The sequence below is a fragment of the Moschus berezovskii genome, chromosome 1 (genome assembly GCF_049115385.1).
Source record: "Moschus berezovskii isolate FMDL1 chromosome 1, NW_MosBer_1.0, whole genome shotgun sequence".
NCBI classification, from domain to species: domain Eukaryota; kingdom Metazoa; phylum Chordata; class Mammalia; order Artiodactyla; family Moschidae; genus Moschus; species Moschus berezovskii.
The window spans coordinates 128905560-128977648 of record NC_142460.1 but is presented as its reverse complement, the minus strand read 5'-3'; the positions used below and the strand labels follow the sequence as shown (position 1 = coordinate 128977648).

General features: G+C 39.5%; 1 protein-coding gene across 1 annotated transcript; it reads right to left on the bottom strand.

The window, feature by feature from the left end:
* Positions 1 to 29065: 29065 nt before the first annotated feature.
* SPTSSB (serine palmitoyltransferase small subunit B) lies at positions 29066 to 61860 on the bottom strand. Its single transcript, XM_088839333.1, has 4 exons — positions 61630 to 61860; positions 60169 to 61021; positions 49113 to 49206; positions 29066 to 30639 (listed from the first exon to the last, which is right to left on the bottom strand). The coding sequence occupies exon 4, from the start codon at positions 30605 to 30607 to the stop codon at positions 30377 to 30379; it is 231 nt and encodes a 76-aa protein (XP_088695459.1). The 5' UTR covers positions 30608 to 30639; positions 49113 to 49206; positions 60169 to 61021; positions 61630 to 61860; the 3' UTR covers positions 29066 to 30376.
* Positions 61861 to 72089: the final 10229 nt, after the last annotated feature.

Here is a 72089-nt window from a genome sequence, read left to right as displayed (position 1 = left end):
TTTTGAAATGGATCATGCTACCCTTTTGGTGTTTTTTTCTTCAGGAGGAATGAATGAGCTGCAAGATCGACAAGTAATGCACTTAACTGCTAGAACAGGCAATAGGCAAAGCAAGAAAGTAGAGAAAGCCATCTCATCCTGGGGGATCCTGGCTCTGGGGGGCTGGGTTGGCTCAGGATACACTGGAAGCAGCACCTGTCCCATACACGCCATGTTTTCTCTAGCACTTTCCTGGAGTACCTTTACCTTTAGTTGAAACTGCTGGTCCTGCACCAGCATTGGCTGCCTCAGTCTTAGCCGGGCCATGCTGTTGCCTATGGCTGTAGCTTGTTCATTTTCTCTGCTTTATAGCATTCCATGGTTGAGGAGATGCAGGTTCGATGCCTGGGTTGGGAGGAGGGCACAGCAACCCACTCCAGCGTTCTTGCCTGGAGAATTCCACAGACAGAAGAGCCTGGCAGGTTATGGTGTATAGGATCACAAAGAGTCAGACGTGACTGAAGCAATTTAGCACTTGTGCATACTAGGCTGCATCTCCACATAGGGTCCAATTGATTTTTTGTTGGATAAATGGATACTAAGTAGATGATGTGAGATAATAAGAGAGAGCTAGTTGGGGTCTTATTGTAGAGAAACCTAAAGATCTAGTAAGAAGTGTGCACTAGTTTCTTAAACAAACAAGCTTTAGGGAGGTGAGGTTAAAACTAGAGTATAGAGGAAGTCTATTTGGATTTGAAGGCCAGTTCTACTTATAGCATTTACTGGCTACGGAACTTGGGGCAACTTACCTAATATCTCTGTGGCTCAATTTCCTTATCTAAAATGAATGGGTATCACAGGAAGATTATAAAGATTAAATGAATAAATCTAGTAAATTATAAATCAACTAGACCAGTACCCAACACTTAGTTAGTTCTATAGCAGTAATTGTTTAATAAAATGAGAATCCACTGTAGATTTTTGAACAGGGAAATGACATTTTTGGTGTAGGATGAAAGGGTAGTAAAGGGAGGGCCAGTGGTCCAGTTACTGTTTAGCTACTGTTTTTGTCAAGAGGCTGATTCTTACTGACCCAAGGTGAACTGACCGCACAGGAAATACTAAAGAGCAACTCACATGTAGAGAAAAAACTTGAAAATTAGAATGAGATGTGTACATTTCCAAGATTCCATCCTTTGCCTCTACGGACAAATTGTGAATGAGTGGTTTGGAATTATAACCTGTAATTAGAAAACTTTCATCTTTTGTAATTATCAGTTAGCAAACTATAGTTGTTACAGCAGTGGAATTTCAAACCAGCAGGAGAGGGATTTTTTTCCATTCCACTGAAATGGCACAAAGTAAGAACTGCCCTCTTGCCTATGTACATGGCTGGTCTGGTGAGACTTGCAGAAATTTCCACTGGGAGTTTCCTGCAGTGAAGTTGTCTAGGTTGTGCTGTCTCACACACAACCTGATATCTATCCAGGTTATCTCATGGATCAAACTTTGAAACAGTGAATATAAAGGTATCTGGGAAGAAACAGATGCTACACTCCAACAGCATGATTTGCAAATAATATAAGAAAAGGAACATTTATGGAGTTAGGAAAAACACCAAGGATAGTGCTGAAGCCTGGACTAGATAACTTGGGAAGACCTGGCCACCCTAGGCTGAAGAGACAGTGGGAGGGAGGGCTTATCAGAAAAGGGCTAGAGACAGAAGATGTGGGAATTGGTAGAGGAGAAATCCAACTGCTAGCTCCCTGGTAAGGAGGGAGCTGTGAGAATGAATACAGGATAAATACCAGACTTTCCTCTTACCTCACCTCCTAATCTCCCGCCAGTGCACCCACTGGCTGAGCCTGTCTGGAAGCTGGAAGGCATCGGAGTCCATAGATGCCTTCATAAGGGTCAGCCTTTCAAAGGTGCTGAGCAGGTGGAAGAGACAGAGGAGTGGACCTGAAGAGGCAAGTAACTGATGTCCAGCAGAAACAGAGAATTGTGGCATGGGCCAAGTAGCCCATTTGGCTACTTCAGAGTCAACCTAATCTCATAAAACAGCTGTAATTAATAGTAGTAATAATTGATACAGTAAAAAATGTGGCTTTATCTATCGGGCATCTCCTATGGGCCAGGCAGTATACGCATCACATTGCATACTTTATTTTATTTAATCTTCACAATAGTCCCATGCCTAGTATCAGTGCTATCTTGCAGAGTAGGAAAATTGAGATTTAGAGAAATTAGATGACTTGCCCCAAATCCCATAGCTCATAAGAAGCATGAGAATTAAAGTTTAGTCCCATGTTTTCTAAAGCGAAGGTCCATGCTTTTTTTTTTTTTTTTTTTTTTTTACCATTTCCTTAATCTGCTGATCCCTTTTATTGATATTTATACATTCACTTTGGAGAAGGCAATGGCAAGCCACTCCAGTACTCTTGCCTAGAAAATCCCATGGATGGAGGAGCCTGGTAGGCTGCAATCCGTGGGGTCGCTATGGGTCGGACACGACTGAGCGATTTCACTTTCACTTTTCACTTTCCACTTTCACACATTGGAGAAGGAAATGGCAACCCACTCCAGTGTTCTTGCCTGGAGAATCCCAGGGACGGGGGAGCCTGGTGGGCTTCCGTCTATGGGGTCACACAGAGTCGGACACGACTGAAGTGACTTAGCAGCAGCAGCAGCATACATTCACTTACAGTATTTTCTACTCAGATGAATTTATTTGTATTAAATGGGAACAGTACAGAAATGATAGATTCAAAAGTTCAATTTTATCTCTGTACCCCAAAACATGTCCCTCCTCAGGAGTTTTCACTGTTAATGGTAGAGTATGTCTCCTTCCAGATTCTTTTTTTCTATATATTTACAAAGTTGCATATTTATAAGCACCTACATAGCTATTTTATTTTACAAAACTAAGATCATTTTGTTTATAATTTGTTCAACTTATTACTCTGGTCTTTTTTTTCCTCTTTGGACCCTGCCTACCATAGTGACTTGAATTATGTTATTATTCTGTGGCTTAAATACATATAGCTACATAATTAGGTATAAAATTCCTTGTGCTTCTAGGTGGTACATGACTATAAAACCAGAATAAATTAAGAACCAACAAAATTTCAAAGTAAAAATTAAACTATCAATGTTAATGTAATTCAGTTTAACATTCTTGAATTAAAATTGCCAATGCGTGTGTGCTAAGTCACTTCAGTTGCCGCTGACTCTTTGTGACCCTATGGACTATAGCCCGCCAGGCTCCTCTGTCCATGCAATTCTCCAGGCAAAAATACTGGAGTGAGTTGACATGCCCTCCTCCGGGTATCTTCCCCACCAGGGATTGAACCTGTGTCTCTTATGTCTCCTGCATTGTCAGATGGGTTCTTTACCACTAGCACCACCTGTGAAGTCTGTAAATTGTCAATGGTTCAGTGTGATAATAGGAAGGACTATTAACAAAAACATTTTCCATGTGTTTCTACAATTACATGTTCTGATAGTGCACTTTTGCAAGCTAATTTGGTCAGAGGGCTACATACACTTTCTTCCTAGATGTACTAATGATTATATTACTAATCTGGATTAATGTGTATAGAGCGATACAACTTTTCTACAAATATTTCCCTCCTCAAACTATTGTTAAGCTTTTAGACTGCGCAAAATGAGGTAATTTGGCCTACAGTTGACCTTGGTGCCTCATTTCCTTTCTAGGTCTGCCTCAATTCTTTCATTAGACTGTTTCAGTAGAGTATGTTTTGCATACTGTAATTTTCATGATATATAGCAAAATCTCAGTTTATTAAGTTACTTAAGAAATAGAGTTTTAGTCCATGAGAATGTCTTTCAGTTTTGAGTATCACTTTAAACTCAAGATTTATCTTTGTAATTGGTTAATATAAATCACCTAAGTACAATATCAGACATAGAATATTTTCATTTGGATGTTAGGACATGCCAGCTCAAATGCATTCAGTTATGCCTATTAGCACATAAAAGTTAAATGCTATCCCTTCAAATGATCAATTAATAATAACCTGATTATAAACTACGGTGCAAAATTATGAGCACTGGAATTAGTATCTGCTGTCAGTACTGAGTGACCCAGATTGGGTCAATCCTGATTGACCCAGAATATACCTATGTTATTTTTTTCAAGAGTTTCAATTATATGAGAATAAAGAATTATAATAATCTCAAGGTATTTTTGGATACCATTCCCTCCAAACCCTACGCCCTCACTCTAGTATAAGTGAGCATTTCCCAGTTTGAGAATCACTGTGCACTATGTTCCATTAATACTTTCCTGCATGGAGTACAAAGGTCATGAAGATTGGAGGCAGTTACCACTCTGCTAGTTTGTACTGTGGCTTGAACCCCTTCTTTCCCATTTCAAGATATAGTCATTCTAAAAGATGAGAGGGAAAATCATAATGGTGATTGTATTGGTATGTAATAACCTCAGAAAGGTATTATTCCTGCTGTGTAACTCATCCAGGAGGCACTAGTGCCAGACATGTGTTTTTGTTTCTAGATCTTTCCTTGCAATTCAATATGAGAATATCTCATTGACAATGTCCCTTTAAAATGCTCCTTGTTTTCGAAGTTCCTGGTAGTTAAGAAAAAGACACAAAAAGTTAATTTAACTTTTCCCTCCCTCTCTCCTTTTCCTCTTTTCCTTTCTCTTCTCCTCCTCCTCTTACTTCTTTTTTCTAAAAGAACATCCTTTAGGCTATTTTCTTTGACTTGGAATTATAAAACAGACACATTCCCAAATTGATAAAGCTTATTGCTGCTGCTGCTCCTAAGTCAGTCGTGTCCGACTCTGTGCGACCCCATAGACGGCAGCCCACCAGGCTCCACCATCCCTGGGATTCTCCAGGCAAGAACACTGGAGTGGGTTGCCATTTCCTCCTCCAATTCATGAAAGTGAAAAGTGAAAGTGAAGTCGCTCATGCCCGACTCTTAGCGACCCCACAGACTGCAGCCTACCAGGCTCCTCTGTCCATGGGATTTTCCAGCAGAGCTATTATTACTAGACTAGGATCTCCAAGGCTCCCAGGGTTGTGCTATCCATACTAGACATCTGCTGAGGAGCATAAATCAATATTATATTAGGAAACATTCCCCTTTACTGAATTCCAATAATAAATATAGAAGGAATGAGGGAAATACAAGTCACCAATAGTGAAATACCACGGTAATAATTATTACAGGCAAATTCTACTGATGGATAAAATCAGTGGTTGAAAGCTATTTCTAAACAGGATATTAGCAAAATCCAAAAACTGTCTCTCCCTAGGGAAAAATGATAACTTGTAACAGTAATTTGCAATGAAGAAATCCAAATGGTCAAGGTCAATGTCACTGGTTCTGAGACATAACAGTATTTCCTACCTCTTTATATAATGCACTGAGAATTACACAAGATCACTTTTGCAGGTATCTTGTCAAAAAAGGTATAAACTTCTCTTTAATCATGAGATAACATCACTGAAAACCAAATTGAGTGATATTCTACAAAATACCCATCTACTACTGTTCAAAGGTCATAAAAGACAAGGAAAGACTGAGAAATTGTCACAGGTTGGAGGCGATTAGGGAGACAGTCAAATTCTATGTTGGATCCTGAATTGATCCTGGAAGAGCAAAAGGACATTAAGAGAAATACTGGAGTAATTCAAATAAGATCTGTAGTTGTCAATTGTATTGACTGAATATTGGTATATTAATTTCCTGGTTTTGATACTTGTGCTAACGTTATAAAACATGTTAACATCAGAAGACAGTAAGTAAAGGTTCTATGGAAACTGTACTACTTTTGAAATTTTTGTATTATTTCAAAATAGAAAGTTTTTAAAAAATAAAGGGGGAAAAATAAAAAGGACAGAGATTCTGTCTTCTTGAACAGGGAAAAAACAGTTGAAATCTTCAGGCCTAACTAGAGGATCAGGCAAGTTGACAGGATAAAGTTCTTTGAGAACATCAGTATATTGTAGTTTGCATGAGGAATTTTACTGATTTTATTTTGTATTCCTTTCTCATTCTCCATCAAAATATCTTGTTATTCCTTGGCAAGTGTGATTTAAAAATTGTGTTGTTTTTTAAATGTTATTTTTAAAAATTCTGAGCATGCAATTTTTTCTGTTGAGAACTCATTTCCAACTTTACAGGAAGACAAAATGAGTTTTGATTCTCCCAGTTAGCTGTGGTAATCTGCTTTTAGGGACAGTATCTCATCTTTTAAATGAGTCACAGTTGTATCTAAATCTAATAAAATTAATCAATCATCAAGTGTCTACTTACCATTTGCTGTAGCTGCTGTCCTCTATTGAACTTATTAGCTCACAACATCTTTGAAGAAACAAGGTGAACACTGAGAAATCAGGGCAAAACCTTAAATGAAGCCTTGAATGAGATCCTGGTACAGGATTTAAGCACTGTTGGAGGAGAAGGGGTTAGGGACTGGTATGGTCAGTGTAAGTTTCCTGCACACAAAATTATTTGAGTATTAATACATCAGTTTATACATCTTAAATATATATATCATTATATATCAAAGGTTCAGTTCAGTTCAGTTCAGTCGCTCAGTCGTGTCCAACTCTTTGCGACCCCATGAATCACAGCACGCCAGGCCTCCCTGTCCATCACCAACTCCCGGGTAAACTCATGTCCATCGAGTCGGTGATGCCATCCAGACATCTCATTCTCTGTCGTTCCCTTCTCCTCCTGCCCCCAATCCCTCTCAGCATCAGAGTCTTTTCCAGTGAGGTGGTCAAAGTATTGGAGTTTCAGCTTTAGCATCAGTCCTTCCAATTAATACCCAGGACTGATCTCCTTTAGAGTGGACTGGTTGGATATCCTTGCAGTCCAAGGGACTCTCAAGAGTCTTCTCCAACACCCAGTTCAAAAGCATCAAATCTTCGATGCTCAGCTTTCTTCACAGTCCAACTCTCACACCCATACATGACCACAGGAAAAACCATAGCCTTGACTAGACGGACCTTTGTTGGCAAAGTAATGTCTGCTTTTTAATATGCTGTCTAGGTTGCTCCTAACTTTCCTTCCAAGGAGTAAGCATCTTTTAATTTCATGGCTGCAGTCACCACCTGCAGTGATTTTGGAGCCAAAAAAAAAAAAATAAAGCCTGCGACTGTTTCCAGTGTTTCCCCATCTATTTCCCATGAAGTGATGGGACCAGATGCCATGATCCTAGTTTTCTGAATGTTGAGCTTAAGCCAACTTTTTCACTCTCCTCTTTCACTTTCATCAAGAGGCTTTTTAGTTCTTCACTTTCTGCCATAAGGGTGATGTCATCTGAATATCTGAGGATATTGATATTTTTCCCAGCAATCTTGATTCCAGCTTGTGCTTCTTCCAGCCCAGCATTCCTCATGATGTACTCTCCATATAAGTTAAATAAGCAGGGTGACAATATACAACCTTGACGTACTCTTTTTCCTATTTGGAACCAGTCTGTTGTTCCATGTCCAGTTCTAACTGTTGCTTCCTGACCTGCATTAATCTCCATTAAGCTGTTAAAAATAAATTATTTTCTCTCAGTCTTAAACTGTGGGCAGAATTCCACAGATGGTAGAGAGGGACAAGATTTCATAGAGAGAGAACGAACCACGCTGGGGTGGTCAATGACAGGGACAGCCTACCTAGAGTAGGCAGTGGATGTTGACCTGAGGTTGGATCAGTAAGCAGTAGTAGGGGAAGAGGGGAGGTTGGATTATGGAGATTCCTGAAAAGCAGGTCAAGGATATTAGAGTACAAGTCTGCTGCAAATAATAGAGAGCCTTTCTATGTTTGGGAATAGGGAGGATGTTGTAATAACCCACATAGGACCTGAGACCATGCTAGGTTTGCATGTTGATAGTGGGGATGGAGAATGGATGTTGCATAGAATATCACAGGAAACATTAAGATTTGATGAATATGAGATATGAGGGAAATAGGAGTCACAGAGGACATGAAGCTTTTAGTCTCAGATGGGTGGATACCACTAGCACTGACAACAGGAAATTCAGGAAGCAAAGGAGTTTAGGGGAAAAGGATATCATTTTGATGTAAAGTTTGAGAAATTGCAAGAGATTCAGATGGAAATGTTTTAATTATAGTTTTATCAACATTCATTCATTCAACAAACGATTACTTGCTTTGTGCTAGGATTTAATGTGAGGTGTTGAGGATTAAAACAAACCTGTGATATGGGGCTTATCCTTAGGGAATCTGGTAGAGACAGACATACATGCTATGTTTTCAGGAGGATGAAAAGATTCTAGGAGCACAAAGGAGGTACAATTTCCCCAAGGTTTGGGGAGTATAGGATTATATTAGTAGCTCAGGCAAAACAGGAAAAGTGTGAAATTTTTTGAGTCAGAAGAAAGAAGTAGTAAGTGATGTCTAAGATCGACTGAGTTCAATTTTAATGGAAAAAAAAAAGGCAGGTGATCAAGGTGTGAGTCCCACTGATACTCTCACTGAGAGAACAGGAGAAAGTTGAGAGTCAGTGATAGAAACGGAGTAAGTACTGGAAAAGTTGGAGAGCCTGTAGTGGTGTCATAGACACCAAGAGAGAGTTTCGAGGAGGAGAGAGTTTGCCAATTGTTTGGATTTGAAACGGATTTTTTTTTTTTTTTTTAGTTTTCTTTTTTTTTTTTAATTTATTTTATTGGAGGCAAATTACCTTACATTAATATATTGGTTGGTTTTGCCATACATTGACATGAATCCGCCCCAGGTGTACATGTGTTCCCTTTCTTGAACCCCCCTCCCACCTCCCTCTTCCCCATATCCTCCCTCCACGTCATCCCCGTGCACCAGCCCCAAGCATCCTATATCATGCGTCGAACCTGGACTGGTCACTTATGATAATATACATGCTACAATGCTGTTCTCCCCAATCATCCCACCTTCACCCTCTCCCACAGAGTCCCAAAGACTGTTCTATATGCCTATGTCTCTTTTGCAGTCTCATATACAGGGTTCAGGTTACCATCTTTCTAAATTCCATATATATGCGTTAGTATACTGTATTGATGTTTTTCTTTCTGGCTTACTTCACTCTGTATAATTGGCTCCAATTTCATCCACCTCATTAAAACTGATTCAAATACATTCTTTTTGATGGCTGAAAAATACTCCATTGTGTATATGTACCAAAGCTTTCTTATCCATTCATCTGCAGATGGACATCTAGGTTGCTTCCATGTCCTGGCTATAATAAACAGTGATGCAATGAACATTGGAGTACATGTGTCTCTTTCAGTTCTGGTTTCCTCGGTGTGTATGCCCAGGAGTGCGATTGCTGGATCCTATGGCAGTTCTATTTCCAGTTTTTTGAGGAATCTCCACACTGTTCTCCATAGTGGCTGTACTAGTTTGCATTCCCACCAGCAGTGTAAGAGGGTTCCCTTTTCTCCACACCCTCTCCAGCATTTATTGCATGTAGACTTTTGGATAGCAGCCATTCTGACTGGTGTGAAATGGTATCTCATTGTGGTTTTGATTTGCATTTCTCTGATTATGAGGGATGTTGAGCATTTTTTCATGTGTTTGTTAGCCATGTTTATGTCTTCTTTGGAGAAATGTCTGTTTAGTTCTTTGGCCCATTTTTTGATTGGGTCACTTAGTTTTCTGGAATTGAGCTTCAGGAGCTGCTTGTATATTTTGGAGATTAATCCTTTATCAGTTGCTTCATTTGCTATTATTTTCTCCCATTCTGAAGACTGTCTTTTCACCTTGCTTAGAGTTTCCTTTGCTGTGCAGAAGCTTTTGATTTTAATTAGGTCCCATTTGTTTATTTTTGCTTTTATTTCCAATATTCTGGGAGGTGGGTCTTGGAGGATCCTGCTGTGATTTATGTCAGAGAGTGTTTTGCCTATGTTCTCCTCTAGGAGTTTTATAGAATCTGGTCTTACATTTAGCTCTCTAATCCATTTTGAGTTTATTTTGGTGTATGGTGTTAGGAAGTGTTCTAGTTTCATTCTTTTACAAGTGGCTGACCAGTTTTCCCAGCACCACCTGTTAAAGAGACTATCTTTTCTCCATTTTATATTCTTGCCTCCTTTGTCAAAGATAAGGTGTCCATAGGTGCATAGTTTTATCTCTGGCCTTTCTATTTTGTTCCATTGATCTATATTTCTCTCTTTATGCCAGTACCATACTGTCTTGATGACTGTGGCTTTGTAGTAGAGCCTGAAGTCTGGCAGGTTAATTCCTCCAGTTCCATTTTTCTTCCTCAAGATTGCTTTGGCTATTCGAGGTTTTTTGTATTTCAATACAAATTGTGAGATTATTTGTTCTAGTTCTGTGAAAAATATCATTGGTAGCTTGACAGGGATTGCATTGAATGTATAAATTACTTTGGGTTGTATACTCATTTTCACAATATTTATTCTTCCAATCCACAAACACGGTATATTTCTCCATCTATTAGTGTCCTCTTTGATTACTTTCACTAGTGTTTTATAGTTTTCTATGTACAAGTCTTTTGTTTCCTTAGGTAGATATATTCCTAAGTATTTAATTCTTTTCGTTGCAACAGTGAATGGAATAGTTTCCTTAATTTCTCTTTCTATTTTCTCATTATTAGTGAATAGGAATGCAAGGGATTTCTGTGTGTTAATTTTATATCCTGCAATTTTACTGTAATCATTGATTAGCTCTAGTAGTTTTCTGGTAGAGTCTCTAGGGTTTTCTGTGTAAAGGATCATGTCATCAGCGAACAGTGAAAGTTTTACTTCTTCCTTTCCAATTTGTATTCCTTTTATGTCTTTTTCTGCTCTGATTGCCGTTGCCAAAACTTCCAGAACTATGTTGAATAGTAGTGGTGAGAGTGGGCACCCTTGTCTTGTTCCTGACTTTAGGGGAAATGCTTTCAGTTTTTCACCATTGAGAATAATGTTTGCTGTGGGTTTGTCATATATAGCTTTTATTATGTTGAGGTATGTCCCTTCTATTCCCACTTTCTGGAGGGTTTTTATCATAAATGGATGTTGAATTTTGTCAAAGGCTTTCTCTGCATCTATTGAGATAATCATATGATTTTTATTTTTCAGTTTGTTAATGTGGTGTATTACGTTGATTGATTTGCGGATATTGAAGAATCCTTGCATTCCTGGGATAAAGCCCACTTGGTCATGATGTATGATCTTCTTAATGTGTTGTTGGATTCTGATTGCTAGAATTTTGTTAAGGATTTTTGCATCTATGTTCATCAGTGATATTGGCCTGTAGTTTTCTTTTTTTGTGGGATCTTTACCAGGTTTTGGGATTAGGGTGATGCTGGCCTCATAGAATGAGTTTGGAAGTTTTCCTTCCTCAGCAATTTTCTGGAAGAGTTTGAGTAGAATAGGTGTTAGCTCTTCACTAAATTTTTGGTAGAATTCAGCTGTGAAGCCGTCTGGACCTGGGCTTTTGTTTGCTGAAAGCTTTCTGATTACTTCCTCTATTTCCGTGCTTGTGATGGGTCTGTTCAGATTTTCTATTTCTTCCTGGTTCAGTTTTGGCAAGGTGTACTTTTCTAGGAATTTGTCCATTTCTTCCAAGTTATTCATTTTATTGCCATATAATTGCTGATAGTATTCTCTAATAATCCTTTGTATTTCTGTGTTGTCAGTTGTGATCTCTCCATTTTCATTTCTAATTTTATTGATTTGGTTCTTCTCCCTTTGTTTCTTGATGAGTCTGGCTAGTGGTTTGTCAATTTTATTTACCTTCTCAAAGAACCAGCTTTTGTCTTTGTTGATTTTTGCTATGGTCTCTTTTGTTTCTTTTGCATTTATCTCTGCCCTAATTTTTACGATTTCTTTCCTTCTGCTGACCCTGGGGTTCTTCATTTCTTCCTTTTCTAGTTTCTTTAGATGTAGAGTTAGGTTATTTAGTTGACTTTTTTCTTGTTTCTTGAGGTGTGCCTGTATTGCTATGAACTTCCCCCTTAGCACTGCTTTTCCAGTGTCCCAGAGGTTTTGGGTTGTTGTGTTTTCATTTTCATTCATTTCTATGCATATTTTGATTTCTCTTTTGATTTCTTCTATGATTTGTTCATTATTCAGCAGCGTGTTGTTCAGCCTCCATATGTTGGCATTTTTAATGGTTTTTCTCCCGTAATTGAGATCTAATCTTACTGCATTGTGGTCAGAAAAGATGCTTGGAATGATTTCAATTTTTTTGAATTTACCAAGGCTAGATTTATGGCCCAGGATGTGATCTATCCTGGAAAAGGTTCCGTGTGCGCTTGAGAAAAAGGTGAAATTCATTGTTTTGGGGTGAAATGTCCTATAGAGATCTATTAGGTCTAACTGGTCTATTGTATCATTTAAAGTTTGTGTTTCCTTGTTAATTTTCTGTTTAGTTGATCTATCCATACATGTAAGTGGGGTATTAAAGTCTCCCACTATTATTGCGTTATTGTTAATTTCCCCTTTCATACTTGTTAGTAATTGTCTTACATATTGCGGTGCTCCTATGTTGGGTGCATAAATATTTATAATTGTTATATCTTCATCTTGGATTGATCCTTTGATCATTATGTAGTGTCCTTCTTTGTCTCTTTTCACAGCCTTTGTTTTAAAATCTGTTTTATCTGATATGAGTATTGCTACTCCTGCTTTCTTTTGGTCTCTATTTGCGTGGAATATCTTTTTCCAGCCCTTCACTTTCAGTCTGTATATGTCCCTCGATTTGAGGTGGGTCTCTTGTAGACAACATATATGGGGGTCTTGTTTTTGTATCCATTCAGCCAGCCTTTGTCTTTTGGTTGGGGCATTCAACCCATTTACGTTTAAGGTGATTATTGATAAGTATGATCCCGTTGCCATTTTCTTTATTGTTTTGGGTTCGAGTTTATACACCCTTTCTGTGTTTCCAGTCTAGAGAAGATCCTTTAGTATTTGTTGGAGAGCTGGTTTGGTGATGCTGAATTCTCTCAGCTTTTGCTTGTCTGTAAAGCTTTTGATTTCTCCTTCATATTTGAATGAGATCCTTGCTGGGTACAGTAATCTGGGCTGTAGGTTATTTTCTTTCATCACTTTAAGTATGTCTTGCCATTCCCTCCTGGCCTGTAGAGTTTCTGCTGAAAGATCAGCTGTTATCCTTATGGGGATCCCCTTGTGTGTTATTTGTTTTTCCCTTGCTGCTTTTAATATTTTTTCTTTGTGTTTGATCTTTGTTAATTTGATTAATATGTGCCTTGGGGTATTTTGCCTTGGGTTTATCCTGTTAGGGACTCTCTGTGTTTCTTGGACTTGGGTGATTATTTCCTTCCCCATTTTAGGGAAATTTTGAACTATTATCTCCTCAAGTATTCTCTCATGGTCTTTCTTTTTGTCTTCTTCTTCTGGGACTCCTATGATTCGAATGTTGGGGCATTTAATATTGTCCCATATGTCTCTAATATTGTCCTCATTTTTTTTAATTCTTTTTTCTTTTTCCGACTCTGTTTCATTTATTTCTACAATTCTATCGTCTAGTTCGCTTATCCTGTCTTCTGCCTCCGTTATTCTACTGTTTGTGCCCTCGAGAGTGTTTCTGATCTCATCTATTGTATTATTCATTGTATATTGACTCTTTTTTGTTTCCTCTAATTCCTTACTGAACATTTCTTCCATCTTCTCAATCCTTTTCTCCAGTTTATTTATCTGTAATTCCATTTTGCTTTCCAGATTTTGAATCATTTTCACAATTAAAATTCGAAATTCTTTATCGGGTAGGTTCCCTATATCTTCCTCTTTTGTTTGTGTTGGTGGGCATTTATCCTGTTCCTTTACTTGTTGGGTATTTCTCTGCCTCTTCATCTTACTTATATTGCTGTGTTCAGGGTGGCCTTTCCGTCTTCTGGCAGTTTGTGGAGTTCTCTTTATTATGTAGTTACCTCATTGTGTGTGGGGTTGGATGGGTAACTTGTCAAGGTTCCCTGGTTAGGGAAGCTTGAGTCGATGTTCTGGTGGGTGGAGCTGGATTTCTTCTCTCTGGAGTGCAATGAAGTGTCCAGTAATGAGTTTGAGATGTCAGTGGGTTTGAGGTGGCTTTGGGCAGCCTGTATATTGAAGCTCAGTGCTATTCTCCTGTGTTGCTGGATAGCTTGCGTAGTATGTCTTTCACTGAAACTTGTTGACCCTTGGGTGGTGCCTAGTTTCAGTGTATGTATGGAGGCATTTGATGACTACCTATCAATTAATGTTCTCTGGAACAGGAGATCTCTGGTGTTCTCAGGATTTGGCCTGAAGCCTCTGCCTCTGGTTTTCAGTCTTATTCTTGTGGGAGGCTCAAGGCTTCTCCCTCTGTTACTTCCAAGGCAGTTCCTTCTGTTGAAAAAGCTCTTCTGGTTTCTGGTCTCCTCAGTGTCTAATTCCCGTCCTGACACCAGGATGCGGTGGTGGACACTTTTTTTTTTCCCCCGGCTCTCCTATTCAGTCCTGCTATGGGGAGGGAGGAACAGCTAACAAATATCCCTGGCGTCTGTGGGGAGTGCTCACGGTGTCTCGGCTACACTGGGAATGCTCCTGCTCGCAGCGTGTGTGCTTTCCCTGTTTATGCTGCTTAGGCTTTAGTTTGCTCTGCTGCGAGCTGTCCACGGCTGGCGCTGGGTTGCCTGTACTTCCCAGGTCTGAGCAGCTCAGGTTCAGGTCCTCGGGTACTCGACAAAGGCGCAGACTTGGCTGGGCCTGCGTTTTGTGCCTTCCCCTGTCCTAGCAGCTCAGGTGACCAGGCGTTTGGTGAGCACGGTCGCTGCGACTTATCGCCTTCCCGGTCCCTGCCGCTCAGTTTTCTGGGAGTACAACCAGCGCACTTTCTCAGGCGGATATCGCCCGGCCCGAACCCAAGAAGTCCTGGCCAGCAAGGAAGCCTGCCTGCAGCTTGGCACGGGAAGCCTCTCTGGGGCCGCGGCTGCCCCCGCCCAGGCGCGGGCTGCCCTCCCCACCGGCATTGGTGGGGGCTGGGGGCTGGGCCTCCCACTGCCGGCTGGCTTTGCTCAGCGCCTGGTTCTGTGGGCGGGGCTGGCTTGGGGATTTTTGCAGGCTTTTTCCAGCCCTCTCGCCCTTCAGCTGCAACCTCTGCTCTGGTATCTTAAGTTCGAGCCCTCAGTTTGCCCTGGGGCCGTCAAGTCCGGTTCTCCCTCTAAGCGCACAGCCATTCTCCTTCTAACGCTGCCGCCGGTTCTCCCTCTAAGCGCACAGCCATTCTCCTTCTAACGCTGCCGCCGGTTCTCCCTCTAAGCGCAGCCACCAGTTCTCCCTCTAAGCACCGCTGCCGGCACCTCCCTGCCCAGCCCCTGCCTGCTAGTGAGGGGCGCCGGCGTCTGCGCCACTTCTCCGCTGAGAGTTTCCTCTGGGCACTTAGTCTGTGAGTTTTAATTATTTATGACTTTTGTCTCCCAGTTATGCGGCCCTCTGAGGTTCCACTCGCCAGTGTTTCCATGTGTTTGGAAACTTCTCTCTCTCTCTCTTTTTTTTTTTTAAGCCTCCCTTCCCGGGATGGAGCTCCATCCCTCCCTCTTTTGTCTCTCTTTTTATCTATTTCCTACCTCCTTTCGTCGACTATGGGCTGCTTTTCTGAGTGCCTGATGTCCTCTGCCGGTATTCAGAAGTTTTTTTGTGGGATTTACTCAGCGTTCAAATGTTCTTTTGTTGATTTTGTGGGGGAGGAAGTGGCCGCCCCGTCCTATTCCTCCACCATCTTCCCGTGCTCCCCCTTGAAACGGATTTGAGGGGCTTATTTCAGTGAAGTGGAAAGGGCAGAAGCTGGACAGTAACTGGAGAGGAAATAGTAGCACTGAGCACTCATTTGAAAAGTGTGTAATGGAAGAAAGTTGTAAAATAGGAAGGTAACCACGGTGGGCACCAAGAACTAGTGCAATAAAATCTCTACTTGTTCACTCTACTCAAAAAATATTGATTCATTTACTAGGCACTGGAATTGGTTACTTCATATATATATTTCTCTTATAGTCCTCATGACTTTTTGAGGGGTATTAACTCTTCAGCAAACATTTACTGAGGGCTCCTTGGTGGCAGATAGCATTTCAGGTGATGATGATACAATAGTGGACAAAAGTAGTCACAATTCCTGCCCTCTTGGCACTATTGTCTGAAGGGAGAATTCACATTAAATAAATCATGTCACACATTATGAAAAACTGCTACAGGAAAGAAAGCACACTAGTATGGGAAATAGTGATCATTCAAATAGGGTGGTGCTCCGGTTCAACTTTGTCCTGTGAACAAGAGCTTTGCTAAACAAATTAACAGAGGAAAGGCCATGACATCTTCATGAAAAATGTTCCAATTTGCAGAGAAGTATGCAAATCCCTTACGATTATACAGTGGAAGTGAGACTAGATCTGATAGACAGAGTGCCTGATGAACTATGGATGGAAGTTCGTGACATTGTATAGGAGACAGGGAGCAAGGCCATCCCTAAGAAAGAGAAATGCAAAAAAGCAAAATGGCTGTCTGAGGAGGCCTTACAAATAGGTGTGAAAGAAGAGAAGCAAAAAGCAAGGAGAAAAGGAAAGATATACCCATTTGAACACAGAGTTCCAAAGAATATCAAGGAGAGATAAGAAAGCCTTCCTCAGTGATCGTTTGCAAATAAATAGAGGAAAACAAAAGAATGGGAAAGACTAGAGATCTCTTCAAGAAAATTAGAGAGACCAAAGGAACATTTCATGCAAAGATGGGCTCAATAAAGGACAGAAATTGTATGGACCTAAGAGAAGCAGAATATATTAAGAGGTGGCAAGGATACACAGAAGAACCGTACAAAAAATGACCCAGATAATCACAATGGTGTGATCACTCACCTAGAGCCAGACATCCTGGAATTTGAAGTTAAGTGGGTCTTAGGAAGCATCATTATGAACAAAGCTAGTGGAGGTGGTGGAATACCAGTTGAGCTATTTCAAATCCTGAAAGATGATGCTGTGAAAGTGCTACACTCAATATGCCAATAAATTTGGAAAACTCAGCAATGGCCACAGGACTGGAAAAGATCAGTCTTTATTCCAGTCCCAAAGAAAGGCAATGCCAAAGAATGCTCAAACTACCGCACAATTGCACTCATCTTACACACTGGTAAAGTAATGCTAAAAATTCTCCAAGCCAGGCTTTAGCAGTACGTGAAAGGTGAACTTCCAGATGTTCAAGCCAGTTTTAGAAAAGGCAGAGGCACCAGAGATCAAATTGCCAACATCCGCTGGATCATAGAAAAATCAAGAGAGTTCCAGAAGAGCATCTATTTCTGCTTTGTTGACTATGCCAAAGCCTTTGTGTGGATCACAACAAACTGGAAATTTCTGAAAGAGGTGGGAATACCAGACCACCTGACCTGCCTCTTGAGAAACCTGTGTGCAGGTCACTAAGCAACAGTTAGAACTGGACATGGAGCAACAGACTGATTCCAAATAGGGAAAACAGTACACCAAGGCTGTATATTGTCACCCTGCTTATTTAACTTATATGCAGAGTACATCATGAGAAACACTGGGCTGGATGAAGCACAAACTGGAATCAAGATTGCCGGGAGAAATATCAATAACCTCAGATAGGCAGATGACACCACCCTTATGACAGAAAGTGAAGAAGAATAAAGAGCCTCTTGATGAAAGTGAAAAGAGAGTGAAAAGTTTGGCTTAAGCTCAACATTCAGAAAACTAAGATCATGGCATCTGGTCCCATCACTTCATGGCAAATAGATGGGGAAACACTGGAAACAGTGGCAGACTTTATTTTTTTTGGCTCCAAAATTACTGCAGGTGGTGACTGCAGCCATGAAATTAAAAGATGCTTACTCCTTGGAAGGAAAGTTAGGAGCAACCTAGACAGCATATTAAAAAGCAGACATTACTTTGCCAACAAAGGTCCGTCTACTCAAGGCTATGGTTTTTCCAGGGGTCATGTATGGATGTGAGAGTTGGACTGTAAAGAAAGCTGAGCATCGAAGAATTGATGCTTTTGAACTGGGTGTTGGAGAAGACTCTTGAGAGTCCCTTGGACTGCAAAGAGATCCAACCAGTCCATCCTAAAGGAAATCAATCCTGAATATTCATTGGAAGGACTGATGTTGAAGCTGAAACTCCAATCCTTTGGCCACCTGATGTGAAGAACTGACTCATTAGGAAATACCCTGATGCTGGGAAAGATTGAAGGTGGGAGGAGATGATAGAGGATGAGGTGGTTGGATGGCATAACTGACTCAATGGACATGAGTTTGAGTAAACTCTGGGAATTGGTGATGGACAGCGAGGCCTGGCGTGCTGCCTCATGGGGTTCAAACAGTTCATGGGGTTGCAAACAGTCAGACACGACTGAGCGACTGAACTGAATTGAACTGATGCAAATGGGCACACTGGGTTTTCTGTTACTTTTAGGGCCACTTTGATTGTGGACACTGATGTTAGATGACTTCAGGTGGAGACTTGTTCTGCTGCCCTCCTAAATGTTTTGACTCATGAGAAGCATCTTTTCAAAGTCAGAAATGGTTCCAAGAATGTGCTCCGTAAGTGGTGGAGCTGGTGTTTGGCACTACTGGACTCTGGATCAGATTGACCAAACATACCCCAGTCCTCAACCTCTCCAGAATTTAGAACCTTCAGACACCCCTTACCAGGGTTGGGAACTGGGGAGGTTTGGGCAGTATTCTGACTCCAGGTGCTGAATTTTCTCACTTCGGTCTGGACTCCCTCTTTCTGTTCTCCTAACTCCTGATTATTTTCCCTTTTGCCCATATCCTGATGGTAAACTGAAATCACCTCTGACTGGTTTCTTGTTGTTTGTAAGTCTATTTTTGTCTGTGGAAGAGTCAGGCTCCCACCCTCCTGATAAGTTTTATTAATTTTTCCCCTTGTCCATCACCTGGCAGGCAGGCACCTTCAAGTTTCCTGGATATATGATCATCTTTAAAGCAAACAGACTTTTGAGCTGGGTTTGAGTGTCCTCTTATGGTAATTAACTCAGAGCCATCCTGGTGTGGCTTTGGAGAAGTGAAAAGTGTCCTTCCTGCCTTTCTTCTCTGAGCTTCTCAATGCATTCAGGTAAATGTGTCTTACAAGGCTCGTATCTATGTTTGGCTGTGCAATAAGTCACCGTTGTGGTCAGGTTGAAAATTATTCATTATTATAACAAATTTGAAAATATATGACTGTTAAAGTCATGATCACCAAACCAGAAACAAATGAAGATGAAGTCCAATGTGGTTCCCTCTTATTCTTTCTCTGATTAGCATTCTTTCTTATTAGCCCAGTCCTGCCTAAACTAGGTCTCAGAGTATAAGTAGAATCAATTTTTATTTGTCTGAAACTCACCAAAATGTAGCATCTTTTCCTCATATCCTCATGGAGTTACCAGCTCATTACCTTTGATTTATTGGAGAGTCTGAAGTCTTGACTGTAAGAAGAAACTGTTTCCCTTACTCTCTTGTGTCCTGAAATATTTGGCTTCAAATATTTTTTGGAGCCAAAAAAATTTCTAATTTTTTGGAATCCAGAGTTTCATTAAATCTTTCCCTCCCTTTCTAACAACCCAAGGACATCACCTGGAAGTGACCTTTTAAAGCTTTCCACATGCAAAGTAAGCTACCATGATTATGATGGGACTGATTTTTTTTTTTTTTCAGTTTCAGGAAAAGTTACTATGAATCCATTCGTATTATATTTAGGTTCATGAGTCATACGCACATTATGTCCCTGGTAAAAATTATGAAAAGCCACAGAAAATAGGAGAAAAGGACCATATGAGTGTCTATTTATGGGTCCATGTTTGCTTTCCTACCTCAAATAGAAATACTCAGCTCCACACTCTCTGGGAAAATTAGTCTTTGATTCAAAAAGATGTTCTGTAACAGTATTACAGCCCTAACCATACCATCAGCCCACCAGGAAGTGTGAGGAAGAGAGACAGGCAGGCAACCAGAAGGACAGAAAGTTCCTCTCACCAGGAAGTAATCAGCTCCAAACAAAAGATGAGTCACTTGGTGCCACCAGAGGAAAGATAATTTAGCCATTGTGTTCATGATTAAGAAGCATTCCAATTCACTCATGGAAGACTTTCAGTGTCACTAGTGCCTGGAGCCAAATGTAATCTTTCCAAGCTGTGGTTGGGATGGAGAGTCATCTACAGAACAAGGTCAACTTGTGACCCTGGCTGGGCACTCTATAGCTGAGCTTGGGTCCAGACCAATCTCCACAGTCACAGTTGCCCTGTGCTGTGCCCGTGGTGCCCATGAGCAGAGTTGCTGCAGCTCACTGAAATCTACGCAAGGACAATGGCTCACAAGAGAAGGCGCTAACAAGCTGCAGTGCTTAGGCTTGGGTCCATGCTATTGATGATCAAGCAGACAAGTCAAGGTGGTAGGACTGAGACAGGCTGGGACCTGGGACTCTTTACTGGAGGGCTTGCACTTGTACTTGGACAAATGTCTCCTCGAGCAACAGAACATAAAGAAACAATTAGGGACTGAAAATAATTACGCTCATGGGCAGGTGGGGCAAATTATGAACAATCAAATACAAAATGCCACAAACCAACTAAGCTTTCTGATGTACTGAGAGCAAAAGCAGGGTCCTACCCATGATACCTGCACACAGAGCTACCAAGAGGGTGAGTAGACCACTTAAGCCACCCTTCTAGCCTGACCCAATATCCGCCCCTGCCCTCCCCCCATTTAAGGAACCAGCATGCCTTCCTTGGAGAATGTGAGCAAGGGCACCTGTTATTAATTTTCTCTCCCTTTGCAGCAGTGTGAGTCCCAATAAAGTACTGCCTGGGTGCCTCATCTGGCCTTTTATAGATTTCTGTTGATTAAAATAGAACTCCTTGGAACTTCAGGCGTTGCTCCCAAGGAGCGTCAGCGCTTGTGCTAACGTTCAGCCAAGAAGACCCTCTAGGTGTCCAAGGGCACTCTCCAGTTCTGCCAGGACATGTTGGCATTTCCTGCCGCTCTCCTCAGCAGTGGCCGGAAGTTACTTCTTTGCCACGTCCTCTCCTGGGTCTGCGCTTCCAGCTCTGGGGGTACCGTTACTACCCTAGGACTGAACTTTATTCTTACAGGTAATTTAGTGTTTTCTTTGAATTTGGGGAAGGGATAGTCAACTTCATGTACAAAATGATGTATTCTGGAGTCCAAACAATATGATCAATTGGCAAGGGAGAATCTTTGTATTAGAGAACAAACTGATCCTAACTCCCAATTTTAATGTGACTAATTGGTATTTATCCCTAAATAACTCAGTGACTCAGGCATCACTTCATGTAGGAAGGCTTCTCTGAATTTCCCTACCTCCTTCCAAAGACACAGAGTCAGAAAACGATAATGTATGGTCACCCTCTATAAAATTGTGTCTCAATCTCAGAGTGCTTTCCATACTAATAGATCTCCTGTACTCACACAATCAGAAAATGATAGAATGCAAAAAAAAAACAAAAAAACAAAAACATAGTATGGTATAGGGGATAGTTGACCTGGATATTCAGAAGGTACCATTTCATCCAATGTTAAACACATTTCTTTCGAGCAGACTGCCTTGGTTCAGACTTCAGCTCTCTCACTGACTGTCATCTTGAGCAAGTCACTTAACCTGTGCCTCAACTTTCTCCTCCTGTAGAATAGAAATAAATAGTATCTACCCAAGAGGATTGCTGTGAGAATTTAATGAATTATATGTACAAAATGCTTACAACACTGCTTGACACATTGTAAATGCTACTGAAGTATTACCGATTATTATTCTGGCATGTGGTTGGTCTAGTAAAGGAGGTAGAATTTGAGATGGAGCTCAAGGATAAGTGAGTTGGATAAAGACAACTTTTTGCCAGGATGCAGGAACACACTTTCATAAGGCTATAAAAACTAGTGGTTAAGGTGATGTAAAGAATTGTTCTCATTTTATTTCTGCTAGTCTCTATTCACTGCAGTGGTCTAGGAAAGTAATCTTCGGTATTTGGCCCAGTGGAACTCACACTCCACTTCCCTGAGCTCATGACAGATTCTGATATATTGATAATGGTATTCTTTCCAGTGAGAAGATGCAACCTTAGAATGCTTCTTACCATGGGCCTCCTGGGAGGCCCTGCCAATGATTGGAGGAACCAAAAAGATAAAACCACATATGGCATTCCCTGGTGAGTCCCTTGTTTCACCACAGAGAGACCGAGAGTCTAAAGAAGTTAAGTGACTTGCCCAAGTGTTACACAGCCAGCCAGAGTGAGAACTGGAACTTGGACTTTTCTATTCTTTGGTTGACATTTGTCATTCCATCATATATAATGGTATTTATTTTCTGAACATATCAGTTGGTTAGCTTAGTTCCTGATTAGAATGGCTTCTGACACCAAGTACATTGATGTAATTTTATTAGTAAATGGTTAAATATACATATGTATAAAATACATGTGTATGTATGTGTATATGCATGTGTGTAGACGTGTTGTCAAAAGTTCATCAGCAACAGAAGTAAAACCAATGAATCATTGAACTGGTAATCAGTAGAAGTTTATTGTGCACACATCACAAAGACGGTTCACATACCAGAAGCCCTCAAACCAAAACATGGAGTGAGGCTCCAAGTGTATTGCTAAAAAACAGATTATTCATTGGAAAGACAGTGCCTTTTTATTCTTCACCATGAATTTTGTTAAATGATAGGGAACTGGGTTAGTGGTTGCCACATAATCTGTTTGGGGAAACAGTTGTAAGTTTTGCTTTTGATTTTCAGAGGCATAAGCAAGAAATGACCCAGGTCAAGTCAGTCTTGTAAAATTAAATTAAGCTTTGCTTGTATGATTGAAATGATTTTTTCTGCTCAGGGAATTTTCCAGGCTGGTCTCTGTTTGTTTCTGATTTTGACAATATCACATATTTATTAAAGACATGTAGATGCAAATAATTAAAAACAATAGGTAACATGATACACTCATTTATCCAGGAGATGCCCTACACCATTGTAGTGAAATTCATAAGCCTTACTTGCTCTGCAGCAGTGCTGATGGCACTATCTGTCTGGCTTAACCAAATTATTGTGACATGATCTTGTACTCAGGTTGCAAATTGAAAAGCTCCACCAGGCTCATCAACAGCAGACTGAGGATACTTAGAGCTTCGTGCCTGTAAGCATAAATTGTGATATTTTACAGCTTTTAAATGATGCATGATGAAATGATTGAAGACATCATTATGTGGAACAATATCCAGCAGAGAGTGTGATATTCTTAATGATTTAGCACTTCAAGCCCTTATGGGAGTGTTAAGTACTTTTACTAAAGAACTGTAGGGAAGTGGTGTTTGTTACAGTTAACAGTGACTCTAGACCAACAGTAGAGACTTGACCATATCATAGACATGTTCAGGGAACCTGGCAAATGGGTGAAAGTAAGTGGAGTGTCTGGCTCTAAGCTGAATGTGAGTAACTTAATTAGCATTACTGAAACCCTGTAAAGTGGTTCTTTTAGATTCACCTGGGACTTTTAGCCCTCCCATGCTGGGGGCCTGTTCTGCTGCTGCTGCTGCTGCTAAGTCACTTCAGTCGTGTCCGACTCTGTGTGACCCCATAGACGGCAGCCCACCAGGCTCCGCCATCCCTGGGATTCTCCAGGCAAGAACACTGGAGTGGGTTGCCATTTCCTTCTCCAATACATGAAAGTGAAAAGTGAAAGTGAAGTCGCTCAGTCATGTCTAACTCTTTGCGACCCCATGGACTGCAGCCCACCAGGCTTCTCCATCCATGGGATTTTCCAGGCAAGAGTACTGGAGTGGGTTGCCATTGCCTTCTCCAGGGGGCCTGTGCTAGGTATTGTGCCAGGCAGTAGTGGTTTTCAAAGCTCCCAGATGATTCTAATGTTTAGCCTAAAACATGAACCAATGATGTGGTCCTTGGGGAGCAAATATATCAATTAGCCTTTTTTTTTTGATCTTCCTTTCTAACAACTCTTGTGTAGGGATTGCTGTGAGAATAAATGTAGGAGCGGAGAGAAGGAGCAACAGGTAGGAAAATACAAAGGATGGGGAACAATTTCTCAAAACCGTCACCTACTTGTTCAGAGTTTGGAAACTCTCCCTATAGATGAATCATTCAATACAATTTATAATGACAAATCATGTCTGGAATATGACTCTATGCTTCCTAACCTGGATTTGTAAAAATGACTTATTCGTCAATTAAATTCACTTAATGAACTTTTACAAGAATACATGGGGCAATAAAGCATAGTCTCTGCTCTCCAGAAATGACAGCTGGGTAATTTTGTGGAAAATATCATAGGAGAGGCACAAAATATGCATATTTGGGCAATGGACTTTTCTTCTTCCCTCTCCTTCTTTGGAGCCAGGTACTTTCTATGGTTCCTGAAAATGTAACTTGGGCAGGGAGGATGGTACTGCCTTTGTATAAGGTGCAAGAGATAAACTAACAGAAGATCATATTCAATAGCTGATTTTTTTGGATCTTTTGTCTGTTGGCTAGACCGGGGCATGAACCCCCTTCCCTCTTTTTAATTCTCCTTAGAGCTGTTCTTCCTCACCTCTGATTCCTCATCTTTCCCCCACCTGGTGGTGACAGCTGAGATTACAGTGAATGAGAGTAAAACCTTCCCGGGTCTACATGTAATACTTGACAAAGTGAGGGCTAGGAGGAGGTTAAAAGGACTGAGGGGCTCTGGGGGATTGGGAGGATGGGGTATGGATTAGGTGTAGCTACTGAAAAGCAAGCTGAAGCCCCCAGAGAGGCCTCTGCCATAAACCCACTATTCATTGAATGAATAGATTTTCTCACCTCAGCCTCAGGTAAAAGACTGATTGATTACTCTTTGGGATTTTGTATAATTGTTTGTTCATATGTTTTATTTGTAGGCTACATTATCTTTTTTCCACAACAATGAGGGTTAATGCTGGGGTTAGGAAGGCCATAGGATTTCAGAGAGAGGTCAGATGCTTGTCAATAACCAAAGCTTCAGGAAGCTGAAGCTAGACTTTCATAGACTGTAGACTTTTCCATTGGGAAAGTCACTGGAGAGACTTCACTCCTCTCTGATCTTCTAATGAAGTGACCTAACCTTGAGAAATAGTGGTGGAGTGGGGTGGAGATGAGGTGAGGCAGAGGGAACCTTATAAGCCAGGCTATAAGAGAAGGGAAGACCAAAGACCCACTGGATAAATGAGAGATCATTTGCCTGATTATTCAGGTTTTAACATTAAAGTGAATTATTTTAACTAAAGAAACAGAAATATTAATATGAACCAGATGTGAAGCATTTAGTTATGACTCATGTTAGTAAAAAAATAAAAGATTAGGGTAGTTCTTGGAGAGATAAGGACAGAGGAGCAGCACTGCAATTTACTTGGAAGTGTTGTTGTTCAGTCACTAAGTCATGTCTGACTCTTTGTGACCCCATCAACTGCAGCACGCCAGGCTTCCCTGTCCTTCACTATCTCTTGGAGTTTGCTCAAACTCATGTCCATTGAGTTGGTGATGCCATCCAGCGATCTCATCCTCTGTTGCCGCCTTCTCCTCCCGCCTTCAATCTTTCCCAGCATCAGGGTGTTTTTCAATGAGCCAGCTCTTCGCATCAGGTGGCCAAAGTATTGGAGCTTCAGTTTCAGCATTGGTACTTCCAATGATTTATTCAGGGTTGGTTTCCTTTAGTATTGACTAGTTTTATCTCCTTGCTGTCAGTTCGAAAGCATCAATTCTTTGGTGCTCAGCTTTCTTTATAGTCCAACTCTCACATCCATACATGACTACTGGAAAAACTATAGCTTTGACTAGACGGACCTTTGTTGGCAAAGTGATGTCTCTGCTTTTTAATATGCTGTTTAAGAAGTGAGGCCTTCCCATGTAAGCTCTGAAAACAAAAGGATAATGCTTCTTCCTTTTCCTTTTCTCTCTTCACTACTCTCCCACATTTTCTCTCCTCTTCCCTTTTCCAGTCCAGTGTCATCACTGAGTGGGAATCCGTGCTGAGTGACATGAGGCTCTCTCCAATCAGTGCTTCCCTAGTGAGGTAGATGGTGTCACCCAGGGAAATCACCTGCTGTGTGTGGGGACGGCTGTGCCATCAGAGGAAGGAGGGTGGGGCATAAGGCACTCTCGCCTCCATTTTGCAGTCTCCCTCTGCCCCACAATCAGACATCTGGGTTAAGTGTTACCTCTGTTAGAAGTAGAAATTCAACAATAAAAAGGAGCAATCTGAATTTTAAATTTCATGTGGAAATGATTAGGAGTATGAATATTGTCAATGGAATGCGTCATTATTGCTATAAAAATAGACTTTGGCATTACAGTAAAAGCAACTGTAATTTTACTTTGGAACTCCTTTTGCCTTCTCTTTCCTTATAATCTCCAAGAAAATAATTGAATAAAAAATTGGTCCTCTCTTCCCTGCTCACCCCACCATTAAATCTCCTCAATACTGTCACATTCATTATTATCAACATAATAATTCAAGAATGAATCAAGGAGAACCCTAACCCTGAAGTTTGCTCTCAAAGCCTTTTCAAGCTCTAGAATTTAGTGTTGGTTTAATTTAATCTGCAGGAATAGTGATGCTACTGGTGTTTTGGTTAGTCAACTTTGATGATGCAATATACCTAGAGAATAACATTCTATTTCATGGTAGAAAATTGTAGTCTTTTCTTTCAATCAGAAGTGTAAGGACTCTTGATGAGATATAGTGAAGCTTCAAAAGCTAGAAAAAGTAGGTGAAAATATATGAAGTTTGTTTCCTTGGACCTCTCAAAAAGACTATATCCTTTCCTTAGGGCAGTTAATCGCTCTGCAAATAACTTTCCCAAAATGAGGAGGAAGTTTCCTTTAGATGATTAAAAAAAATACTTTATGTATTTAATGAAATTACTCCTTTATTCCAACCCGTAAGCAAGATATGTTGACTTTATAGCTCCAAAAATTAGATCACATTACACTGTGTCTCTGTTTCTGATGCCACCACCTTAGTGTGGCTCTCATCTGTGTTGGCCCCACCTGCTCAGACTCACGCCCCCATTCCATCTTCTCACATATAACAGCCAGTGTCCTCATCTTAGAGTGTAAATGGCCTCCCACCGCACATTGCTCACCTGATGAAAGACTTGCCCTGAGAGAAGTTTGAATTCCTCTAATGAAGTCCTCTTTCCCCCATCCTCTTGCTTTCTCTCCAGCACTCTACTGTTTCTTTCAAAAGACTTTACAATAATTTGTAAATAGTTCATTTGCTTATTTTTGTTATTGTATCATTTTGCCTACCAGATTGTACGATTCATAAATTCAGGGATATTTCTGTCTTGTTCATCTTTAGTTCCTAGTGGCAAGTGCAATAACAGACATGATGGACTTTTCCCACAGCATTTTTAAAATAAAAAATTTCAAGCATATACTATAGAGAACTTTATAATGAACACCTGAATACCTAACCCCTAGTTTCTACTGTGCTTTCTTCATCATGTATTTATCCATCTCTCCATTCCTCTATCTACCCATCAACACATGGTTGACTTTTAATACATTTGTTGAATGAATGGGTAAATGAAGAATTTACTCTTTGGTAAATAGAAGTTGTATGTCCTAAGGTGACTCAACACAAACACTACGCTTCCTTGTTTCTGTGTGGAGACAGGGTATGGGGAACTATGTCATGTTCCATACTATGCGTATCTGTTTAGCTCTGTACTGGGCATTGGGCCAGAAAACTGAGGAGGCCAGAAAAATGAGAAATAAGGACAAATTTCCTGCCTTCCAGGGGCACATGCTCGAATAGTGAGAAGATCCAAATATGTTAGTGATAGAAGAAGAAAGAAGTAGAGAATGTCGACTAGAGATTTTTTTTTTTTTTGCATGCATGACTTGTTAATAGAGACCAACCAGTGCTATCTCAACATTAAAACTGCCTGATTTCTTGGCCTTTTGTGTTTGTTGTTGCACAAGTAGGCAGAAACAATTGTTGACTTGGCCAATACCAATGAAGGAATATTTTATGATTACTAGTTTAGTGAGTGACAAATGCAAGCCCATTGGAACCGTGAAACACTTAGCTTTTTGTTTTTTTAAGTTCTGTACATACCATTGAAATATACACATTATAGAAGCAAAGGAAATCATATAAAAAGTATTGCTTATCTAGGCTAACTATGGTCAAAGTAAAGAGCATCTCTGCCTAGTCTGCAAAATTGACAGAGAAGAGCAGGTAGAGCTTTCTTCCTTCTGCATGCAGATAGTTTTATTTCAAACTGTGGTCGATTATATCTTTTGGACTCTGCATTTATTATTTTGATTGCTCAGAGGAAACGCTTACCTTTGAAGTGATATCCTGGGGCAGTGCTTCGCAATATCCTTTATTAAGCTTTACTGTGTCTATTCACATTTATTTTAATTCTTATTTTTAGAAGGAGTATTTTAAGAAGGTCAATGCATTTAAGAAGGTCAGTGATTGAATTGAGTACTTAGCAGGGGTCCATGTATATAAGGGGTTGAATCATTGTGAATTGGGAATGCATCCAAATTATTGCTTAACTGGGAGTCCTCTGTGAAATATTTAAAAATGAAAGCGTTCTTTTAAAACAGGCCCATGGGCCTGGACAACATAGAAATGGCGAACACAGTGCTGCATAAGCAGCAGAAGCAGAGCTGAGATCTGGGCTTGCTGTTCTTCTGATCTTGGCTGTATCCTCAGCCCCTCACCATTTTTATTGATGACATTCTGCTTTCTAGCATGTCAGGGGCCCTCAGCCAGTTAACTTTCATTTGCTCACATTGTCCTCCCATGGGCTTCTATGTGGCAGATATTTCAGGGCCCAGTATGGTCCTGACCTGGATTTGCTTCCTGACTTTGCCACTAGTAGTTAAAGGACCTTGAACAAAAAATGCACTTTTTCTAAGTTCTAGGTTCCTACTCTGTAACTGGGAAACCTTAATACCTATTTGAACATGTAAAACATGTCTGCCATGTAGAAGACTCTTGATAAATGTAGTCGTACCCTACCATCTTAAGACCAGTTGCCACCTTGCATTAGTAAGAAATGATGTTTGCAGAGAAGTATGGATGTAAGCATCTAGATATTTAGTGCAATAGGAGGAAAAAGCAAATCTGGAGGTGGATATTTTATTTATAAAATTAAACCTAATTTTATTTTGCAAAAATCAACAAATACATGTTCAGATCTGTTTTATCTTCAAAACATGTTTTTGTTTTTCAACAAACATGCAAGGTAATTTGGCATGCCACACATTTTTCTCTCTAGCTCTCCTTTAAATTTTCTTTCATAACACAAAGAAAGGTGCAAATATTGTCCAAAATCTATTTATATTTTTACCCTCCAGAACTACTAACATTAATATTTATTGAGAGGAAAGGAAAACTGCAAGGTTTGTTCTTTGGCATTCACATTTGACTCAACAGTATAATTAAAACTTGTGTTTGTTTCTAAGATAAACACTTTGAAGGAAATTTAATAAATCTTGTTTTTGCTCTTCAAAGGAGCCACTATATCAAAGCATTTAACTGAAGCTGTCGAGTTCTTGCTGGTAGAATATTACTTCCAGCCTATTTATTAGCTTTTCTTCCTGTAGCCCAATATATGATCCCTACCCCCCTCTCCGCTGAGTGAAAGCACAGAAAGGATGCAATTTCTTGTCTCTTTCCCAACCCCCCCCAGCATCATGCAAGGCAAGGCAGCATCACAATCACAATATCTGGATTTATTTTGATTATATATTTTTTCTTATGCTTAAAATTATTTTGTATTATAATACTTACTGGGTTATCTAAAATCAACATTGTTGATTTTAAACTGTTATAAAGCCAGACTTTTAGAGGCATTTGAAACAATTCATGAACCATGTCTGAAAGGAGTTAATTACCTTCAACCAGTGCCTTCAATTCTTTTGCACTTGAAGGAAAAGAATTTTAGGTATCAGCAGGTTACTAGAAAATAAGACTTTACGGGTCTATATAATTTATTCAGATATTTTTGTATATTGTAAACAAAGATAGGATACTTTGTAGCTTATGAACAAATTTTTAAAAAATATATCCTTCACTATAGAATAGGTATCAAGGGAGCATTTTAAATATGATTCTGATAGATCTCTTTATGAGCCTATTTTCCAGAAAAAGCTTATAGGCAATTTACCAATTAAAAACAAAAATCTAAACTCATAGATTTAAGTTGAAAGAATACGGTACGTGAGGTAAGGTCATTGTGTTATCCATGGTCTGATGCACAACATGGTGTGTACAAAAGAACCTAAAGAGACACCTATCTCAAATTTCAGGCAGGATCTAAGACTGCATAGAGAGGGGAGAGCTTTTCAGATTAGACAGTGAAAAAAGCCACAGTATTCACCTAAATCAATGCGTTGGAAGCAACATACACATATGCAACGCCAGTTCGCAGAATGCAGAAAAGATCAATTAGAAATTGTACTGTGATAGCCACACATTTTGGAGAAAAATTCCCAAGCCAGGCGAATGTGGATTGGGATAAAAACATAGGCAGTGTACACTACCATAGCAAAGATGGTTAGTATGATGGTATTGAACATAGATTGCTCCCAAGGCTCCAAGACAGCACAGCAGCTAATGATTTGATATTGATAGTAGAGCCAGGATAAATAGTCCTTCACACGCTTGAAATCCATGGCTGGTTCCTTCAAGCTGCAGAAAGTCTGTCCTGTTAAAAAAGGTAACAGATTAGAACAAAACATAAAGAAGGCACTGAACACAGATCTCAGCATGTTAAAAATTTTCAAAGAAGGTTAATGATCATTGAGTGAATTACTAATAGGAATATTACATGGAAATAATATACAGCATGTTAATCATAAGAATTAATAATATTTTCATTACTACTAATAATTACTACTAGAATTAATAGCAATATTATTAACAGTAATATTTATCTAAAAATCATTAACGCTAGTAATAATTCTAGTGATAGTAGTATTTACAACTGAGGCTAACCACATTTTCTTTATCCCTGTACATCGAGAGAAATAAACATGAAATTTCTATTTCCTACAACTATATTTTGGAAGGAGAAGTTTAAAAAATAGTATGCAGGAAAGAGTTAAAACAGCAAGCCTGAGGCTGCTATCTTTAGAAGGGCCCCTGGCTGGCATCTGGGAACTTGGTTTTTGGAATGTTCTCTTCATTCCCTAATGGATAAGGATGATTCACCATGCCTAGACTGTAATTTATGGTGAACACCTGCTTTATTCTGGGAGCCTGGAATTTTTGTAATTGCCAGGCAGAGAGTGTCCATATAGCCAGCCCCAATAAAAATCTTGGTGCTGAGTCTCTAATGGGCTGCCCTGGGCAGAAACTTGACATGTATCATGGTACTTTCTGTTAGTGAAGAAAGAAGCACACTCTGGGTGTCCACTCATGGGAGGGAGTGAACATCTGAAGCCTATAAATGAATTTCTTCAGACTCTGCCCATGTCTCTCTTCCTTGCTGATCCTGTTGTTTATCATTTTGCTACAATAAACCTTAGCTGTGAGTGTGAATATATGCTGAGTCCTATGAGTCTTTCTAGTGAGGCACTTGACATGTGGTTGGTCTTAGAACCTTGGAAACAAAGGGGAAGCTGAAAGTGTACCTTTGCATGGGCATTTGGTTTGGAGGTAGAGAACTTATGAAAACCAAAAAAATGTTTTGTTGGTCCTCAGATAGGATCACAGTTAAAACTTCCTAGAAGGAAGGCCATCAGACATTCAGACATGGTGGGTGTCCTTGTGTATACAAGCTGACCTATGCTTGTTCTGCTTACTCCTAAGAATATCATAGCCGCATCATCTAAGTCCACTTTGATGACTTTTACTATTCAAATCACAGTTACATCTTTTGAAGATCAGTCCTATGTTCTGACATGAACGTATCTCCCTTTTCTTTGATTCTCATTTGAATAAAAGCAAGATATTTTTGCTGCATAAGACTATGGACTCCTCAGGTTATGAGAAGATTCTCATGATCCTAAGGCCTAGCATAAAGACACTCATCAGTGAATACTTGCTGAACAAATAAGTAAATGAATGAATAACATGTAATTAACTTAAAAAAAATAGAGATGACTCATAGTCTGAACCTAAGTGGGATACAGTTGGCTATTGCTGACTTTGAATAGCTTGCTTTGATAATAAGTAATCCTTTCTGATAAGGACAATTTCTAAAAAAACTTAAAATGGGAAAGCCTTTGTGTTACTAGGTCATGATTATTTGTAATAATGGTCAGAATAATCCAAATAAGTAGATATACAAACTGAAGTTGTTTTTACTTTCCTATGAAAAGAAAAGTGAGTCTCTCATTTTTTCTACAAGCCAGAGTGGGGAACTAAGTAATTGGATATAAATGCATTGCCCTGGCAGGTGGATTTCAGTGAGAAGTTACCTCCAGTGTTCTTCATTCCTAATTCTAGTTGCAGAGAAAGAGCAAAGGTCAAAGATCTTAGAGAAAATGAGTGACAGAAGGAGTGATAATTTTAGTGAATAATACTATCCAAGCAACCAAGACTTTCCATTGATAGAATGATAGAGAAAATTAGGAGATATGACTATTTGAGCTTTTAGGCTGTTTCATTAGACAACTGTATGTTTCAAACTAAATTTGATTTTTAAGAATGTCATTCATGGACACCCATACTTGCTCCCTCTTCATTACCTAGACAGTTTAGGGTGGTGCCAGGTAAGTGACCAGGAACGTGAGAGTCCATTCATCTGGTATGAAGTTCCAGACTATGCTGGGTGAAGGTGGGAGAATGATGGCTCAGGGAAGCCCAGATCTTCCCCTTAAGAAGCTTGATCCAGTTGGGAAGACAAGTAGCAATCAACAATGTATATAAATATATAATTATCAACTACATTATGCCCTAAAGGACAGGAACAACGTATAAAGGGGCTGTGGGAAAATTAATCCAGCCTGAGTATGTCTCTGAGGAAGAGATATTTGAGGTAAAATCCAAGAGATGATTGTGAGTCTAACATAATTCAGGTAGGGAGAATGACCAAGACAGAAGACTCATCTTGTGCTTGTTCAAAGGTTAGAGGATGGAAGGAGTTTGATAGGTGGTTGGGTGGGGCAGTGAATGGAGCACAGAGATCTGGGGAGGGAGACTGGGAGTATGAGAAAACCGCAGAGGAGAGAATGACCAGAGTGAGGCCACACACCCTAAGCTTGAACCTATGAGTGAGGGGGCTCCAGAGGTTTTTAATACGGGAATGCTGTAGTGGGTTTGAGAGGATGAGGCTTTAGGTTCATATAGACATGTTGCCTTCCCTGTATTCTAAAGCCAAGTTGAAATGCTTTTGAATTTTCAGTAAATCTATGCCTCTGCCCTCCCATGGGAATTACTCATTCAGAATCAACCATGTACTGAAAATCTGTTTAAAATATTTTCAATTACTCTTTTTACTTTTATAAATGAGATAAACCACTCTTTTAGAAATATCACTGACCTTTTTCCCTATACATTTTAGCTTTTAAAAATGTACTAATTAATTGCTTAGCCATTGGTTTCTCTTCAGTTCAGTTCAGTTCAGTCGCTCAGTCGTGTCCGACTCTCCGCAACCCCATGAATCACAGCACGCCAGGCCTCCCTGTCCAACACCAACTCCCGGAGTTCACTCAAACTCACGTCCACAGAGTTGGTGATGCCATCCAGCCATCTCATTCTCGGTCGTCCCCTTCTCCTCCCGCCCCCAAACTTTCCCAGCATCAGAGCCTTTTCCAGTGAGTCAACTCGTCGCATGAGGTGGCCAAAGTATTGCAGTTTCAGCTTTAGCATCAGTCCTTCCAATGAACACCCAGGATCGATCTCCCTTAGAATGGACTGGTTGGATCTCCTTGCAGTCCAAGGGACTCTCAAGAGTCTTCTCCAACACCACAGTTCAAAAGCATCAATTCTTCGGTGCTCAGCTTTCTTCAGTCCAACTCTCACATCCATACATGACCACGGGAAAAACCATAGCCTTGACTAGATGGACCTTGGTTGGCAAAGTAATGTCTCTGCTTTTTAATATATTATCAAGGTTGGTCATAACTTTCTTTCCAAGGAGTAAGCGTCTTTTAATTTCATGGCTGCAATCAGCATCTGCAGTGATTTTGGAGCCCAAAAAAATAAAGTCTGACACTGTTTCCACTGTTTTTCCAACTATTTCCCATGAAGTGATGGGACCAGATGCCATGATCTTTGTTTTCTGAATGTTGAGCTTCAAGCCAACCTTTTCCCTCTCCTCTTTCACTTTCATCAAGAGGCTTTTGAGTTCCTCTTCACTTTCTGCCATAAGGGTAGTGTCATCAGCATATCTGAGATTATTGATATTTCCCCCAGCAATCTTGATTCCAGCTTGTGCTTCCTCCAGCCCAGCATTCCTCATGATGTACTCTGCATATAAGCTAAATAAGCAAGGTGACAATATACAGCCTTGACGTACTCCTTTTCCTATTTGGAACCAGTCTATTGTTCCATGTACAGTTCTAACTGTTGCTTCCTGACCTGCATACAGGTTTCTCAAGAGGCAGGTCAGGTGGTCTGGTATTCCCATCTCTTTCAGAATGTTCCACAGTTTATTGTGATCCACACAGTCAAAGGCTTTGGCATAGTCAATGAAGCAGAAATAGATGCTCTTCTGGAACTCTCTTGCTTTCTCCATGATCCAGCGGATGTTAGCAATTTGATCTCTGGTGCCTCTGCCTTTTCTAAAACCAGCTTGAACATCTGGGAGTTCACGGTTCACATATTGCTGAAGCCTGGCTTGGAGAATTTTGAGCATGACTTTACTAGCGTGTGAGATGAGTGCAACTGTGCGGTAGTTTGAGCATTCTTTGGCATTGCCTTTCTTTGGGATTGGAATGAAGACTGACCTTTTCCAGTCCTGTGGTTTCTCTTAAAAAATTAAATTTATTGCTTGAGTAGCCCCAGTGGACACTTTGATTGTACCCTTGTGAGGGATCCTGAGCTAGAGGCCCTAAGCTAACTTGTACCCAAGTTTCTAAGCCATAGAAACCCTGAGGTGGTCAGTGTTCATTGTTTTTAGTTGTTAAAGTCAAACAATCAAGGAAACAACAGCTCTAAAGCATACCAACATGCATCACACCAAAGTTGGATACCTGGTAAAGCCTTGGTTACATATTGCTAACAATTTAAAGGATTAAGATTGAATTTTTTTATTCTCACCCATTTCTACAGTGCCCTGAATCATTTCCCAGCCCTCTCAGTTGTCACCTCTGACATGCTTTTATGGTCCCATTTCATTCCAGTCTCACAAAGTAGGAGAGTTAATAAAAAGCATTGATGTCCCCTTTTCCTTTGGTTCTTTTCCGCCTTATTAATGAGATGCAGTTTTAAAGATTATCTATTTACTGTTGGTCATGAAAAGGTGAGAAGAGAATTGGTTATTATTAGTAAACCATCTGCTACAACCTATTGTTAGAATATACACTATATTTAGGTTCTAGATTTGCTTAGATAATATGTTTTTCCTTCCTTTTGAATCTATTTTTAAATTTCCTATGGGACAACATGCAAGATTTAAGAAAACCACTTTAGACAATTTAAGATGAGTAATGTGGGAAGGAGAATTCATTCATTCATTAAACAACTGCACTTTGAGTACTTCTATGTGGTTTTTTCTGAGTAGTAACAGCTTCAAAAGGAATCTATTCCAAAATGGCATTGCAGACAGAAGATGCTCTTCTTGGCAGCAGCAAACTGGACCACGTAGCAAACATGCAGTGATGGGAGCCAGGAATGAGCACTAAATGAGGGGAAAGGGCATGGAAAATGCTAAGAAGCAAGCTAGGGAAACAGGCTGAATTTGGGAAATAAGATGACAGAAATGGCATGAAATTAATTATCCACAGGTAACACTGGAAAAGACTCTGATGCTAGGAGGGATTGGGGGTGGGAGGAGACAGGGACGACAGAGAATGAGATGGCTGGATGGCATCACCGACTCGATGGACATGAGTTTGAGTGAACTCCGGGAGTTGGTGATGGACAGGGAGGCCTGGTGTGCTGTGATTCATGGGGTCGCAAAGAGTCGGTCACGACTGAGCGACTGAACTGAACTGAACTGAATGACAAATGTTGGCATTCAAACCCTACCCTGCACATATGCCTGTATTATGGCTCATGTAATAAACCTAATGAGGGAATTTCTTGGCAGTCCAGTAGTAGGACTCCATGCTCCCACTCCCGAGGGCCTGGCTTCATTCCCTGGACTGAGCGACTGAACTGAACCTGGAACTGCTATTGTTGTTATTTAGTTGCTAAGTTTTGCTCAACTCTTTTGTGACCCCATGATCTATAGCCTGCCAGGCTCCTCTGTTGATGGGTTTTCCCAGGCAAGAATACTGGAGTAGCTTGCCATTTCCTCCTCTAGGGGATCTTCTCCACCAGGAATTGAACCCGCATCTTCTGCATCTCCTGCATTGGCAGGATTCTTTATCACTGAGCCACCAGGAAAGCCCAACCTAGAACTAGATAACAGAAAACATCTTAATGTCTTAATTTTCACTGCGAAGTGTGAAATTAACTTGCCCTAAAAGACCTGATGGCATATCCTAGTAATGCTAAAAAAGACATTAAATGCTTACTCTATTTAAGCATACTATGCATCTCCTTGTTTTTAATTATGTGTTTTTTTATGAAATTAATGTAAGGTCTGACCTCAGTGGCCATTGTTGGACTTCTCCTCTCCCTCTTCCCTTTCCCGCCTGCGGGGGGGAAAAAGCCCCGCCAGACTCTGACTATTGTGCTCTGTTCTCTCATTCCCTCCCCCACTGCTGGAGTGTCCTTGAGGTGTCGGTTCCTGGTAGAGATCAACCCTCTCCTAACCTCCCCCTCCTAACCTCCTGTCCAGAAACAGCATTCTGCCCAGAAACAGCAAGAACTATTCCGCTGCGTCAGCACAACCTTGAGCAGACCAGACAACCAACCCAGTCTTGCCCCCCAGCTAACTGACCTGTGAGAGACCACCACTGCAAATCTTTCCTAAAGTTATATAAGTTGCCTCTTGCCTTTGTTCAGCGCGGACTTCCCAGACCTCGCTCTGTTAGGTCCGGGAATCCCGCCCGGGGGCGCCTAGCCGGTAAAGCCTGTTACTTTATCTATTTGGTGTCTGGGTTCTTTTATTTAACATCATTGGGCCGTTTCGACCTTACAATTAATTTTCACAATTTTTTATTAGAAAACTGAAATTTACAACGTGTTTGTATCACTCATTTAAAAATTATGTGTTTTTTAAAAGATGATTTCCTGTATATGGAAAAGAGGGAGCAAGTAGTTTGTTCTTTCTCTTCCTCCTCCTTCTTTTAATTTTTCCTCTAAACTTGATGATTTTTTAAAACCCTCTTAAATGTTTAAGGAGGTTGTGCATTCAAAGGTGACACTGTCTAAGCACACGGTGGTATGTGTTCAGCAGTACAGTGGCCTGGATGGATTTGGCTCTAGCTGAAGCTGTGTGTAATGCCTTCAGGTGAGTGGGGAGGGTTGGGAGCCCCTATGGGACACAGTCAGTGAAGTGCATGGTAAAAAATGGGGGTGGGACAAAGGCCAGCACTGTTGCCTGGAGCGATGGATTGTGGGGCCAGAGGAAAAGCTTTCTCTGGGCCATTGTTTGATTTTTAATGTTTCTTTCTTTTAATGGAAGTATAGTTGTCAATGTTGTGTTAGTTTCAGGTGTATAGCAGTGATTCAATTTCTATGTGTATTTATATGTGTAATTGTGTATAAATATATGTATATATGCATATGTATGTATGTATATGTGACTAAGCCTAAGCACTGGCTCAAGTTCTGACTCCTCCACTTGCTGGGCATGTAACTTTGGCACAGTTACTTAATTATTCTGGACCTCAAGTTCCTCACCTGTAAATGGAAATAACAATCCCTTCTGTTTAAGGTTGCTGTGAGGATTAGCAAAAATGCAAGCAAAGCATCGAGTAAAGGGATTTGTATATGGAAGAAGTACATAGATAGGAAGATGGAATCTAACCAGAGAAAGACTTTCCTCTCTCTCTACCTTTCTTTTTATTTACTACCATCCTGGTAATTGCATTAGGAACTGGAGATTCAACAGTGACTGAGACAATCATGGCCACTGTCCCCAAGAATGATAATTTTAATTTAGCTGGATATATTCCACATATATGCATTTTAGACAATATTTACCATGTGTTAAGTAGCTAAAGTAGAATCCTAGAATGTTAGTGGCTGGATAGACTGTAGAATCCCCTAGACTCAGTCATTAACTTTAAAGAAAAGGGTCAAGCCTATGAGGCTAAATATTAAATGGATATTAAATTGCTTGATGTCAAATTGGTTTGTCAAACAGAATTAAAGTGACTAGATTATTCCAGGTGGTGAATACCCTGTGTTTTGTGAACTGATGTTGGATGAGAGAAATAGACATTCCAGAGGAGGTTTTCTGTGATTGTCAAAGATTCAAAGTTGAGCAAAGACATTGGTATCAAGTGTGTAGGTATCTGGAAGAACTTCAGCCCCATCTTCTCTCAATTTCCCCAGATTCTACTCTCCTCTTACTCAAGACTCCTGAAACCCCAGATTCTCTTCCAGTCAAATAAAGGTCTGAATGCCCACTTATTGCAGATATTACGGGGAACTGGCAAAAGCCAAGGTTCCTGTTAGCAGTGTACAACTTAGCATGGATAAAAGACCCAAAGTGGAATTTTGCCAAGTTGAGGGGAGAAAAAGCTGGGAGGAAGAGATTATTAGAGAATGATTAAGAGAGTCTTGGGAACCAGAGGGAGAGAGAGATTCCTGCAGGGAACCCGGGGAATGAATGGAGACACAGTGATAGTAGAAAACAGGAGGACTTGGAATTCCCCTAAGAAGTTATGTCATAACTGATTGGAGACTTAGTGGCTATTTTTAATTTCAGAATGATTTTTTAATTTCTGAATATGATAACTGATTTTTCTCTCACTAGATTGTATACAGTGAGGAAAGGTAAGTTTTAATCTCGTCTCTCACAATGACAGGGAGAAGTCCTGGGACATGGGATCCACATTAGTCAGGGACAAAACTTTCTTCTGGCCTGAGCAGAGAAGGTTAGAATAAATAGAGCAATAAAAAAAACCCATACACTCGCATAAACCCATGTAATATATGAGTCATGAAATGAGAACACTGTTAAAGGAACTTTCAGGGTGGGGACAAAAGTAGAGGCTGAGCTTGCTCAGGACTCTTTTTGGTTTTGGATCTCTCCATGGGAACAGAAGTGGTAAAAAGTTAGGCAACCACAATAAAAGATGAGTACTTGATGATTTGTCAGGGTGGTGTTTACCTTGGGAATACTGCAAAAGACTTGATCCTGCAGCCCTCCTCTGCCTAAAGAAAGTACTCCAAATGATTGGATTTTCTAAGAAAGGGATTTTCCTTTCTAAACACTGGCTAAAAATGAATCTTCCCTCCTTAGGTGGGTGTGGGGCCTAACACATTTTGGTTTAAATCTCCTTCTAAAATGTCAGAATCTGGGACTAAAGAGAAAAGTCAGAAGGATCTACAATTGATCGTGGGCTAACTCCTTCACAACTTATTTTGGAATTCTACATCAATCACTCAGCTTTTTCTCTGCTTCATATTTGGAACCTGAAAACCTGAGAAGTGGGAAAAGTATCCTGCCTGCTGCCGCAGAGGGAGATGCTGTATCTAAAAAGAGATTGTGTCTGTACTTGGAAGTAGCTTTCTTTAGAAAGAGCTCAATATGACTGACTCAAGTCAAAGCCTTCCTTTAATTAACTAATTCATTTAGAGAAGGAGCAGAGTGATTTCCTTCCAAAGACTACAGTGTGAAAAGTGGTGATAAAAGTGAGTAAATTTACAGAGGAGGAGACTGATAAGCTCAGTCAGCTGATCAAGGCCACTCTCAACAGTGATCTCAGGCTGACAGTATGTATCCATGATATCATGGCATGAAAATGGCACTTTTCTCCTGTCTTCCTCTCCCAACTCACAGCCTGTCTAATCATGAGAAAAAAAAACACCAGACAAATTTTCAACAGAAGAGCCTCTTACAAAATGCCTGCCCTTAAAATTCTTAGTACTTAAAACTCTCAAGTTCATCAGAAATAGGCAAAAACAGAAAAATTGTCACAGCCCAAAGCAACCTAAGGAAACATGACAACTAAATGTAGTATTTTAGCCTAGATGGAATCCTGAAAAACGAAAAAGGATTTTAGCTAAAAGCAAAGTAAATTTGAGTAATATATTGGCTTTAATAATAGCCCATCAACACTGGCTCATTAATTGTAACACATGTCATACTAATGTAAGATGTTGATAGCAGAAACTGAGCGCAGGGCATATGGTAATTCACTGTGTTATTGTCTCAATTTTTCTGTAGGTGTAAAAGTGTTCTAAATATTCTAATGTTCTAACAAAAGCAAAAAAAAAATTAGGAAAGTCCTAAAACAGCCAGTTATCCTTACTCCGAACTCCAGTGAATTTTGCTTATGCTGTCTTTCCCTTCTGGAAATCTCTTCCTCATAACTCTGAATGTAGCTAAATAATAGCCTTCCACAAAAGACTGACTTTCAAACATTTTCAAACACAATATAGAAGAAAAGTACACTTTACACTGTGATCCGTGGTACACACATATACACATACCTTTAACTGAAATAAGCATCTCTCAAAATAATACTCTTCAGTGCATGCTGACATTTTATTTCCTATTCTGTTCTACTCCATTCATTTCTGTTCTGCTGTCTTCTGTGTTATTGTCTTCATTCATTACAAAATACCAATTGTGAACTGCCACATCAATTTTTGGGGGGCTGTGCTGCACAGCTTTTAGGATCCCAGTTAACCGACCAGGGATCCAACCTGGGACGTGGCAGTGAAAGCCCAGAATCCTAACCACTGGGTCACCGGAGAACTCCCTACCACATCAATTTCTTAACCCACCAATTGCAACCTGCAGTTGGAAAAACTCTCCTTTAAGGTTTAACTCAAGGTGTCTCTGCATTGTCCAGTTTGGCAAACGCTAGCCACATGTGCCAATTAAAAATTTTAATGCTCAGTAGCTGCATGTGGCTCATGGCTACCATATTGGACAGCACAGATACAGAATATTTCCATCACTGCAAAAAATTTTCTTGGGCAGTGCTATGGACTCTCTCCATCTCTTGTTTGGACTAATGTAATAGCCCATCTACCACTTGTCTCCTTTCACCTTACACTCTTCCATGCTGTTGCTGGAATTAACTTTCTAAAATAACAGATTTATTTTTCTGCTTGAAACCCTTCAATAGCTCTCCATTTCCTATGAAATGAAACATTCATCTAAGACCTCCACCTCTCTGAACTTTCCTGCTAAATGCCATTCACTCTTAAGCTTCTATGTTCACCTGCTTTTCTTTTCTAGAAATATTTTTTCTTTTAGAGAAAATCATATTTGTTTTCAAGATGTAGCTCCTATATTCTCTCTTCTACGAAACATTCTCAGGAGACTACCTTTCCCAAGGAATGAATATTGGTTTCTTCTAAGGGTTACCATTGTAGCAATTATACTGTATTATAATTAGCCACATATTCAATACGATGTTTCCCCATTAGACTATGAGGTCTTTGAATACTGAGGATATGCCACAGTCATCTTTCTATCCCCAGTATCTGGAATGTGGGATATGTATACACAGGCTCCTGAGCTGATTGGCTGATTGACCGACTTACTGAATTGTAAGGTTGTGGAGCACAGGGACCACACTTGTACTTATTTAATATTTCCTTAGCACAATGTGGGGCACATAAAAGGAACTTATGATTTTTCATTGTCTGCTTTCAGGCAATGAGTTTTAGACATTGTTTTCTAAGTACTGTCAAATTCAGTGCAATCTCTTTTTTATAAGATGGAAGGGAGTTGGTACTAATTTTTTTTATTATGACAATTGCTTTTTAATTTTCCAGTACTGTTCAAAGTTCATGGGCTCTGTGGGGGAAATAAAAAACACTTCTAAAGTTGTCTTAAATCCCATTAAAATGACTTTTTACAAGGGAGTATTCTAGGTGAGTAACAATTTAAGATTGGTAGGTAGAAAAGTAGTTCTAATGGGAATAATTCCAGGATGAAAACATCTGAAGACCTGAAGTGTATTACAGCTTTTTTTTCTATTCATCTCTTTCTCTCTTTATTTCTCTTAATTCATTCATTACTTTGTGTCTTTGAGAAAGTTCCAGCATCTTTCTTCACAGCCTCTCTATGTGAAATGGAGATAATTGGTAATTTTCTCTGTCTCAGTGATGTAGTAAGGAATGTAGGCATAGTTTGTGGGTTCTTTAGGAATATTTGTAAGAGTCATTGTAATAGATGTTTGTTGTTGTTCCTTGTGGATTGGTACAACTTTAAACTATTTGCAAGATTTTATTAAATTATAATTTAGAGTCAAAGATTCTTCATAGAATAGTCTATAATGGTCACCTCAACAATGGAGTGCTTTGGGAAAAAAACCTCATTCTTATTTATGTTTGCTAGATGAATTGCCTAGTACGTTAAGAAATTGTAATAAAACAACACACGTATATAGTCATTGCCACAAACCATTACTTGAAAGGTGTTATAATCTTCACACAACATTTTAAATGTGTTTTGGGCAGGGCCACCACATACCATTGTGTGGACTGTGTGTTGCATAAGTTTGTGTCATTGTTCATATCTTGGGGACCTAACCACAAACTGCTTCTTTATGTGAACACAATTTGATTGACAGAGGTACAAACTTGTATTATTAAAGGAAAAAGCTCCCATTGTGTCTGTATAAGAATCAGACATAACAATAGTTTATTGACTTCCTCTAAGTTTGGCTCTAAGTTTTCTGTGGGTGACTCCAGTTTTTTCTGTATCCCACAGAAGGTTCTATTTTTGCTTAACATTTTCTGGAGAATTTCCTTTTCATTTTAAAATACTCTCCAGTCACCCTTTGGCAAGTCAGATACCAAGGTGAATATTGGATATCAGATCAGAAGTGATGGATTTGAAGTCCAGGTCTTCAGAGGGAGCTTTAAAAAAAAAAACGAAAAACTTAAAAGTTTGTGAGAAGCAAATCAAACAACTATAGGGCAATTAAGGAACTTTCTTTATACTTTCATGAATTAGATGGACAATTTATAGACTCCTCGAAGAGGGAGAAATAAACAATTGTAAGTTGAAGCATGTTTCTGCTTTTAGGCAGCTAAGTTACTCAGTTTTATAGTCTTATACCTAGAAGTGAGTTTCTGAAATAGTATACTAAGAGGAAGAAGTCTCGACAACAATTTAGTCCAGTTGTTGTTGTATGGTGTTAGTTTGAGTAATACACAAGAGTAGAGTATTTTTGTGGAACCAAACTTTTGGCTTCCAATTTCCATTACGACCAACAAAAGCAAAACAATAGAAAACACATATTTCTAGTCCAACTATCAACTGAGGCCATTGGGCAACACAGTGTGTGTTGAAATACTAATTTCAAAGCAGTCCTTGATGTTTGGCATTTTATCACAGACTCTAGAAGAATTTATGAATGAAGGACTTCTCTCTGGGAAAGGAAATTTGTAATTTCACTTTAAGAGAAAATTTCATAATTATTTAGGAAATACAAAATTCAGATTAGATCAATTTCAATGTCGTGTGGCTATTAAAAAGATGATGCACATAATAAAACCAAGAAAAAAGAAGCAGTACATATATTAATGCTGAATAGATGTTATGAATAGGAAGAGAAACTTGTAATAGGGGATGATATAGTTATTCCTGGGATCCTGTCATCGACTCATATAGAAACAGGGCAAGGGGTATTCCCTGATGGTCCAGTGGTTAGGATGCTGTGATTTCACCATGTCTAGATTCAGTCCCTGGTCAGGAAACTAAGATTCTGCAAGCCATTTGAGGACCAAAAAAAAAAAAAAGCCTCTTTAAAAAAAAAACAGCAAAAAAAGAAACAGGGCAAGTATCCTTTATTTCTGCTAACTTGGGAATGGAGAGTAGGACTTCTGGACCAACTTTTTAACTCTAATGTCACTTCTTAGGATGAACCTTTTTATTGTTTTATTTAAAAAAAGAAAAAAAAAACCCTTGTTATCCTAAGGAAAGAAGAAAGAGTACAGCTTCTGGGTTGTTTTTTCCTTCTGCAGATATTGTTCCCAAAGGTTACCAATTTGTTTTTTGTTTTTAGAAGTAAAGTGTGAATACAGCTACAACACTAACAGTTGACTTAAAGACATGAACAGTCATTTTAAAATGTCATTAAATGTACATACATGTTAAAGCACATTATTCACAATAGCCAAAAAGCAGTCCAAATGTCTATTGGCAGATGAACGGATAAACAAAATGTATTAATAGCATATACCTACAATGAAATATTATTTATCTTTAGAAAGTAAAGAAATTCTGACACATCCACAAGGATAACCCTTGAGGATATTATGCCAAGTGAAATAAACTAGTCATAAAAAGACAAATGCTGTATGATTTCACTTATCTGAGATATCTGGAGTGGTCAAACTCAAGCAAACAAAGTAGGATAGTGATTACCAGGGACTGGAGAAAGGGAGAAATTGGGACTTGTTCATTGGGTATGAAATTTCAGTTTTGCAAGATACATTAAAAATACTCAGAACAATATCTTTTAAAAGTCATTGAGAGTCTCAATTTGTAGTGGGGCACTACTAGTCTAGCAAAACTGCTTGGATGGACCATCTGTAGTTGAATAAATGAATAACCTTAAAGTGTCTTCAAATAATCATTTTAAGGTCCCAATTGGGGTTTCTCTCCTTGGCTTTCAGGGTATAAGAGGAAAACTGGAAACTGCTGAAATGCAAAGAATCTTCTGAAAGGAGGGTTGATCTATTTAGGTTGATTCTTGGTATCTGTGAAATTTTCATAGTTTAATTTCCTATAGTATTGTAGGAATTATAAATTCTGTGATATGCTTACCTGTTTTTGACAAGACTGAAATAAGGGGCTCATAAGACCCCCAAACCCAGAATATTTAAAAGTAAGCGGAAAAGTGGCTAAATCATTTGACTGAAACTATTACTTTTACAGATGGTCATGTATGGATGTGAGAGTTGGACTATGAAGAAAGCTGATCACCGAAGAATTGATGCTTTTGAACTGTGGTGTTGGAGAAGACTCTTGAGAGTCCCTTGGACTGCAAGGAGATCCAACCAGTCCATTCTAAAGGAGATCAATCCTGGGTGTTCATTGGAAGGACAGATGCTAAAGCTGAAACTGCAATCGTTTGGCCACCTCATGCGACGAGTTGACTCACTGGAAAAGACTCTGATGCTGGGAAAGGTTGGGGGCGGGAGGAGAAGGGGACGACCGAGAATGAGATGGCTGGATGGCATCACCAACTCTGTGGACATGAGTTTGAGTGAACTCCGGGAGTTGGTGATGGACAGGGAGGCCTGGCGTGCTGTGATTCATGGGGTCGCGGAGAGTCGGACACGACTGAGCGAATGAACTATCTATTACTTTTCTACTGTCATTATTATAGACCCCTTTCCTGGCAACTATGTGCCATGCACATCATAACAATTCTGACTTTCTCTTTTCATCCCCAGGTCTTCACCATCAAACCTATACTTTGGTAAAGGAAAAACCTGCTTACTGTTTGTTTCTAAGGACTCAGTTTCCTTAGGAGCTAGAAGCCTAGAGCACAAAAATCAAGCCTTTGTCTCATCCTTGCCTATTGCAATTATATTTGATGTGTCTTCAGAAATAGAAGACTTTTTCCCCAAGGAAGATCTGAAGGCAAGAAAGGTGAGATATTACAAAACTGATTTGTCAAAAGCATACCTGCTAAGCATTTGTTCCCAGTGTTCTGCCAAAGGAAATCTGGTTGCATAAGCAGTTGGTCAACCAAGACTCTTCTAATAGTATTTTCTAATACTAATTTTCTGTTTTTTTTTTTTTTTTTTGTCCTTTGGGGGCAATATTTTGGATGACGTTGAAAAGATTTACTCATAAAACTTTCAGTTGCTTTTATTTTTCTGTTCTTCCTCCTCTTTCTTTTCCTCATTCTTCTGGCTTATTCTTTACATCTTATTGCATTGTCTGGAAAGCTTTTGGTGATGAGTTCAATTTTTTGGTAACTAGTAACATAGTTGACTCATTGGAAAAGAGTCTGATGCTAGGAGTGATTGGGGGTGGGAGGAGACGGGGACGACAGAGAATGAGATGGCTGGATGGCATCACCAACTCGATGGACATGAGTTTGAGTGAACTCCGGGAGTTGGTGATGGACAGGAAGGCCTGGCGTGCTGTGATTCATGGGGTTGCAAAGAGTTGGACACGACTGAGTGACTGAACTGAACTGAACTGAACATTGAACTTGCATAGGTGTGATTTTTTTGTGAGAATAGTAAGATGTTGGGTTTTTTTTTTTTCAGTACCTTTTTACTGCCTTCACCTGACTAGATTTTGTATCTCAGTTATCACTGCTTTTAAGAAAATGAATGGAGAGCTAGGCTGACTCCAAGGCTCATGGAGATAGATACAGCACTGTTGAGGTGTTCTCTCTGCTAACCATCCAGCTCAGGGGAGATTTCCCTACTGGGTTGGTTAGCAGTGTAGGTCAGTTTCTAGGGTAGAACAGGGGGAGTTGAAAATGGACGGGCAGGAGTAATAGAGTTACCTCAAGACATCATTGCTTTTAGGCAATTAAATTAATTAGATTTTTTAATCTGATACTTATAAGTGAGTTACTTATGTGAGATACTGAAAGAAAAAAGCATCGGTGACAATTTAGCCTGGTGGATTCCTCATTCTTCTGGGCAGAATGGTATAGACACATATTATGCTGGCTTCATTCTCCTTTACCTGCTCCCAGGTGCATGGGTACCTGCATGCTTCTAGTGAAAAGCAGAAAAGGGTTGAGCTCCAAGATTATTCTTCTAAATAAGTAACAATTGTTTGTTTCTTAAGAACATTGTTGATTCTCAAGGAGAAGGCTAATGGCAACTGGGCATATAAAGAAAAATATTTCAACCAATAGATTGGTAACCAATTTAACTATAGGCTCAAACTGGATGAGATGAAACATTCTTTGCCCTCTTTGAAAAAATATGGCCTTGTTTGTCAAGAATACCAGAGGAAATCTGCCAAGACAGAAAAATATTTGAGTTAAGATATTGTAGTAGGTTGAATGGTGACCCTCCAAAAGATACATCCACATCCAGAAACCTGTGAATATAACTTTATTTGGGAAAAGTGTCTTTGTGGAAGTAATTAAGTTACAGTTCTCTGCAAAAGCTCATCTTAGATTACCCAGGTCAGTCTTAAATCCAGTGACAAGTGTCCTCAGAAGACAGGCATGGAAGCAAGGGCTAGCGAAGACAGGCAGAGATTGGAATTATGTAGCCATAAGCCAATAAGCCATCAGAAGCTGAAAGAAGAAAAGTAGAATGTCCCCTAGAGTCTTTAGAGGGATTGCAGCCCTGCTGATATATTGATTTCAGACTTCTAGCCTCCAGAACTATCAGAGGATAATTTTCTTGCTTTCAGTCACCGACATTGTGGTTCAGTGTTACAGCAGCACTAGGAAATGAATTCAGATCTCTTCCTTAAAAGTACTAGGATCGTATCATGTGGAATTCTCTTTAGGGAACAGAAACAGCATTTATTAAGTAGCACTGTGGCAGGCACTGGTTAGATGTTTAACTTAAATGATTCCTATTTTATGATGAAGAAACTGAGGCCCAAAGTCTCACAGTGACCACATGAGGAGCTGGGTGAGAATCCAGGTGAGAATCCTGCCGAGAGGCAGGTGGCGAGGGTTTATGAGCCCTGTCTCTGGATCCTGTCTGGGTTTGGCCCTGGCTAAGTTGCTCAATCCTTCAGACTCAATTTCCTCTACTAGAAAAAAAGGACTGATAATAGCACTTCATTCATACAATTTCTGGGAATATTAAAAAGTGTAAAGTATTTAGAATAAAACATAGAAAGAAGGACTAAGTGACTATTAACTGTTACAATTATTATATGCTACACTAATATATTATTGCTGAGGCTATGAATACCAGGCAAAGAATAAATGAGAATGAGATCATTTCAAGGCAAAATGTGTGAACTTTGGAGAAGGAAATGCAACCTATTTCAGTATTCTTGCCTGGGAAATCCCATGGACAGAGGAGTATGGGGTCACAAGAGTCAAACACGACTTAGAAACTAAACCACTACAACACAGATTTAATAAAAGTGGGTATGTGGCCAGTGGTAGTCAAGGTTTTTTCCACTCCATTTCCTTTTCTTTCTTTCTTAAAAATAAAATAAGTTGAAAGAAAATGAGTGTCCCATATGAACATTGACAGTCTTACTTTCATTAATATTTTTTATGAAAATGTTTTTATTTTATCAAATTTCTCTCTTAATTTGGTTAACTGAGAACTTATTGAAACATTTTCTCCTTTCTTGTATCAGAAGTCTTCCAGGATAAGACATTGCTCCATTTAAATAAAAAATGAAGGATGCAGAAACAGAGCAGCTTTAACCAGCAGACCCATAAATAAGATAGTAGTTGGTGCTATGTAATCCTTACCTTGGCACTTGTACTAGAATTGGCCAGAGGTTCCTAACCAGGAGGCCAATAACTTGCTGTGTGTGTGAGGGGGGAGGATGTGGAATCTATGAACCCCTTGAAATGTTTTCAAGTTTTGCATAAACATTTTTTGATATCCATTTCAAAGTGCTAGTCTCTCAGTCATGTCTGAGTCTTTGAGACCCCATGGACAGTAGCCCACCAGGCTCCTCAGTCCATGGAATTCTCCAGGCAAGAATGCTGGAGTTGGTAGCCATTCTGTTCTCTAGGGTATCTTCCTGACCTAGGGAATCATACCTGTGTCTCCTGCATTGTAGGCAGATTCTTTACCATCTGAGACATCAGAGAAGCCCACTTCAAAGGAGCCTGTAATGTCTGTAAGTTAAGAACCACTGTTTCAAAGCCTCATTATTAAAGCTAATTACACATTTCAGTCCTATATATCATCTTAAGTGCCTTTGTAAAATCAAATATGTCGTAAATGTTTCATGGTTGCTTAAGTGAGAACCAGAAACTTCATCTCGTTAAAGATGTCATCTTGTAAGGAAAAGGGGCAGATTTCTAAAAACAATACTCCACGATAAAACCAGAAGAATCTACCTACCTAGGAGAGTCCAGGTCTGGGTTCTTGTCCTTGCTTCCCCTGGGGAATGATTCTGTGTGTATTACTTCTCCTCTCTGGGTTACAATTTCTTCATCTGTGAAATTAAGATTTGAATTAAATAAACTCAAAGATGACTTCAAACTTTAAAATAATTCTGCTGCTGCTGCCAAGTCACCTCAGTCGTGTCCGACTCTGTGTGACCCCATAGACGGAAGCCCATCAGGCTCCCCCGTCCCTGGGATTCTCCAGGCAAGAACACTGGAGTGGGTTGCCATTTCCTTCTCCAATGTGTGAAAGTGAAAAGGGAAAGTGAAGTCGCTCAGTCATGTCCGACTCATAGCGACCGCATGGACTGCAGCCTACCAGGCTCCTTCATCCATGGGATTTTCCAGGCAAGAGTACTGGAGTGGCTTGCCATTGCCTTCTATTCTATATAAAAAGTCTTTAAACCTTAGAGAGATGATCTCCCACAGAATTCTAGAATGTATTATATTAATAAAAACAAGGTATCAGAAACCAGCCTTACTTTAAAATTTATTTTTAGAGAAGGTTACAGTTTGAGGACATGCCATTGATTAGTGACTTCTCAATGTACTCATTACTATCTATGGCGGAGTTGAAGGGAGGCCCCAGGTGAGACAGAGAGACTCTAAGAGCCCCCATCTCACTTATATCGGAGTAGACTGCTTTTAATCTGCTTTAAATACTAGGTTTCTGGGTTTTCTATATTTTCTATAAACAAAAACACTAGATTTTGTTTATAGAAAATAAAAATATTTCATGATTTTAATTAGTCTCTGTTCAGATCTATATGAGGGGAAAAGGAAAAAGATTAGGTTAATCATTGTATTTAAACATTCATCTTTGAAAAAGCACTGGAAACAGAGACAGAAGCTCTAAGGCTTGTTTCCTATTTTGTCATTTATTAGCTATATCACATCAGGCAAGTCAGATAGTCTTTCTGAAGCTCTGTCCTCGTATATAGAATGGTGGTGCTAGTGGTAAAGAATCTGCCTGCCAATGTAGGAGACAGAACAGACACGAGTTCAATCCCTGGACTGGGAAATCCACTGGAGGAGGACCTGGCAACACACTCCAGTATTCTTGGCTGGAAAATTCCATGGACAGAGGAGCCTGGTGGGCTACAGTCCACGGGGCTACAGAGAGTCGGACATGACTGAGCACAAGCACAATAGAATGATGATAATATTTTTTTCACAGGTTAATTATAAGAATTAAATGAAATGATATTTGTGAAATTGTTTTGTAATTGTTGAAGCATTATAAAGATGGTGAGTAGGACTTTAGCTCTAGGGCTCTGCATCTTGTCCTGACCATTATAGTATTTTTGTCCATCTGAATTATGTCAGAGAATGTATCACTTCAGTTCTATCGCTCAGTTGTGTCTGACTCTTTGAGACCCCATGGACTACAGCATGCCAGTCCTCCCTGTCCATCACAACTCCCTGAGTTTACTCAAACTCATGTCCATTGAGTCGGTGATACCATCCAACCACCTCACCCTCTGTTGTCCCCTTCTCCTCCTGCCCTCAATCTTTCCCAGCATCAGGGTCTTTTCAAATGAGTCAGTTCTTCACATCAGGTGGTCAAAGTATTGGAGTTTCAGCTTCAACATCAGTCCTGCCAATGAATATTCAGGACTGATTTCCTTTAGGATGGACTGGTTGGATCTCCTTGCAGTCCAAGGGACTCTCAAGAGTCTTCTCCAACACCACAGTTCAAAAGCATCAATTCTTCAGTGCTCAGCTTTCTTTATAGTCCAACTCGTACCTCCATACATGACTACTGGAAAAACCATAGCCTTGACTAGATAGACCTTTGCTGGCAAAGTAACGTCTCTGCTTTTTAATATGCTGTCTAGGTTGGTCACAGCTTTTCTTCCAAAGAGTAAGCGTCTTTTAATTTCATGGCTGCAGTCACCATCTGCAGTGATTTTGGAGCCCCCCAGAATAAAGTCTGTCACTGTTTCCATTGTTTCCCCATCTATTTCCCATGAAGTGATGGGACCGGATGCCATGATCCTAGTTTTCTGAATGTTGAGTCTTAAGTCAACTTTTTCACTCTCCTCTTTCACTTTCATCAAGAGGCTCTTTAGTTCTTGGCTTTCTGCCATAAGGGAGGTGTCATCTGCATATCTGACGTTATTGATATTTCTCCAGGTAATCTTGATTCCAGCTTGTGCTTCATCCAGCCCAGAGAAAGTATAGGTGGTCAAATTTGCAGATGAACCAGAGTTATGGGATGAAGTTATAAAAGACTTAGTTGATTACAGAGTCCCAAGAATGACCAAGGGTAAAACCTTGAGAAAAATACAAAGTCTTGTTCTTCAGTTAAAAAAGTTAATTGTCCAAGGATAAGATAGGAGAAAATGTGGCCCACAATCAATTCAAATAAAAAGACTAAGGAATTTTATTTGACTTCAAGTTCATTATGAACCAATAGTGTCACGAAATGGTTTACAAAGAAATGATCCAATTGTCTTTGTTTGGTTTATTATAACAAAATACCATAGACTAGGTGACATAAATAATAGAAATTCATTTCTCATGGTTCTGGAGACTAGGAAGTCTGAAATCAAGGCACCAGTGTGGTTGTGTTCTGTCCAAGTCCTCTTTCTGTTCCTAGTTGCTACCTTCTGGCTGGTTGAAGGGACAAGGGATCACTCCAGAGCCTGAAGAACACTAATGTCATCATGAAGATCCCATTCTCACAACCAAAGCACCTCCCAAAGGACCCATCTCCTAATACCATTTCCTATGGGGGTCAGGGTTTGACATATGAATTTTGACGGGGAAACATTTAGACCATAGCACCAATATTCTTTATATTTATAGAAGTGTTGTGCCACAGATAAGAAAAGGGGGCCACAGCTTTGGTTAGCATCCTTCTTCCATCTGATGAAAACAGTCACTCCAGGAAGCTGACCATGTCCTCAGGAAGCCAGATGGAGAAAATCTGTAAGGTTCCCAGCAGGAAAGGTTGCAAGATTTGGGGGGAAGGAATGTATCATGGAAGTCTTAAAAGATATAAGAGATTTTAAACGGTGTTATAAGCTATGATGGAGGGAAAGGTTTGGAATTGTTTTATTGTTTTCAGAGGTTAATCTCAGGAAAAACTGGGGAATTCCTGGTGATTCAATGGTTAGGACTCAGCCTTTTCACTGCAGTGGCCTGGGTTCAATCCCTGGTCGGGGGACTAAGATACCATAAGCTGTGTGACATGGCCAAAGACAAAAACAAAAAACTTAAGAAAAACTTTAAACAGTAAGAGTAATCTAAAGGGGAAAGGTTTAGCTGATTGAAGTAGTGAGAATTCCATTAGGGAACTGTTCAAACAGAATCTGGATAATACCTTCTGGGGGTTGCTAACAATCAGGAGGAAGGGTTGAAGAAGAGATTACTAAGCTTTCATCAAATCTAAGGTGCTATTTCCATAATAGAATTCAGTATCCCATTGGAGAATGATTCGCTATTATTTTTTTTTCCATAATAAGAGAATATGGATTTTGAAATTGGCAAACTGGAGTTTGCTGTCATGTGATATTCAGGACATTGATTAACCTCTATAAACATCAGTTAAGTGTTGGTAACGCAGAGATGATTAGCTATTTCTGTGTTGCTGTGAAGATTACACAACATTGGTAAAGGATACTTAATGGAACCTGGTTTTAATAATGGCTCAAAGATGGTAGCTTTTATCAGAATATTATTTGTTCCTCTTATTTTCTACATGCATTTTATTGTTTCTCCTAAGAGAGTTCTCTTAGGTGACTCTATTGAACTCATAAAGCACAAATGATGTAACTGGGTAAAATGGTGACTCTCATGAGTCTGGGAGAAAGAATTCACCCTGTAGGTCATGGGGAGGGGTACCATATCATCTATTTTACATTTGCATCAGGGTTTCCTAAATGGAGGAAACCTGTAGAATCACTTTTTTTGTCCTGAATTATAACATGATTTTCCTGCCCATCAAGATCAGAACTAGGCCAACCTGATTGATTTTTCCTTTGTTTAAAGTTTTAGTCAATAAGATATCCTATTAAAAATTTAATGACCAAGCTCTCCCTTGTGGAGTAAAATATCTGCAGCCTCAAGGAATAAAAAGAGTTGGTAATTGAAGTATCAGGGTTTGTTACAAATTCTTACCCTAATTTTTTTCTATCCATAAAATGACTCTAAGCTAACTTTACTTAAAAATTACTCTTCAATGAATGAATTAATAAAGGAGAATCAGTTTGCTCTTAGGAGAAGATAAAAAAAAAAAAGAGAGAGAGATTCCCTTATGACTGGGGAAGAGGCCAAGAGAATTCTCTTTAATAGCAGTAGAGGGAAACATTAAAATTACTAGGTTTCCACAGACAGTTACAAGTTGGCATTTCACCTGATTTAGAAGGTAATAAACACAGTATTTGAAGAAGTACTAGGATAATCCTGACTACAGATCTCACACAAAAAGGATTATTAAACTTTCAAAAGAAACACAAAAGATTATATAACACTCTTAGGTTTAGATAAGGCTTGACTTCAAATAAAATTTTTTCCCACTTTTCTTTCTTCTTCTGCATCAGTAAACACTTACTGATGTTTACTGGGCATGACGTCCTATGAGGCACAAGTGTGTTCTAGAACAGAGATGAACCGGCATGTTGGCTGGTGGTTGTGAGAGAAGCAGAGGTATTATTGCCCCAGAAAAATTGCTTTGGACATGCCATCTTGAGCACTTTTCCTTTTTTAATTTTCTTGTTCAATTTCTACTTATATTAATTTCCAAATTCTCCTTTTAATCTTCTCAGAGATCTTGAACCCAAAGTGATAGCTTTAGCCCTAATGGATATCCTTTGATCTTATAATGGAGCCAAAAGGGCAGGTATGTGATATTTGGATAGCAAATGGTCACCCAGGAAAACACCATTCTGTACTGGTAATAACAGTGGATATTTACTGAGCAACTTATGTCTCAGAATTTTATATGTATTACCTTAGTTCACTTAACACTATACCAGAGGCACTATTTCTATATCCATTTTACAAATGAGGAAACTGAGGCATTGAGAAACTTATGACCCAAAGTCTCACAGTTAATGTTGAGAACACACTCTTAACTATTATTCTTCCAGACTGCCTCTCTTGGCAGAGACCTCTTTACAACCTGGCAAATCATCCGTCCATCTAGTCAAATATTTAGTAAGCATGTACTAGGGATATATAAACTGTGAATAACACTGACATACTCTCTTCAGACCACTTTTTAGAGAGGAGGAGAGACAGTTACACAGGCATCCCACGCACTGTGATAAATGCTATGACAGGGAAGTGGAGGGTACTCTGGGGCATGCAAAGAGGCTCTAATCTAAACTAGAAGAGTGTCAGGACAGGCAGGTCAAAAAGTTCTTGTCCTCATCATTGTGTGCTCTGACTACTTTGTAACAAAGGGCATATAAGGTAAAGCCGAAAGAAAGGTCTCTGAAGCAAGGCCTATGTTGTTCCCCCAGTACTTGACATATGGTGGCTGCTCAATTAAAATATATTTACTAAATAAATGAGAATTCTAATGCTCCATAACGACTCCATTACAACAGGAGGTTTTTGATTTATTTCTAACTTGACTCTTAAATACTTCTCCTCCAAGCCTAAAATAAATGTTCCTTTTTGAGTTAAAAAAATAATCAAGTCCCTGATCCCTTTTAAGCCATTTTCTAAAAGTCCTATTTCAGGCGAGCTGCCACACCCATTATATTTTACTAGAACAGTGTGTTCTCAGGTATCTTTTAAGTATCAGATATCAGATATCTCAGGTATCTTTAATCCTGAGGAGAGACTGTGGGTTGGTCCGAGAAAGCAGGTTGCTTTTTCCCTTTTCTCCAGTTGATCAGTGAGGTTCCTATATTCTGTAGTTCTGAAAGACCTATTCTCCTTTCACCTTTCCAGAGAGGCCTGGAAATTTTTCCTCTCCTCTAACTCTCCCGTACTCTCTTCACTCTTTCAAAAGGTGTTAACTTTGGAAAAGTGGTTCTTAATCATTGACCACACAATCCTCTTACAGACTACAAGAATCCAGGGCACAGCAAGAGAGAAAGGCCAGAAGAAACTGAAAGACCAGGCTAATGCTTTTCCTTAACATGAATTTTTGTTGTCATAAGGCGGTGTTTTATTTGGGTTGTAGTTCTTAAAAAAGGCCAGAAGTTCTGTCTTCCTTGTGCTTGCTTGGAATGTTGGGGCTAATGTAATATTTTCTTTGGTGAAACAGCAGTAAATTCAAGGTAGTAAAACAATGCTGACGGGAAGGGGAAACGAAGCTCCCGGGGGAAAAAATTAACTTGGAGCAGGTAATCCTCATGGCCCATCCCATACATGATCTTTATATTATCTAATTACATAACTGTACTTCCTAGCATGATGCCACAATTTAAAATTGTAACTTGTTCCTTTCCCTGTTTAATTTTTCTCCAGAGCCCTTATCTCCTACTCATGCACTGTATAATTCACCTAAAAATTACATATTTATATGACAGCCCCTCTGGAATGTTAAGTTCCTTAAGGATAGGAATTTTGTCTGTTTTATTACTCACCCAGGGCCTAGAATTGTCCTGGTACACAGTAGATGCACCATAAATATGTTGAATAAAAGAATCATTAATTCTGATCAAAGCAATATTAATAAATAATAACTACAATCAGATTTTTCCTACATGGATTTAATTTATAGACGGTTGGACATTTAAAATTATTTTATAGAAATCTGACAAAACATGACAATACAATCTCTATAAAATCTTCAATGATCAAAATTGCATGGAACCCATTTTCATCAGCATGGTATGCTCTTCTAAACATATATATGGAAGGATAAGCTTGACCGGGTGAGAATGGAAAATCCTGTGATTTCCTGATACAGGTGGATTTGCTTGAATCCCTAAAGCTAAGGGTATGCTTTTGCTCAGTGTGCTCATACCTGTTCCTGGCAACAAGTTCAGGTGTTGCTGACTACCCCTCTGAAACTCAGACTCACTAATTTTATCTTCCCATTTTTGAACAAAACATTATCATCCAATTCCATGGTTTCTCGTACAGGATCAGGTGGTTTATAGAAAATCAAAATATAGAAAATGAGTAAAGGAGAATATTAATCATTTGAAATCTTCTGTATTTGAGATTGTTAAAACCACTAGAGATGCTTCCCAGCAGTGACATGTCAGTGTGCTCTGAGTTCTATTGTGGCTGCTCCAGCTCTTCCTTTCTCCTTAAGACTTCTACTTCTGAGCCATTCTAGTGTAAGTGAAACTGGGGTTGTCTAAGTGGCAGACAAGTTCACTTTTGGCTGAGATTCAGGTACCCTCCTTCCCTCTCTCACCTACTGTGGCTTGTCTCAACAACTGGCCTGAAGAACTGATAAAGGACTAGACTTCTCTAGAAACAGGAGGAACGACTGGCCTCACTGAACTGTGTTAATCTAATGAGTGCATGAGTTAAAAAAGTTAGCGTATTGCAAATCAATTCTCTATAGGACTGCATTAAAGACATTTGACATTTCAAAACAGAGAAAAGCTTGGGCAGGTGTGTAAACATATGCAAATCACATTTGTATCACTTGCATCACTCAATTATTTCATCTATTTCAATGTGGCCTTTAGAAAAGAGCTTCATGTAAACTATTGGTCTGGTGGTACATGAAGATTCATAAACTCCAAATTCTGAACCTATATGTTCTTTTAATACCTTGTATAATTTATTAAAAGCAGCTCAATAAACAGATATAATTCAAACACCATACAATTCACCCAAAGCACACAAGTCAGTGGTTTTTAGTATACTCACAGTTATGCAACCACTACTAATCAGTTTTAGACCATTTTTGTTAGCCCATAAAGACACCTTGTACCCTTTAGCAGTAACTCCCCATTCCTGCTCAACTCCACCCCCACCCCACTTTAGTCATACTTAACCACACACACACAAAATCTACTTTCTGTCTATAGGTTTGCCTGTTGTGGACAGATTATATAGGTGAAATTATACAATATATGGTCTTTCACTTAGTATAGTCTTAGATGTTCATCCATGTTGTGGCACATATCTTTTCCTTTTCACTGCTGAATAATATTCCATTATTCCTTCCATATCACATTTTATCTATCCATTCACCAGTCAATGGATACTTGAGTTACTGTCTCTTTTTTCGTATTATGAGTAATGCTGAAGTGAACATCAGTGCACAAGTTCTTACATGGACCTAGATTTTCAATTCTCTTGGATAATACTTAGGAGTGAAATTATGAGTTATATGGCTGGGCTATAATGGTAAATTTCAGTTTTTTGAGGAATTCACAACCTATCTTCCATAGCAACTCACTCATTTTACATTCCCACAAGCAATATATGCTGGTTCTAATTTCTCCATTCCCTCTCCAACAATTGTTATTATCTTTCTTTTTGATTAGAGTCTTTTTGGTTGGTATAAAGTGGTATCTTGTGTTTTTGATATTTATTTCCCTAATGGCTAATGATGGTAAGCACCTCTTCATGTGTTAATTGGCTGTTTACACACCTTTAGAGAAATGTCTGAAGTCCCTTGCCCATTGTAAAATGGGTTAGTTCTTTTTTAGTTGTTGAGTTTTTTCTCTTTTGCCTTAAGAATGGGGGATGGTTGGAAGAAGACAGCCTCAGACCTTTCACTTGCTCTTGACTAAAATAGAGTTTCTACAACCCTGGTGGTGGATGAGATGCTGGTGTCCTGTTTTCTCAGGACATAACATAACCCTCAACTGTGATTGAGGGTGAGAGTGAGCCCAGTGTTCTTGGCTGCACTCCCCCTCTAGAGCACCATCATGTCCAGGTGGAGTTGGTGAAGGAAGTGGGTTGTAGCTCAGAATCTAAACTCTTGCTGTTCTTACTGAAACTTAATAGATTGTCTTTAACAAAGTTTTCTTCATTTGTTGTATTTCCTCAGGACAATTTCTAGAGACCAAATAGTTGCTTATGTACAATTTTCAACAGTAATTTTAAAGTTATTGTTGTTTTGCTTAAGGGGGTAGGTTCACAGAGTTCCTCATACCACCGTACTGGAAGCTGAGTCCCATTTGGATAATTTTTAATGAAGATTTTCCATCTTGTATACTTGGTAGTAAAATAGTTTATGCTGATATAAAAGCCCAGTAGATACAGAATTACAAAGGACAGTTTTTACATAAGTGTTTTCAAATTTACAAACAGTGGATTAAGAAAGCTAATTGAGGTTGAGGATTGGTTGACTTTCAACTTCATATCCACTACATTTCTAGAATGCCCATGAATTTGGTTTGGCAAACCATTGTTAATTTGTTGTTATCAAATAGTTGTGTAGAAATCTTTGGGTAATGAGGTTGATAGTACATTTCACATGTTTGCTGTTGCTCTAGTAATCTATGCATAAAACCATCAACAGCCATTGAACAATCATCAAAATGATGCTTGTTTTATGGAGAAGGAAATGGCAACCCACTCCACTGTTCTTGCCTGGAGAATCCCAGGGACGGGGGAGCCTGGTGGGCTTCCGTCTGTGGGGTCGCACAGAGTCGAACACGACTGAAGCGACTTAGCAGCATGGACTTATGGATTCCAGGGGTGGAAGAAGGGGGTTGGATGAATTGAGAGATTGGGACTGACATATATACACTACTTCTTGCCTGGGAAATCCCATGGACAGAGGAGCCTGGTGGGTTACAGTGTATGGGATCGCAAAGAGTCAGACATGACTGAGCAACTAAGCAACAACTTATAAAATAGATAACACAGGTAGCACAGGGAACTCTACTCAGTGCTCTGTGGTGACCTGAATGGGAAGGAAATCCAAAAAAGAGGAGTTATAGCTGATTCACTTTGCTGTACAACAGAAACTAACACAACACTGTAAAGCAACTATCCTCCGATAAAAACCAATTAAAAAATAACAATAAAAAGGTGTCTTTTAAAAAGTATAGGAATAATTCAGAAGTTAAAATTAAGTTATTAAAACCTCATTAATTTTACACACTAATCTACAAAACTCAGAAGCAAAAATAATCATGCACTTCTTAACATTTATTTAATTCAAAAGAACTACCAGACCACAAAGTCATATAGGAAAACAATTGCCCCAACTTTCTTGGTGCATTTATTTGTAGTTTTAGGGCTAAAATTTAAAGTTAATAATTCTTCAAATTCTTTATTTGATCAAGGACTGGATTCATATGTTAATTACCAACCAGTTGGATGTTATTTTAGCTGATACAGATCTAGAATCTCTGATCATATCTAAACTCTTTTCTGTCCATTATGCCATATCCTCACCCCCTTATCAAAATTATCTATATGTACTTTTCTCCTTGGGTTTAGAAGTCTAGTTACTTATAAGTGGTCACTTAACCATCTTAAAGAAGATACATACTGCTTAATTGGAGACAGAAATGTCAACCTACTTCAGCATTCTTGCCTGGGAAATCCCATGGACAGAGGAGCCTGGTGGGCTACAGTCCAGGGGGTCCCAAAAGAGTCGGACAAGACTTATGGACTAAAACAAACAGCAGTACAGCTTAGTAATCATGATAAAATGTTAAAATGTATCCCTTGTTGGAAATTCTTTACTTTGGGGGCAATTGACTTGTGTGTATTATTGCCTCAAGTAGCTTATGGGCAAAAAGTATTGTATAAAAACATGAAACAAGATAAAGAAAATATTTAAGAATGAAATCAAGCAACTCCCAATGACATTTCTCTGAATAGTGTTACTGCATTATACAAAGATAAAAAACAAAAGTAATTAACAAAGTAATTTTCTCTTCTTTTGGCTGGGAAAGTTTCAGTAGTGAAGTTTGGCTTCTGTTGACTGAAACATCTTAGTTTCTAACATAGTTAAAGGCAAATGGAAAAACCCATTCAATTCTTAAAATTTTTAATGCAGTTAAATAATAAGCTGGTAATTGCTTTATGACTTGGTATTATTTTTTCCTTCTAAAGACAGGAATTCTATCCTTTAAAAGCTACCTTACCATTCAAGCATGTATTTGGAAGATGCTTACCTCCCGGTTGGGTTGTGTGTATCTCCTGCGGCTTAGGTGAGCACCAGTGCTTTGGCTCCTCCCCAACTGCTGCAAGCTTCCTACTGCGCTGGGCACCTCAAAGCTCCGGGAGTTAGGTGTTCGGCCCCGCCCTCTGCACTATTGCTAAAACTCCAATTCTGTCAGCCTGATTCCGGTGATTAATTATTGACGAAAGGAAAACACTCCCAGGCAAACTTGTGTCCAACCGGTCACTGTTCCCAACGACTCCTTTCAGAAGGGAATGCCGGCTGCACCACTCCCCTCCCCCCTTGCTCTATGGTCCCAACTTCCCACACGCTGCCACTCTCGGTCCTGGGCGATCAGGCTCGTCCTCGGCGGAATGCAGCCCAGCGACTTCTACATTTTTAAATTTGGTTTCCTGCAGCACGTTAGCACTTCTCCAGGGACCGGCCTCTCAGAAGGAGGCGCTTTCCGGAGGCTGGGGAAGCTGGGGCTCTGAGAGCAACGGAGGAGGCTCAGGCGTCGCTGTCACCTCCGGCTGCCGCAGTAAAACCCCGAGTCGCGGCGGGGATGGGGAGGAGGGGATGGGGAGGCGCCCTTTCCCTCGCTCGGGCGGCAGCGCCAACACTACCAGAGGGGCACGTACTTCAGTGGCAGTGATGGGAGGGGGCAAATAAATAGAAGGCGAAGGTGTGAGCTTTGGGGCTTTAGCCTAGGGAAAAGCATCTATCGATCTGCTGACTTCGGCAAGGGGGCAAAGCCGGGCGGATGCCGAGTACTGCCATCTGAAACTCAGCAGCAGGCTGCGAAGTGAACCCAGGGTTCCGGGCCGGGGCGGCAGTCGGCCCAGCAGGCATCCCACTGCATTCGTCTGTCAAAAACGGAAGAAAGCAAACCCGTTTAGCTTGGCAGTTAATTTTGGTGGCTCTGAACGTGCAAAATGCCTCCCACCCCTCACTCCCTCCATCCTGCACCTTCCCTCCTCCCCGTAGCTGGGAGGTTAATGGTTAAAAGGCTGGATCCCATCGGGGAAACGGAAGGATCGTGCCCAGGGAAGAGAATTAATTTGGGCCCGGACTGCGGCAGGAAAGCAATTTGGGGAGAGAGGGCTTGGAGGAGGCTCGGTGTCTACACACACCGCTCAGGCTGCCGCGGCTCCGGCACCACCGAACCCAGCGCTCGTGCTCTCGGCGCTCAGTTGTCTTCCCCAGGAGGCACGGGACCGTGAGGAGCATCTTCCCTGAAAACCCTCAGGCAGAACACCATCGATCCCTTTTCTACCGAGGACATAATGCTTAGACAGAATGCCGTGATTGCTGGATGAGATTCAGAGGCCCTTGAAGCTTCCAGCCCAAATATCTCCGTAGCTGAGACTATGCCCAAGACCTGGGGGCGTCCTGGGCGAAAGCGTCCTTTGATTGACGAGTCTTTGGGCAACAGCTGCCCGTCAACCCCCACTGCCTAAGGAAGACACCGTACTTGCTCGGCCTCATTGTGCTGAAGCGCGAATTTTAGCTGCGGGCAGGTTTCTGCTCCCTCCACAACACGCTTCCCGCAGGTTCCAAGCTGCCTGCCTTTGCAACGAAGAGAGAGGCTCACAGTTGGGCGGGGGTTTCGCCAAGCAGGAGGGAGGTGTCCTCAAAGGAACCTGAAGGTGTTGGGGCCAAGGAAGGGAACCAATAGAAAATGAGCACCTTGGAGTCTGTGTTGGCCGTTTTACATTTTGTTATCTTTTATCTTGTATCTAAATATTAGCAACCTCTGCTAATATTTTTTATTACTTTATGTTGACATTTCTTACCTCTTGGCTTCTCCTGACAAACCTCGTCAAGTTGGGAGCACAGGTATGACCATTTCCATTGAGAGATGAGGAAATAGAAACCTTGAGGAGTGACTTGTCCAAGGTCACCAAGCCATTTTGTGGTGGGATCAATACTATTTACACTAGTTTTTAGGTCTTATTATTTATTGTTTAGTTTTCTTATCAGATTTTGACAACCTCCCCGCATACTTTCTGTGACCCTACATTTGTGGAAATGTAGAAACAAGTCTCTCTTCTTCCTGTCAAAGATTTTTTAAATGGCAATGAGAGCTTGCAATTATTTGAACTGTAGGTGGGGAGAAACTGGTATCTCTTGCAGAAGCATCTATACCATTAAAAATCATTTTAAATGATATATGTAATATAGCCACACACATCTTTGCACCCCCTCAATGGAGAATAGGTGTTTTGTTTTTTTAAAATGCAAACAGAACATTCTCAAAACTTAACTAGATCACAAATAAAGATCCACCCTTTTCTTTTTTCTTTTATTTTTTTAAGCTTTTTATTTTGCATTGGAGTATAGCCAGTTAACAATGTTGTGATAGTTTCAGGGGAACAGCAAAGAGACATACATGTACATGTATCTGTTCTCCCCCAATCTCCTCTCCTTTTCAAGCTGCCATATAACAATGAGCAGTTTCATGTTCTATACAATAGGTCCTTGCTGGTTATCCATTGTCAACACTGTTTTTTCTAGATGGACATATTTTAAGTGGCAGAAATTATAAATAGCACATTTCCCCCTGATTGATATAGCACAATTAAAAATTTAAGAATGTGTTAAACCTAGATTAAAGGGAAGCACAAATGGTAAACTACAAACTCTTTAGAAACAGAAGAAAAACAAAAATCCTACATAAAATCAGGAGAGTATAAAAAAGCTATACAATCTTCAATGTATTTATTGCAAAACAACATACAAACCAAGAAACTGAGAAGAAATTGCAAAAAATTATGTTAATTCATTGACAATAAAAGCAGAAATTAATAAAATAGAAAAATAAAAAGCAAGGCAAATTGATCAAAAAAAGAAAAAACATTTATTGAAAAGATAAAGAAAAAAATCAAGAAACAAAAATACAAGCCTTATTAAAAAAGAAAGATGGTATACAACCACAGTTGAGTAGGATATTAAAAACAAAATAACAGATAATATTTTTTGCCCTCAAGGAGGAGCCTCCCTTTGTGATGATAACTAGAAATTATGAGATAACAAATGGTTAAGTCATATCGCAGCTTATGGAAAGTGGAATAAGGTTTGAAGAAGTAGGCAAAATTGTTTAGCATGTAATAGTGTAAGAATATAAAGTAATTCTAATTGTATCAACTGAACATTTTGAACCAGGACTTTCATCATGATTATCATAAAGCAGTTGTTGAATAACTGAAGAACACGTGTGCTCGAGTAGAAAACTTTACAAAGTAATAAAAGTTAAAAGACTCTATGCCTTCCAGGTTACCTGGGAGGTTTGAGGACAGAAATTACAGGGAAAGGGATAGGATCACTTTGTAAAAGCTGTATTTATGACCCAGAAAGATTGTTTGGAAATGATCTCTGGAGTTCAGAACACCAGGAAGGAGAAAGGGCTTGATGTGAGAATCCACTGAAAATAACCAGCCGTCAGGTATCCAGCCTTGTACACATCTGCTGAGGATGGTCTTGCCTCCAGGGGACCTAAATTAACAGCCTGAGATGTGAGTTTTCCCAAGCTCCAAACCTGCCCAGGGTGGTATGGTAGAAAGAGTATGCACTCTGGGGCAAAGTCTGGGTTCTATTAACAGCTTTTCTACTAAGAAACTCTGTGGTGGTGGTAGTTTAGTCCCTAAGCCATGTCCAGCTCTTTGTGACCCTGTGGACTGTAACTTGCCACGCTCCCCTATCCTTGGGATTTTCCAGGCAAGAATACTGGGTTGGGTTGCCATGCCCTTCTCCAGGGGATCAGGAAGATCCAAGGATCTAACCTGGGTCTCCTGCATTGGAAGGCAGATTCTTTACAGTCTGAGCCACCAGGGAAGCCCAAGAAACTCTGTAGTCTGAGACAAATTGTCTAATATTTCTAAATTTTAGTTTTCTTATCTATGATGTGCAAATTATATTGCCTCCATGGGGTTCTTTTGAAAAATTAAAAGAGCCTCTGTTTATAAAGTACTTGTGTAATTCTCTATCTTCCCTACTCCCTGTTCGTTCATCCTCCCCCATGCTGACACCTCCCCCCTTCTCTAAACATCATCTTTCAGGATATTCTCTTCTGTCCATTGACATGTTTCCTATTTTGTCAATAGGACTCTACCTTCCTTCCCTTCCTTTCAGTGACCTAGGTACCTCCTCTATGACTCCTCAGCAATCAGGAATCCAAACATCATGACTGAGTACCTTTGGAATGCTTTGGAGAGACATCCCTGAGTCTAAAAATAACTCGCCCTTCTCTTATAAGATGGCAAAAGCAGGATTGCCCTTCCTCCCTCCCTCCCTTCCTTCTTAATTAATATATATTTTGAGTTCCCATGTGGCTGTACTCTAGCAGCACGAGTGTCATTGTGCCAGCTCACTGAGTACAGTTTAACAGAGATGCAGTTCTTCAGTTGAAGTCTTTAGTGGAAAGATTCTGACATTGAGCCATTCCTAGATTTAATATTAGGATAAAGATCATAGTAAGAATCAGTAGTTTGTTTAAATATTGGAAAAGCAGTATTTCATTAAGGTACTAATTGCCTGTCCCATTAATCATCAACAAACATATGAGATATATCATAATAGTCACAATTAATTCTTGATCTTAAAAGACTATTCTTAGCAATAAAGATACCCCAAGAGAACAATACAGAAATTCCCAGAGCAGCAGTGAGATCAGTTTAACTGAAGATTTTCTGAAGCATCTATTCTAAAACAGCATCAAACACTGTCTTTTCAATACAATGTCCTAGGTATAACTGCATCAATGTGGATAAGACAGAGAAGACAATGAAAAGTCAAAGGAATCGAGAGAAAATAATAAGGCTCCAACCAGCTAAATCAGCAGCAAATATCTCCTTTTAGGTATTAACTCTTATTCTCGTCTATTGATCTTATCAGGAGGGAGAAAAGAAAAAAAAAAAAAGTAACAGATATATTTAAAAGCAAGAACAGAAGTTTGAAGCAAATTTTATTTACTTCCTTCTGGTTTGCTTTTATGGTATGCAGATTAACCCTTCCTTATTTCTTTTAAACCTTGTAGATTAGCACCATTTATTTTTATTGTTGTTTGACAAAAAAAGTTGCCTGCCATTTTAGTAAACAATATTGCACTCCATCAGTCATGGTGTGCCCTGAGGGGAATTCAGGATGGAGAAAAACAGGATACTGGCTCTAGATAATTAAGATGCACAGTAAAGAAATAATTTCAACAGCTACAGACTCTTGCATCTTCCCGTGGGTAGAAAAGCACTAGAATCTTTAACTTGAGATGTGTGCTTTTGTTTGTTGTTTGTTTTTGTGATTAGCAGTAATCTTTTGATATTCTACTACTTTTCTCCTCCACAGCAAAAACTCACGTATGGAGACTCCTCTCTTACCTCTTGGGCTTCCCTGGTGTCTCAGACAGTAAAGCATCTACCTGCAGTGTGGGAGATATGGGTTTGACCCCTGGGTCAGGAAGATCCCCTGGAGAAGGAAATGGCAACCCGCAGTATTTTTGCCTGGAAAATCCCATGGACAGAGGAGCCTGGTAGGCTACAGTCCATGGGGTCACAAAGAGTTGGACAGGACTGAGTGACTTCACTTTTACTTTCACTCTTACCTCTTTGGAACAATTCCAAGGAACTATCTGAGAGGTTGCCTTCCCAGGCAATAGTCCTCAATAAGGTCACCAAATAAATCATAACTTGCAACTTTTAGGTTGTGTGGTTCTTCTTTATATTTTTATTTTTCAGTTGACAGTGGAATACTCTCCCAGAGCAGAACTCTTCATAGTAGTCAACAGATTTATAAAGGTATTTGAAGGAATTGTCATATGTTAATGAATCTTACATATTTTATTTTTTAACTTTTTATTTTGTATTGAGGTATAGCCAATTAACAATGTTGTGATAGTTTTAGGTGAACAGCGAGGGGACTCAGCCATACATATACATGTATCTAGTCCCCTCCAAACTCCCCTCCCATCCAGGCTGCCACATGATGTTGAGTGGAGCTCCATGTGCTATATAGTAGGTCTTTGTTGGTTATGTATTTTAAATATAGCAGTGTTTTTAGTCTTCACTGAGTTACCAACTAGCTATACACTTTTGGCTAAACCAGCTAACTTCTCCAGAACCATATCACAATTAACTCAAGTACTTGAATAGATTATTGGAATACATTAATCAACTAAAGGAACCAATCTCCAATTATCTGCTAGCTAGTACAAAGTCCCTTTTCTAATTTTATATTTAATCTTGTTTTTTTTTCAGAATAAGTAGATAATTCTGTTTTCCTGTAAAATGGAAAACATTTTCCCCCCTCTCTCTCATTTTTATGTTGTTATAAAAATGCACCTGATAGCCCTCATTACTATCAATTCTTTTGTTTCAATTTTCCTTTATCAACATTTTATTTTCTTCATTAATTAGGACTGTTAGGTTAAAAACAAAACAAGGAAGTTGTATGACTGGAGTCTTTGAGCTGTCTGCAAAACTTTAAAAGAGTAATAATGACGATGATAATGACTATCATTTATTGAACTACTACCAAGGTTTTCCTTAATTATCTGTTTTTCTTGCTATAAGTTTGCAAGGTAGCTTTTATTTCATTTTTATAGACAATAAACCAAGAATCAGGGAGGTAGTAACTTTCCTAAGGTGATACAATTATAAGACTTGGATGCCAAAGCCTGTCTTTTTACCCTATACTCTTAGTTCACTTTACACAATTTCTCCATGATTTCTCAAATGTCTTTTTTCCTGATACTTTTGTCAAAGAAAGTGGCTGTGTTGTGCTGTGTGTTAAAAGAACCAATGTTGGAGCCAAGCCTTCCATGTTTAAATCCCAACTTGACCACTTAACTTTTGTGAACAAAGCCAGCTAACTTAAATCTCTCTAAAGCCTCAGTTTCCTCATCTGCCATAAAGGATAATAACCATATTGAATTATTTAAGTTAATATACAGAAAGCATGTAGAAAAATAAATGTCCCATAAGTGTTCACTACTACTGTTCAGAGAATTCAATGAGATTATAACTCAGTATCTGGCCCTTAGACAACACTTAATACAACAGTTTCACTTTTAAAAGTATTTTATTTTAATAACATATATAGTTTTAAACTAGTCTTTTCAGGAATATGATTAGGTTCCTCCTTCCTTCCTTTCATTGCTCCCTTTCCCTTTGTAACTATCATTTCCTACCTTCTCTTCCTCCCTTTTTGTGCCAATAACTAGGACTTACTCAACTCTACTATTGACAAACCACTTTTTTTTTTTCTCCCAGAGAGACCCATTGTTTACCCTAATGTGTCAGACCAACATAAATATACTTTAACTCAGTATCACATATTTTGGTGATATTTATTTCCCTCATCTTTTTGAGACTTTTGCTAAAACAGTAGTTGATAAAAAATAAGAATGTTCAGGTTTTAAAAGGAAAAATTAGGTTAAATGTGAAAAGTATTTTATGAGTAAGAAAAGTTGATTGAATACAATAATGACAGAACTCTCAGTATCTGAAAAACAGATTTGTCTAATGTGGCTGTGTTAGGGTTCTCCAAGAAACACAACCAATTATCTATTAATCTGTCAAGATATTTAATATAAGGAATTGGCTTCTTCAGGATTCTGGAGGCTGAAAGTAAAGTGAAGTGAACTCACTCAGTCATGTCTGACTCTTTGCGACCCCATGGACTGTAGCCTACCAGGCTCCTCCCTCCATGGGATTCTCCAGGCAAGAATACTGGAGTGGGTCGCCATTTCCTTCTCCTCTGGAGGCTGAGGAGTCCCCATATCTAAGGCTGGCAAACTGGAGACCCAGGAGAACTGATGGTGTAAATTCCAGTTCAAAAGCTGGCAAGCTTAGGACTCAAAAAGAGTTGATTTTTCCTTTTTAATTGGGGGATAATTGCTTTACAATTCTGTGTTGGCTTCTGCCATACAACAACATGAATCAGCCATAAGTATACACATGTCCCCTCTCTCTTGAACCTCATCCCCACTCCCCACCCGATTCCATCCATCTAGATTGTCACATAGTACCGTGTTGAGTTCCCTGTGTTATACAGAAACTTCCCACTAGCTATCTGTTTTACATATGGTAATATATATGTTTCATTGCTACTCTCTCAATTCATCCCCCGACCCCTTGTCTGGCTATGTCCAAAATCTGTTCTCTATGTCTGCATCTCTCTTCCTGCCCTGCAAATAAGTTCATCAGTACCATTTTTCTAGATTCAGCATCCCACTACTGGGCATACACCCTGTTCCGTTCCGTTCAGTCGCTCAGTCATGTCCGACTCTTTGCGACCCCGTGGACTGTAGCCTACCAGGCTTCTCCGTCCATGGGATTCTCCAGGCAAGAATACTGGAGTGGGTTACCATTTCCTTCTCCAGGGGATCTTCCCGACCCAGGGATCGAACCCGGGTCTCCTGCATTGGAGGCAGATGCTTTAACCTCTGAGCCACCAGGGAAGCCCGGGCATACACCCTAAGAGTTGATTTTTTAGTTCAGGTCTGAAGACAGGAAAAGATCGACCTGCAGCTCAAGCTGTCAGGCAGGAAGAGTTTTACCTCTTACTCAGCCATTTTGTTCTATTGTTCCTCAACTGATTGGATGAAGCCTTAAAAGAATCTGCAATAGAGAGGGCAATCTGCTTTACTTAAGTCTACAGATTCTAAGGTTAATCTCACCTAGAAACACCCTCACAGACAAACTCATATTAATAATAAATGTTTGAGTAATTTCTGGGCATCCTATGGTCTAGTCAAGTTGATACATAAAATTGATCACCACAGTGGCCAAAAATTTTGATTGATCCAACCACTGCTTTTGACTTTGACATAAGACTGCATCTTTTCCAGAACAAACATAGTTCACACGTCCTTTGCTAAAGGATTTATTGCTTCTTTTAAGGCTTTTGATTTGATTTCTTTTCTTATATTAATTGAGTAAGACTCTTTAGCTATAATGAATAGCTGTGTAAAAAGAAAGTGAAGAATCTTGTCCCATCATTGCCTGCTCCCTGTTGAGTGAGTTGTCTGCCATCTTCAACAAAACCTCTTTCTCTGACTCTTATGTACTATGAAAGTTCATAGCTGTTCTAGTATCTCGACATTTTTCTGTGGAGAATTTGACATTCATTGTAAAGTTATTTTTAATGACTGCCAAGTTAAACTTTGGGGCCAGGAATAAAAAGAACAAATCCAGAGTGAAAACAAAACACAAGAAAATAAAGTGACAAGAAAATGCCTATGTCAAGAGTAAACAACAGGAAAAGAAGCTTATGGAAACACAAAGGCAACTGAAAATGAAGCCATGGTCCTTTTTGGTTCATCTGCCCCAGTTTTTAATATCTGATCTAGTGACCTGTAGTTGAAATTTGTATGATAGCTTTATGGAGGACATCAGGGAAATTTAATGAAGCATCTCACAAACCATGTATTAATCACCTAAGAAACTCTTCCCAGCAGGTCTAGACTTCTAAATATCAAGCAGACACAGCATGCATCTGTGTAAATTAAAACAGAATCCCGCCAAACTAGCCACTAAAAGTTTATATTGGCTTCTTCATCTTTTTACTTTTTAAATGGCTGTCACTTTCTTCTGTTATATACATTTTTAAAAAACAGCATTGTCGTGATATAATTCTCATACCATTTAAGTCACTCATTTATAAGATGAAGTTCAGTGGTTTTTAGTGAGTTCACAGAGTTGTGCAACCATCATTACTAATTCCAGAATATTTTCATGACCCCAAGAAGAAATTTCACATTTTTTAATCATCACCTCCAACCCTAGGCAACTACTACTTAACTTTCTGACTCTATGGGTTTGCCTATTCTGGACATTTCATGTAAGTGGAATCATGCATTTAGTGATCTTTTGTGACTGGTTTCTTTTATTTGGCATAACATTTTAAAGGTTCATTCATCTTGTACCATTTATCAATTTTCCATTTATTTTTATTTCTGAATAACATTCTATTGTGTGACATGTCACGTTTTATTTATCCATTCATCATTTGATGGGCATTTGAGTTGTTTCTACTTTGGGAGTATTATGAACATTTGTGTACATACTTTTGGTGGAGGTTTATTTTTATTTCTCTTTTGTATAAACCTAGGAGTGGAATGGCTGGGTCAAAAGATAACTCTAACTTTCCGAAGTACTACAAAACTATTTCCTAAGTTGAGTTCACAATTTTACATTCCAAATAGTAATGTATGAGGGTTCCAATTTTTTTTCATGTCCTGGTCAACACTTGCTATTGTTTGTCTTTGTGATTTTAGCCATTCTGGTGTGTGTGAAATGATATCTCATTGTGATTTTGATTTGCATTTCCTTAATGAATCAATATACTAAGCAATTTTTCACAAATGTGTTCACTATTTGTACATCTTTAGACACATACATATTCAATTTTTGCTAGTTTTTAAAATTTGGTTATTTAATTGGATCTTTTTATTGCTGAGTTGTAAAGAGATTTTCTACATATTTTGGATACAAGTCCTTTGCCAGTATACAATTTGAAAACATTTTCTCCCATCCTGTCACTTGTCTTTTCACTTTCTTGATGGTGTTCTTTGAAGCATAAACGGTTTTTAGTAATCTGATGAAGCCTAATTTGTCTTTTTTTCTTTGATCTGTTATTCTTTTGGTGTTGAAGGTAAGAAAACATTGCTTAGCCAAGGTAATGAAGATTTCCTCTCATGTTTTATTCTGGGATATTTAAAATTTTAGATTTTACATTTAGGTGTATGACCCATTTTGAGTTAATTTTTATGCAGAATGTGAGGTAAGTATCCAAATTCATTCATTTGCATGTGGATATCAAGTTGTCCCAACACCATTCATCGAAAAGACTGCTTTTCTGCATTAAATTTTCTTAGCACCCTTGCCAAATCAAGTATCCATTTGTATGGACTGTTTGTGTCCCCCAGGGGACTTCCCTGGTGATCCAGTGATTAAGAATCTTCCTTCCAATGCGGGGGATGTGGGTTCAATCCCTGGTCAGGAAATTAAGATCCCACATGCCATAGGACAGCTGAGCCCATACACCACAACTCGGGAGAAGCCCATGCACCGCAATGGAGATATTGCATGCCACAACTAGACCGAACACAGCCATAAATAAATTCATAAATATTTTTAAAAAATTTGAATGTATATGTTCCCCAAAAGTCATACTTTGAAATCTAATCCCTAGTGTGGTGGTAGTTGGAATTAAGAACTTTAGGAAGTGCTTAGGTCAAGAGGGTGGAATCCTCATGAATGGGGTGAGTGCACTTGTAAGAAGCAGCCAGAAAGCTAGATAGCTATTTTTTCACCCCGTGAGAACACAGTAAGAAGTCAGAAGTCTGCAGCCTTGAAGAGGGTGCCTTCAACAGCTCAACCATAATAATACCCTGATCTTGGATTTCAGCCTCCAGAATAGTGACAAATTTTTATTGTTTATAAGCCTCCGAGTTTGAATTTTATTATAGCAGATAATGTAAGAGATTCAGAGAAGGCAATGGCAAGCCACTCCAGTACTCTTGCCTAGAAAATCCCATGGACGGAGGAGCCTGGTAGGCTGCAGTCCATGGAGTCGCTACTAGTCAGACATGACTGAGCGACTTCACTTTCACTTTTCACTTTCACACATTGGAGAAGGAAATGGCAACCCACTCCAGTGTTCTTGCCTGGAGAATCCCAGGGACGGCGGAGCCTGGTCGGCTGCCGTCTATGGGGTCGCACAGAGTCAGATACGACTAAAACGACTTAGCAGCAGCAGCAGCATGTAAGAGATTATTTTTGGAGACTCAATTCTATTCCTTTGATCAATATAGTAGCCTTATGCCATATTATACTGTTTTGATTACTGTAGGTTTACTATAATAAGTTTCGAAATTGGGAAATATTGGTTTTCCAGTTTTTTCTCCTCTTTTAAGATTGTTTTGACTATTCTGTGGCC

Coding starts and splice junctions, on each gene's coding strand:
- SPTSSB (XM_088839333.1), bottom strand. CDS start 30,607: ATGGATTTCAAGCGTGTGAAGGACTATTTATCCTGGCTCTACTATCAA.